The following is a 72089-nucleotide window of genomic DNA, read 5'->3' on the forward strand; positions in this document are numbered from 1 at the left end:
TGTACACGTACAGACAGGAAAACACTCAAAATGATGAGTCTAGAGGTTTCTGCTAGGTAAATTGAAATTACTGTATTTCAGTCAAGTATCGTTTTAATCTCTTTACCTTTTCAAACACTGGTATACTGGAGACACAACATTCAACTCATAATTAAACATTACGTGTCTCATTCTGTTAGATGCTTCGTCAAATTTCTGACTACATATTCATTGTATACAAGACTATTTTTTCCAATTTCAAAATCATTTTACATCTTAAAATTATGTGTTATGGTTCTCAATGTTTTTTATATAAGTAAAAAAAAATGTTTTCCCCTCTGTAAAAATACAAATGATACAGATGAAGAAATCTGACAGAAATGTGGAAATATGAGGAGTCTGTCCAATAAAACCTGCACTCCCCCTTTCAAGGTTTGTGCAGATCTTGTGTGTGCTGTACACTAATGCACAAAGGCCATGGCAACTTTAGGGGCTTACACATTTTTACTGCAGAAAATTCTAATTAACGCTGTCTAAATGGCATTTTGATCAACAAGGCATTTTGATCAAATTAGAAACTCAGACACTGATAAGGATAAGTTTGGTGCAGTCTGGTGATAATCTGTATTTTTCAGACGCTATTAAAAGACCAGCTTAAATGTTGATTGCGCTAGCAAGCATTGTCTGTGAATCCAAACCACGATTACATCACACTCCTCTGCTGTTATTCAAGCAATCTTTAGAGCCACAACATTCTTTTGCATAGTAATGCTTTACCATGACAACATTTAGCTGGTAATAACATGATACATTTGCTAATTAGCACTGAACAATGGACACAACTGAGGCTTTGGGGAATGTCATTAGTTTTTCAATTATTTACACATAAACCAAGAAAGTATTTGCAAATTAAAAATGACCACTTGAGTCAGTTAATGCTTCATCAAAAGTAAGACCACAAACATCTGTCTGACATTTCATAGCAATATGCAAAATAGTGTATTAGTGTTATTTAAACGGTTTACTTACTCAAATATAGTAAATATTATTATATATTTGATTGTTGCTTTTACATTTTCAGCAAAAGCTGTGATGGCTGTGAACAGGTTAGTATCAGAAAGTTTTGAATGAAAGACCATTTCATGGGATTTGCTGACAATAATAACAAGTATAGACTGTCATTCTTATTATTTTAATGGTTATTATATTTAAATCCTGTTGCTTTTGTTTTATCTTTTTTTTTTTTTTTTAAATCTTTGAAGGACACATTAGCCAACATCAAACAGCTTGGCGAACTACCACATTCCAGGATTTGTCAGTTATTTGTATTGACAGTTAAAAATCACTATTGATCAAATGCAATAACATTAACATTTTGTAAATTGTAGTTTGAATGGTTCTTGTATAATGACGAATGTGCTCCATGGTTCATCCACACAATGCCACATATAGTCAATAAAAAATCTCAAAGCTTGGTCATTTTTAGAATTTGTAGCTCTATTCTTATCTCATTTTCTACTTCCTTCTCTGCACTCATTGCTGGGTTGTCATACTCCACTATGTGTGTCTTCTTGTTCCTTTCCACAGATTCTTCGACTCCAAGTTCTTGGTTGTCAGATGCAATTTGGCAGCATTTGCAGCAGCAACAGCATTTGGCAATAATCACACAGACCACCTTGTCCCAGGGAGCCAGGGAGTGGGCCCAGAGAGGGAGGAAGTGCCAGGATCGCAAGCTTGCAGGCAGACACCCAGGTTTCCTTTTCTGCAGCATGTTGATCACAATGATGATAATCAACAGGAAAATTATAGGTGCACCCACGCCCACCAGTACCTGCCATCCGGCCAGTGACAGACTGAATATAAGCAGTGGTAAAAGGAAGAAGCAACCAATGATGTAGACAGCAGCAAACCAGCGGTAGGAGGCAGTGATGTTGCCCAAACTTTTAGCCAGCCGGATAGGAACGCGGGTAAAGGGGACTGGATACAACAGAAGGATGCCAGAGATGTTGAACAAGAAGTGTACCAGGGCAATCTGGAGAGATCATTGACAATCTTATTTGTTATTCTCATATTTCTTTTCATCGAATATGTAAAATACTCACAATTTATAGGCCGCAATGTAAGTGCACATATGTGACTCTACAATTAATCACCTAAAGTAACAATTTTTTTTTAACTTGTCTGTAATTTACTAAAAAATATGGGTGAAACAGAAACCAACAGAGACAATGAAGAGAAGCGGAGCTCTTGAAGAGAAGGCCAGTATATTAAGATTCACTTAGTCGTTCATTACTAGAAATTCCCATTTTCTATTTTTGCCCCAAATGACATAGTTTTCAAGGAACCTCCTAGAAAAAATAAGCCAAAAATAAAGTGTCCAATTTTCCTGTCAAACTAAAAATATAAAGTTGCAATAAAGACTTTTAATGGGCCCACTATTAACTATATCTGTTATGGGACTTGATACAGTTCATTCATTCATTCATTCATCTTCTTTAACCGCTTGTCCTGTGAAGGGGCTGGAGTCTATCCCAGCTGTCATCGGGCGAGAGGCGGGGTACACCCTGGACAGGTCGCCAGTCTATCGCAGGGCTAACACAGAGAGACAGACAACCATTCACACTCACATGCACACCTATGGCTGATTTAGAATCACCAGTTAACCTAACCAGCATGTCTTTGGACAGTGGGAGGAAGCCGGAGTACCCGAAGAGAACCCGCGCAGACACAGGGAGAACATGCAAACTCCACACAGAAAGGCCCCAGTCGGCCTGGATTTGAACCTGGAACCTTCTTGCTGTGAGGCTAATAATAATTAAACATGGATTTCTCAAAAAAATATATAGAATAAAAAATATGAATAAAGAAAAAAGAAATCTTATAGGTTATACAGTATATCTTTAGTAAATAAGATATCTATATAAAATGAAAATGATTCTGGATTAAGAGTATGATTTAACATAATCCCTGCCACATATCATGTCAGACAGTATTTGTGATTGTTTATGTGTGAATGACTGACCTGTAGACTGTTAGCCAGTGTGTCTCCAGGACTAGCCATGGCTGCCAGAATGGCTGTGGTTGTGGTGCCAATATTTGAACCCAGAGACAATGGGTATGCTCTCTCTAGGCTGATGACACCAATACCTATTCATACAAAACAGACACTAGCTGAAACACACCATTTCACATACTGCATATGCAATCCTTCACTCTGACTGTGTGCACCACCACTTCCTCTGAATTACTTTTGGTAATAATGGTCAGACAAAATTATCAGTGAATGTGTACCCTAGAGTGCTCTTCTCCATCAATATATTTGTTGAAAATGTGACATAAAGAACAAAACAATGTACATATACATACAAGTGAAGCAGAATCAGATCAGGTATTTATAAAAGTGCAAGTGCAAAATGGTGCACAAATGTTTAAATGGATTGATGGACGGGTGTCCTCACCAACAAGTGGGGTAATAGCAGAAGTGAACACTGAACTGCTCTGCACAATGAAGGTCATTCCAGCTCCGACTAGAATAGCAATGTAACCCGTGACCCAACTGAACGGAAATGGGAAATCTGAACACACACAGGAACACAAATACAAACATTCATGTATTAGTAAGCAATGCATCACATCCAGCTGACTGAATGTATCTTTTCCCACCAGTGTTGAGGATCTTTTTGATGACTCTAGCCACCTGTCCCTTCAGCATGGAGTTGAGCAGTTTGACGATAAGGACCAGGCAGGAGCACAGCACCAGCAGAGACAAAGCCAGCAGGATCAGACCCACCGCCAAGTCAGACAGATTCACATCCACAAAGAGATGCTTACCTAATCATGTACAGATAAGAACACATATGTCCAGGTGTTGAGCATCATAACAAAAGGGTGGTAGGTAAATGTATCTATATGTTCACGTTCAACATTATGATATGACTGTAAGGGCCAAAAAAAGAATACGACTTCTGTGAATTACATTTCTCTAAGTTGTATGTCTGAGAAATGTTCTTCAGTGTGAAGGTGAGGTTGCCATCAATCCAGCAGAGAGATGGAGAGGTGCAGTTCTCTGGGCCAGGAACTGTGACATTCATTAAGGTCTGAAACATGATGGCAGTTTGACAATAAGCATTTTAATCTCAACATTTTAAAATATTTGACAAGCTTTGGTCTTACTATGTTGGTGAAGGTTTGGCACCATCTCTTGACGAGACTCTTATTTCTGGCTTCCAGGTTTCCGGTGGCAATCCCACTAATTACAGACTCATCCAGCTGAGTCAGAGGGAAAGCGAAAAACAAGGTTGAAATGTACAACCAGGGGGGAGATAACAACCATATAAAACAACATTTTATCTCTCTGATAACCGTAAGGCCATGATAACAACACAATTAAAAGCTGTATTGCAAACATGCATCTTCTAGGAATAGCCACTGTGGAAATTCAACTGTCCAGTAATTAGTAACTATGAGTATCATCCAAACAGCTACCACAGGTCGCTATAATGTTTCACAACAACATTCACAACACTTCTCATTGTATTTCACTGTAGACTGAACTGTCAGCCAAACTAACCATAACATTTGTTCATGAAGACCACAAAGTCAAGCTAAGCCCACAAACCCAGCTACATCAGCTGATAATTCATAAACCACCCCAGATCATCCCTCTATGCAGTTTCAGTCTTAATTTGCGTCATGCCTGTGCATTTTTTGATTGAAGTGGTCCTGACTGAATTAAAGTCGAAAATAAATAGCACACTGTTCCATAGTACTATCAGTGACCAAAAAATGAAGACACTGCAATTTCTTTAGATTTCAAGAATAAATATGATGGCATCTTACTTGTATGATGGATTCAGTCACAATATCAGTTATCACATTTAACAGATCAGGAGCCTGTCCACCCTGGATGTTGAAGGAGTCAATGATGATCTTGGTGACCAGGTACAAATAACCAGTGGCAACCTCCAAAGGCAGCAGCACCAGCACAGTGAGCCAGTTAAAGAAGTCGTGCACTGTGGCCCCTGCAAAAGCCCTGGGTGCATTGTGAAAGGAAGAGGATAAATATAAAATATCTCTGAAAATCACTGGTCTTTCTAATGAAAGCTTCATATCATTAGTGTCCAGAGAAAACTTTTTATTAGTTGGTGCTCTAATATAAGCTTAACTATTTACATAGTGACAACAACACAACAACGTTCCTCTTTCTTTTATCAAATGGCTGCAATTTTTCATGCAATTTTTAGAAATAACTGCAGCTTTATACTATTTCTATTTTATTATACTATTCCTATTTTATCTTACTAGATTTTATTCTACTTATTTTTTATTTCTATTTTATTTTATTTAATCTTTTCTTTTTATCTGAGGTTCTTAAGAGTGTGTTTTTTATGTACAACTAAGCTACTGTGACCAAGCAATTTCCCTTGTGGATCAATAAAGTTTATCTAAGTCTAAGTCTAAGCTATTTCATAAAAGGAAGAAGAAAGTATTTTATTGTCCTTTATGCTTTACTTTTTCATCTTCATTTCTCACATCTATTTGTGCATATGGGGAGTTCAAAGGGTTGAGTGCTTTGCTCAAGGCAAGGGGAAAACACTGCTTATTCACACCACCATTGCATTTCAACTTTAAATCTTTTCCTTTTCTTTGGACTTTCTGCACCCTCCTTTTAATAACAGACTGTTTATAGTAAATATAAATGTAAATGTCATGGTGCTTCTCTGACTGTGCTTCTGCAGACTGTCAACAAGATTTGCTTCTGAATTTCTATACCTGGAAGGGGATTCCTCCCATGAAACAAAATTGTGCATAATCTTTACCTGCGAAATGTGTTACGTTCCGCAGCCTGTGTCATGGCGACTAGCGTGTTGGTGACAGAAGTGCCAATGTTGGTGCCCATGATGATAGGAACAGCCACCTGGACTGTAAGTACTGCCAAAGCACACAGATCATCGGTTCAACAGTTGTCCAACTCCTCCAGGTGTCCAACATCCTCATCATTATTCTTGGTTGTGTATTCTTTGCATGGATGTGTCTGTGTGTTGGTGTTGAGTCTCATACTCACGCCCAGAGGAGACCATGCTGACAACTATGGAGGAAGAGGTTGACGAACTCTGGACCAGCAGAGTGACCAGAACACCAATGACCAGACCAGCCAGAGGGTTAGACAAAACAGAGTTATCCTGAAATATGTCGCCTGCTGTCTTACCTGGCCAGGATGAAAAGAGCATGTACATTTTCAAAATTTCGCATCAGTTTGGTTCGTGTACATTTTATGCTCTCGAGAACGAGAGTGTAGAAAGATAAAATGTAAAAGATAAAATGAATGACAAGAATTCCATTTGCTGATTTTAGTTTCAGAGAAAAACAACATTACACCCGCACATGGTTCAGAGAAGTCTCAGCAAGTTTACCTCCGACAAGCTGGAAAGCTGAGCTGAGGATGTCAAGGGAACAGATGAATATGTAGAGGAAACACAGCAGTAGGATCAACTTCCCCACTGACACCAAAACTCTCAGCACCTTCCCTTTGGTATTCAGAGCTGTAACAAATAAAGACAAACACATCAAATTCAGATGGGCCCAATTAGATAGAGGGGAAGGATATCAAAAGGCAATAAACATCTCCATTATTTTTTCCCCTTGTGTGTGTTCTATGGATCATAGATGGTAGTATTTTTTGAGTTGTCCCACTGTTGCAGGGTTTACTCAGTGAGCCCCTTTTTATTAAGTTTGAAATACTGTCTATAATAAGAAAAAAAAACTTTATTAGTCCCGCAATGGGGAAATTGCAGATTTTTTTTTTGTTTGTTTGTTTTTTAAGAATAAGAAAAACCTAATACCAACCTAATACTGTTATATACACTGTCTGGCCAAAAAAAAAAAAGGGTCACCACCTGGATTTAACTAAGCAAATAGGTACGAGCCTCCTGTTGGATAATTACTGCATGGGTGATTATCTTTCAGCTGACAACAAGTTATGCATTGAGTAGCTTCTCATTTTTTAAACAACCATGTCAAAAGATACATCCTGTGGTTGTGGAAAAGGTGTTAGTCTGTTTGAGAAGGGTCAAATCATTGGCATGCATCAAGCAGAGAAAACATCTACGGAGATTGCAGAAACAACTAAAATTAGGTTAAGAATTGTCCAACGCATTATTAAAAACTGGAAGGATAGTTCCGTCTTCGAGGAAGAAATATGGAAAAAAATCCTGATTGATCGTGTTTGGCGATCACTTAAACGTTTGGTGAAAACAAAGACGAACAACAGTAGAGCTCAGGGCTATGTTTAATAGTGAAGGTAAGAGCATTTCCATACGTACAATGCTAAGGGAACTCACAGGGTTAAGACTGAGACATCATTGGCCACCACAGAGTCTAGATCTTAACCCCATTGAGAATCTTTGGTATGTGCTGGAGAAGGCTTTGTGCAGTGATCAGACTCTCCCACTATCAATACAAGATCTTAGTGAAAAATGAATGCAACAGTGGATGGAAGTAAACCTCAAAGCTAAAGGCAGTCCAACTAAATATTTTTATTTTTTTTGGTGGCTCTCTCTCTCTCTCTCCATATGTGTATATTTATATATATATATATATATATATTCAGCTTCCAGACTGACAAACCGGACATAGTGGTGGTAGACAAAGAGCAGAAGAAGGCGGTGGTGATAGATGTGGCGATACCAGCAGACGCCAACATCAGAAAGAAGGTGGTAGTAGGAGCACTCGGGGCAGTGAGCCCCAAACTGGGGGAGTGGCTCCAACAGATCCCAGGAACAACATCAGAAGCCTCAGACCAGAAGAGCACAGTCCTACAAACAGCTAAGATACTGCACAGAACCCTCAAACTCCCAGGCCTCTGGTAGAGGACCCGAGCTTGAGAATGACACAGATACCACCCTAGGAGGGTGAGAGGGACGTTTTTTTGTTTTATATATATATATATATATATATATATATATATATATATATCAAGAAAGCTCCTCACCATGCACAGAGGGTTTCACCCCAAATCCGGCACCCTGTACACTAAGCGGAAAGAGGGAGGCCGAGGACTAGTGAGCATCAAGGCCACTATCCAGGATGAAACATCAAAAATCCAAGAGTACGTCAGAAAAATGACTACAAAGGATGAACTGCTAAGTGAATGTGCCAGGCAACAGAAACCTTTGTGGTAGACAAAGAGCAGAAGAAGGTGGTGGTGATAGATGTGCGGATACCAGCAGACGCCAACATCAGAAAGAAGGAACACAAAAAGGTTGAAAAGTAATCAAGGATTGAAAGAACAGCTGGAACAGATGTGGAAGGTCAAGGTGAGCATGGTCCCCGTCAAGGACGAAATTTTGATTTCAGAAGTGGGGGGTGACACAAGTATTTTTAATAAAACTCTAATCTTTCATTTCTCTGTGTTTTCTAGTAGTTTTTTTTAGTTTTCTATTGCTACTTTTAAGTTTAATGTTCCCTTTTTTTGGTTTGACTGGTTGTAAAGCATGTAGCAAAACATTATCACATTGTTAGTCAACTTCACTCCAACTCAGTACCACCAATTTTACACTTATTTATGGAAGATATGGTAAACAGACCTTATTTACATAGCACCCAGTGCCATTAATGGCACTGGGCAGACCTCTTTGCGTTATCACGAAGGTAGGCTAATAGCTGAATCGGAATTTATAAGCAAAATCACGGGAATCAATAGCCTAATACAGCCCAGTTGTGCTCAAATGAATATCATGAGACGTCTACCATCAGATGAATGATATGGAAAAATTAAGTTAGAGCCTCTGAAGCCAGTGCTACTACCCATGCGAACATGAACACTAAGCTTTTCTCTCCATGTAGCCTAAAACTTATCTAAGTAAGTTTTTCGTTGTCACCCTGCCTCTCCAAATGCAAAACTGACATTAACAAAAATGCAATAATGTAATAACAGCTGAAAAAGTACTTGGGTGTGTGTTTTATTTTATATTTACCGTTCAATAATGCAATCGCTGCTGTCTGTCCCATAGAAGAACATGACAGCCAGCGTATGTTTAGGAACTAATTGGGTTTACATGAACCACGTGACAGCCATAGCGGCGACATCAAAGAGTGTCGCAACTCTCTCTCTCTATGGCACTGGGCAGGTCAAACTGGCATCACAGGTGGGGAGAAATTGAATAAAATGCCAGCACGCACATACGCACATGGACACCGATTCAAACGTTAATGTAAATGAAACCTCTGATATTACAATCCTTCTAGCTGACGTGACCCAGGCAGAACAACTGCCCAATTTACGGTAGCAGATTAACAAGGACTCCTGACCGTAGACTGGCAGACCGGTGTGACAGCAAGGTGGAGTGACAGCGGGGACGGCCAAGCACACAAGAAATGGCAGAGCCAATCAAGGAGCTTGTGGGCGGGTCTAAACTAAGGGAAACAGGCTTCAGAGCATGAGCGGCCGTTTTCCGCTTGGTCCTAGTGCCTGACGTTTCTCTGTTTACTATAGCGTAACATTGTTTTTGGACGGTAAAAAGTGCAGGGGACCAAAACGACCTTTTGAAAAAGTGCAAGAGACATATCCCCTGTGCCCCCCCCCCCCCCCCAAAAAAAAAACTAAATAAAAAAAAAAAAAAAAAACACGTCCGTGGTCCCCGTGGTAGCCTCAGTCCAGAAGAGCGCAGTCCTAGGAACAGCTAAGATATTGCGCAGAACCCTCAAAAAATAATAATAAATAATAAAATATATATATATAATGCATATAAATATATACATATTTTATTTTTTCATGGAAATTTTCTTTTTTGGTTCCCCTGTCTGTCTGTAGGCTATGCCCTTTTACAATAACAAATATTTCGCTCAGACTCAAGCCGTCAGGATCTTATCTGCTGTAATTTATTACGTCTATGCTTTCTAAATAGTCAGCTCAATGACTGACTTGATTTATTGTTCTTTGACTGAGATGGTCATATCTCGGAAGCTAAGTCAACTAACAGCATGCATAATTGTTTTACACAAGTTTTTAATGCTTTATTGTTTACTGTAAAATTAAATTGGACACAGAAAAACTACATAAAAATGATGCACTAATGTCAAAATGAAAACAGACTTTGCAAGTATGCAAACATATTTTTAAATATGTATCTCACCTTTCACTACAAATGTTATTGTTCACCTCTGTACTTGAAGGGTTTTGATTGATTCTAATATATATCCAACAAAATGATCTTGTCAGAAAAGAACAGTGTATGACAAAAAAATGAGAGAGAAATTAGTTCAAAATATATGATACATGGCTATGTAATGGACTTGCCTTGTAAATTTATTACTCACTGACCATGTGGACATCTAATCAGTACATTTTTTTTTTTTTTACAATCACCAAGATAAGACATGACTTGCACTAATAGAATTGATACACAGGTAAACTAAAAGTCTTCACCTAACCAGGGGATCCCAGTGTCTGCCAATTCTGGCAGGTCCCATGGGTCCACATCCTCCTGCTCCTCTTCAATCAGAGGAAAAATGGAATGAACAGGGCTGGCTTTGACATCTAAAAGACAAGACGTTTTAATACTGTAACTGTTCTTTTTGTACAACTATGTACTGCACATAACAGTGCATTTAATTGCAATCTAAATTCATCAGTAACACTACGAGGCATACAGTATAAATATACTCTACCTTTATTTCCATATTTCTCATCATGATCTTTGATCTGAAAAAAAAAGAGAAAATACATGGATATATAATGTGCTTTAATTTGCTGTGGTAAATATTCTGAAGTTTTAGTTCTCAGTATTTGAAGGTGAGAGATTTTTCTTTAAGATGCTATATGTAAGTGAAGGTGAGAGGGATAGGTGCCAGTAATTTCAAATTGAAATTGCTTCAAGTAATTTCAATTTGAAATTATTTCTATTACGCAATTTTGGGCTCATACGGAATTAATTTTTATAATAAATCTCTATGGAAAAGTTGTGTTAAATTACTCATTATACTTATTAACTTATTAACTGTTGGTACTAAAACTCACAGAGATGCAGATATATGCATGTGCGCGCACACACACACTTTCCCTCACATGCCCGAGTATTGATTTCATTGTCACATGCTGTAGTTGCAGTAAAATTCCATTCACACAAGAGTCTGACACAGAAGTGTCTCAGTTGACACAATATATATATATATTACGCTTTCACTGGACATTATCTGTAAGCTATTTGTGTGTAATACATTCACAATAATGCTATAAAATATACAGTATTATAGCAGTATAGCACTATTATATTACTTTACAAACCCCTGTTTTCTCTTATTATTTGTCTATAACAATATCATTACAAAGTTTTTCATTATGCATTTATTTTATGTTTCATGTACTGACTTTCAGTGGTACCTACTCCCAAGTTAAATTTCAGTCTTTTTCTATTGTGATACAATAAAAATGTTCTGACTCAATAATAATTGGTCCATTTTTTCACAGGAGTTTTGAGTTTCACACAGGTTCTGCAACGTTTCAACTGTCATCAGATTTCCCAACATAAACATTTATTTCTATATCTATATGTATTTATATTACATTTAAAGTACACTTAAGGCATATCAATTTTGGATTTCATTCATGCTAAAATCAACAAAATGATATTCACTAATATAGTAATAAAGTGTTTAGATAGACAGGAGACATGCTTGCTCTCACCTGTGGCAGGCGTAGTGTGTCCATGTTTCGTGTGTGACGAGCTCACCTGGGCCTCAGGCTTTAGAAATGCTGCCTACATTCAGATAAAACGGTGTCGTGGGGTGGGGGTTAGTGTAGATTAGGAGAGTGTGTGATGTGCAGCTTTGACATCACTAGGAACACTTCCATCTCATAGATAAGCTGAACACACCTTAAAAATCTTGATTAGTCTTACCTGACACTGCTTTAATCTCTATGCTGGAAGTGTTGCAATCCAAGTCACATTGTCCTGATAAGTCTTGAGCTGGTTGGTGTCTGCCTTTCTTCACCTTCACCTCTACACCTGTTATTGCTAGTATAGACTTATAGACACCTAAATGCTTTGCAGGTTTTGTGTCTCCTAAGGCATCCCGTAGTTTGTTTGTGCAATTTGAAAATGTATCTATCCATTTATCAATACATATATAAGCTCCTGGAGAGACTTTGTGGTGTATTTTTTAATTATCAGTTATATCTGTCATCCACAGTCCTCAGAGCGATGATAGCTCCGGCTGGTGGATGCTGACATTAATCATGATAGAGGAGGGGAAGAGAGAATGGCTTCTCTGGCACAGGCTTACCCAGACCACATAGGACTTGAGTGTATGTTCTATTTTTAAATTCTTTTTTTTTTTTTTTTTTTTTTGTAGCAATCTATTGATTTTTCTTAATACAGCTACCCACTGGTCAATACTTCCAAGTATCAACAGCCTATGTTGAGGCTGATGTGTGCTAGATGAGGACAGCAGGGAAATCCAGCATCCCCTCTGACGGCCTTTACGTCTCAGTGGCGCACACACCACTATCCTGTAATCAGTTGCCAGTGAATAGGGATGATAAACCTAAAGCAGTCAAATATACAACAGTCCTGCAATAAATCCTGCCTTCGTTGACTTATACTGTTTAATTTAAAAGGTGGTAATTTGTTTGAATATATTTTGTTTAAAAAAACAAAGCTAATAAAAATAAATTATAATCTTCACAAAAGAAGGGTTTGTTCCAGGACTGTTGTATTCCACTGTTTGAGTTATTTGTACAAAACATACCTGAAAATTGTTTTTTATTATTATTATTATTATTATTATTGGGATATCACATCCTATGGCTTCCTGGTGTTAACTTAAATGCCAGTCTGTTAGCTCTCCCTACAGACATTTATTGTCCCAGATGCCCATCTGTAGACCAGTATAGTCATCCGGTCAGCCTAAAATCCTGTCTGGTGGATCCAACTGCACCTAATCTTCCATCACACACATCAACAGAGATTGGACGAAAAATTATTTTTAGTCTGGCCTCTCCTGTGATGCAGTAAAACTGAATATATAAGGGCAACAAATTATATCATTCTCCTCTATTTTTAGGTTTTTGATAAATTTACTGTAATGCTCCCTCTTGTCTCTTACTCAAATGTTACTTAAAATGTTTATCTACCATGATGAACTTTTCTAGTCTTAAATATTCATAATTTAAACTTAATTTCAGTGCTTGCTTAGATGCTTATGCTTAGATTATATGAAACAATCAAAGTAATTATTTTCACACTATGTGCAAGTGCGGCAGCATCACCTACATGTACTACTACTATTTACTATACTATGCTGTAGTACAACATTGTACTGGTCTGTTCTTCTCAGCGGCTTCCAGATTCAAGTACATTACTCATTTCTCATGGAGTAGTTTACTCTTGACACTTTGGACACTACAGAACATACGCACATTTTATAATGCTGTTTCTGTGTGCATGCATGTGTGTCATGCAGCCTAAAAACGATATTTTTGTTTGTGTTGTTTTGTCTTATCTGTTATTGTAAAGTAATTTTCATTAACTCTTGCACGTTTCTGGTTGTGAGTTGTCAATTTATATAAAAAATAAATAATGCCGTAAATTGCTGTGAAGAGAAACCTTAACAAGTAAAAATGGACATCTGAAGAAAGTATTTACTTATGTGCTTATATAAAGAAATGCCGTCACTCAGTCAGAAATGCGGTCAGGGGAGGCAGGTGAGACAGTGTCTCACCTGGCATCATGAAAAGTAATGATAATAAGACAAATTATACTATTGATAAAATAAATCATACTGCTTGTTCATTGGTCTGTGATATAAAGGCAATTTATAAATGCAATCTCTGTACGATTCACGTCATTTCGATAATTTTTATAGTCAATGTCACTGAATTTAGGTATTTCCTGTATACATGCTGCCAGCCACTATAGGGAGCGACGCGAGGTGAGGCAGCAGCGAGCTGAGTTGTGCAATCTCTCACAAACTGGGTTAGGCTCGTGTCCTTGGCGCGTGCTTGGGGCTAACTCTCTGTATGTCATCAATACATTGGTTGTGCACATTTGTATCATGTGTCCTAATTTTCCATAGCCTAGTTTATGTATTTCATGTATGATTGTAATATATTTAGTCCCGTTGATCTGACATTAAAGCACACTAAAAAAGCACGAGATGAGGCAGCCAGTACTTCTGCCTCATGGAAGAGGGCGCTAGTAAGCCACGGGCTGATGCTGTTACTCTTCTGCTGAATCAACTGGACCAGGGGTGCCCACACTTTTTTGGCTTGCGAGCTACTTTTACAATGAGCAAGTCAATGATCTACCCGTATCTATCTAATATATATATAATAGTCATATTAATAGTCATATTAATTGTCATTAATTGTCATATTAATTGTTGTTACAGTGTTACAAGCTCTATCCATCTTTGTTTTTATTTTTATCAAGGAAAAATTGGTGCACTGTAGCCTACCTTTAGAAAAATAGCGCTGTCTCTTTAAGAGACGATAGTCTTGAGTTGTTAAAGTGGCATGGCTGTGGATGTGTGCCGCTGAACTGACGGCATGTTTCAAATGTAAAGTAAGAATAAATAAAGATGAACGTTTGTCTTGCTGTTTGTTTTGCAGTTGCAACGGATGAATGTTTTAGACAAAAAAAAAAAATAAAAATTCAATGGCGATCTAACCGCATATACACTATATTACCAAAAGTATTCGCTCACCCATTCAAATGATCAGAATCAGGTGTTCTAATCACTTGGCCTGGCCCCAGGTGTATAAATTCAAGCACTCAGGCATGCAGACTGTGAAACAAGACATTTGTGAAAGAATGGGCCGCTCTCAGGAGCTCAGTGAATTCCAGCGTGGAACTGTCATAGGATGCCACTTGTGCAACAAATCCAGTCGTGAAATTTCCTCGCTCCTAAATATTCCACAGTCAACTGTCAGCTCTATTATAACAAAATGGAAGCGTTTGGGAAAAACAGCAACTCAGCCACGAAGTGGTAGGCCACGTAAAGTGACGGAGAGGGGTCAGCGGATGCTGAAGCGCATAGTGCAAAGAGGTCGCCGACTTTCTGCACAGTCAATTGCTACAGAGCTACAAACTTCATGTGACCTTCAGATTAGCCCAAGTACAGTACGCAGAGAGCTTCATGGAATGGGTTTCCATGGCCGAGCAGCTGCAGCCAAGCCACACATCACCAAGTGCAATGCAAGGCGTCGGATGCAATGGTGTAAAGCACGCCGCCACTGGCCTCTAGAGCAGTGGAGACGCGTTCTCTGGAGTGATGAATCACGCTTTTCCATCTGGCAATCTGATGGACGAGTCTGGGTTTGGAGGTTGCCAGGAGAACGGTACATTTCAGATTGCATTGTGCCAACTGTGAAATTTGGTGGAGGAGGAATTATGGTATGGGGTTGTTTTTCAGGAGCTGGGCTTGGCCCCTTAGTTCCAGTGAAAGGAACATTGAATGCTTCAGGATACCAAAACATTTTGGACAATTCCATGCTCCCAACCTTGTGGGAACAGTTTGGAGCGGGCCCCTTCCTCTTCCAACATGACTGTGCACCAGTGCACAAAGCAAGGTCCATAAAGACGTGGATGACAGAGTCTGGTGTGGATGAACTTGACTGGCCTGCACAGAGTCCTGACCTGAACCCGATAGAACACCTTTGGGATGAATTAGAGCGGAGACTGAGAGCCAGGCCTTCTCGACCAACATCAGTGTGTGACCTCACCAATGCGCTTTTGGAAGAATGGTCAAAAATTCCTATAAACACTCTCCTCAACCTTGTGGACAGTCTTCCCAGAAGAGTTGAAGCTGTAATAGCTGCAAAAGGTGGACCGACATCATATTGAATTCTATGAGTTAGGAATGGGATGGCACTTCAGTTCATAGAATGAGTAAAGGCAGGTGAGCGAATACTTTTGGTAATATAGTGTACCTTCGCGATCTATCGTCGATCGCGATCGACGTAATGAGCACCCCTGAACTAGACGATAATTGTCCATTTATTGGGATCTTTTCTCTCTGTGAAAGACAAAAATAGAAGATTGTATTTCTAAGCTTAAAACATTCTCAAAACTAGACCTTCAGTCAAAACAGGAAGTGGTAAATGATGCAAGTTATATTGTTGGACAGTCTGTATAAAAATGGATAAAATCATGACAAGATTTAACAACTATATATAATATATATTTGATTAAGGTGACGATTTGGTTTTAAATTCAAATATTTGTGTTTGTTTTTTTCTCTTTCACGTTGAATGAGTATGGCTACTCATTCCACATTCGCAATTCCACAGTTCATATGAATGACGGCAAACGCGTTCTCTCTCTCTTATTCTCTCTCTTAATCAATTTGACATTGTTCCTTTGGCCAGATATGAACTTTATATGTGCTCATTTGAGATATGAAACGTGACCAGTTGGAATCAGCCAACTGAATGGCGAATTTAAGCTATTCCACTGGGTTCATAATTGTAAATCGGTGCCTCCTTGTAAATATCGGTGTTACAGATATTTACATCTGTAAATATTTGAATTTGTTCAAATATTATTGTCTTTATTTTACATTAGTGAAAATGTGAATGATAGCTGTAAGGTGATGGTATCGGCCATAGCCACTAGAGGGAGTGGGTTGACTTTTTAGTTTATTTACAGCAAGCCTTAAAATTTCAAAATAAAATAATAAAAAAATCCCCTTAAAAACTCTTCCTTATTTTGTGCACTAAGAAAACGACAACGTATTATCAAAAAGTCGCTGTAAAAAATCGATTTTTCATCATTGAGCAATAATCATGATGTGTTCAACTTTTTTTTTAACTTCCGGGTTAATTCAGTTGGAGTAATGACAGGGTCCAGAGTTACATAGCTAGCAAATATAAAGAAGCAGTCATTTTATATACCGATGCATCTAAGCAGACTGATAAAAGAATGGGAGTTGCGTATGTTATCCCTCAATTAGACATTGAATTTGCAAAAAGAATTACTGATCATTTAGCTGTATACACAGCAGAAATGAAAGCAATATGGATGGCCTTATTGTGGACAGAGAGCAATAGACCTAAGCAAGCTGTGACTGCATCAGACTCCAGCTCAGCTTTAATAAGCCTTAAACGTTTTCACTCTGAATCTAGACAAGATATAGTGTATGAAATAATCCAACTAGCTAACAATCTGCTTAAAGCTGGTAGTAGTACTACATTTATATGGGTACCCGCTCATATAGGTGTAGGAGGTAATGAACTAGCAGATAAATGTGCGAAGAAAGCAGCAGGAAAGTCTGATATAGAGGTAGATACTAAATACAGCAAAGCTGAAGTCAAGAGCATAATTAAATCTAAAATAAATGGAAAATGGCAATTTTTATGGGATAATGAACAGTCTGGGAGACACCTGTATAGCATTCAAGGAAAGGTGGGGAGGAGCAGGAATGTGTGCAGAAGTAAGCAGGAAGAAGATGTGGCATCTAGAATGAGGCTAGGACATACAGGATTAAATAGAACATTATTTACAATGAAAAAACATGTTGATGGAATGTGTGAATATTGCAATAGTCAAGAGACCAAAGAGCATGTAATTATGTATTGTCCTAAATACCATCAAGCCAGACAAAGATTGATTTCGCAACTTAGTGAAAACCAGATGACATTAAATATACATGATATACTGCAGAGAGAATCTGGTGGAATTTGTTTTCATTTTCTGTTTTATTTTTTGAAGGTAACTGGGTTATTAAAAAGAATTTAAGAAAGTGTAGGTTGACCTTTTGATCCACACTCCAGTCCAGATGGTGGCGGTAATGCACCAAAAAGCTGGTTGCCAACCGCCATATAAAAAGAAGAAGAAGAAGAAGAAGAAGAAGTTGGAGTAATGACATTGTACCAAACATCACACATGCCAGTCTGCCGAGTGGCTTATACTTTGTTAATTTACATGCTCTGGAGGCTCAGATAACTTTGATATTGTCGTCAACATGTCATCTCCCACGACAAGTTTTACGGAGGAGCGGCAGCGCAGAGCAGCGGAGGTAAACACACACGGATAAACACCCTTTATCCCCGATGCTAACGCGTCAGCTAACGTTAGCCTACGTTTAGTTTTGGCAAAGTCACAGACATGCACCCCACTTGTATCACAGTTGTTGCAACCACAGTTAGGAGGGAAGCTGTAGGCAGTGTCACCTCAGCACCGAACGCACAGAAAATGATGGTGTGTAGTTCATCTAGTGAGCCAACCGTATTTAATCAGTCCCATCCATTATGGTATGGATGACACGGTCACAACAAGAAACGACGCTTTGTTGTTGCCTGTTGATTTTTTCTCGCTAGTTTGTCTGTAGTCGAATACCAACATATCTAGAACAATGTTAACTAACAGAATTAAAATTAATGTGTGTGTTTATCTGCAGCCGCAGCTGGACAAAGACTATATCCCCACAGAAGAAGAGAGAAGGGTGCTGAGAGAGTGCAGCAGCGAAAGCTTTTTGTATAGGTGTAAGTCTTACCCATATAAATGATAATGATCAATGTTAAACCCAAAATTAAAAGGTGGAAATATTTTTGGTTAGGGTTATTTATTTTTATTTTTTTTACAATTTTGTATTCAAACAGACATTGTAAATGTTTCTTCACAGCATTGCCCTTCTCTGTGGTCAGCATGGCTTTCACTCAAGCCTTGGTTTCCAGAGGTAAGACTAGGAATAATTCAGAGGAATCAACTAAATTTCAAGACATCAATAGACACTCTCTTGCCATTCATTAGAATTAATTTGTTCTAATGTAACAGTCCCACACTATATAATACCTTCATGAAGTTTATAGTATTCATTCATTTAAAATAACAGAGAGATGTGTGTTACAGTTTTTTCATATTGTAGTACTACTGAATTGTATTGTGTTGTACTGATACATGTTTTCTTTTAATTTGACAACTCCATTCTAGTCTGTGGGCTACACTAAATAACAGAAACACTTTAATTCCATCTAGTTTAACAGCACCACAAACTACATCCTTCAAAATGATCATTCAATTGAATTACGTTCTTTCTGAGTGATCAACGGTCTTGAAGCTAAGATTTAGTGCAAGACTATTATATTTAAATGCATTTGTTTTCATTAAGTGTACCTAATGTATTGGCAAGTGAGTTGAGACAAAGGTTCAACTTTAAATTGACACAGTCTTTTCACACTTTTAGGGGCCCTGTCTGTTTCTCCAAGGTTTGGATCTCTTCCCAAAGTGGCCTGTGAGTTCATAAAGGTTAAAACTGGAGAGAAAAAACTTGCATATTACAGTTATTCATATTAGTGACTAGACTAAATATTAGTCTTATTTATTTATTAACACTGCTCAGCAAATATATATATATATCAGATATAATACTCTTCTTGAAAACAGGATTTATCCCAGGACTGTTAAATAACATGGTACCCAATAACCTGGCTGTGCAGGGGATGTTTACATACATGTGATCAAGATACAAATTAAAAAAAAAGAAAAAAACGTTTTTACCACCAGTGACTATACTTTATTGTATCATACATATTGTTAATAATATTACCTGCCTCTGGTTGAAATGAATTAGTAAAATAATATGGTAATGTAGTTCTTCATCCTGAGATATATAAATAGAATAAATAAATATATATAAATATAAATAAATACTCAAAATGTTTTATATGACTAGATTGTTTGTGAATATTGGCTTACCATATGTATGGTTAATTAGTTCTTTGAATCCATTTGACCCTACAGTTGCTGGCTTCTGTGGCTACCTGGCTGGAAAATTGTCATACATGAAGACATGCCAGGAGAAGTTCAAGAAGATGGAGAACTCCCCCATGGGAGAGATCCTCAGACAGAGAACAGGAATGCCTCCACAGTAGTAAGTAACAGTAACCTTATGTAAAGGTTGTATAAATGGTTAATGTTTCCTTTTCTGTAAGCAGCTGTACCGTTACCATTTTTTGGTCTCCTTCACAGTTCCAAGGGTCCTCAGTCAGAGCTGAGTGACTCAGACTCCCAAACATTTCACACCATGTTCCAGGCCGCAGAACCTCTGAGCCCCATGGCCTCCCAGACCAGAGATTATGGATTTGGCTACAATCCAGAGCCACCTTTGCAAATGGGCAGAGCAGATGACTTCAACTCTCCAGGTAACCCACTAGGAAACTGTAAACGTGATTCACAAACAGTGACACAGCTTTTGATTGTAGCTCATGATTACTGCATTTGTTAAACAGTCATGTGGGTGATAGCTTTCAAGTGGAGATGTGGCAGTTGGCCAACATATTTCTTGGGTTTAAACTCATGCTGAATGATACTGATACTCGTAGCCCAACAAATGTTTATGATTTCTGTTTATGAAAACGTTGCTTAAAGTGACATAACACGCACAGTCCCAGTTCACAACTGGTCAGACTGTTTTTTTTAATGTAGATTTGGAAATGAAATATTGCAACTTTCATATTTGAGTTGAAAATTGGTCCAAAGATGTTTTGTATTTATTGAAGGTGAAAGAGTGAGTTTATTATCAGAACTTGTCATCAAAACTGTCCTTTTTTTTTCCTGGCTGCCACCTTCAGTCCAGTCATATGTGGATGAGGACGAGCCCAGGAGGAAGCCCATCCTCTACGAGGACCTGAGGCTGAAAAACAGAGAGACCTACGAGGTCACGCTCACTCGGAAGGCTGATACATTGCTCAAACCACCACCACAGAAGGAGCCAGAGAGACCCAAGAATGAGGGTAAGCTGTAGAGATGTGTTTAACAGATGATTGGTAGTTAAGAGGACCTTATTTCTGGCATAAAATACGATCGTTTACTCACCCATATAACTTTGGTGTCATTTGGAGTCGTTCGGACGATATTTATATACGTATATCCATATAGTGTGAGTATTTTGTTATGATACGCTAGTGCTATTCCCCGTTGAGTCTGGAGTTACCTGTTATCTATTTGTGGACGTGCAGCGGTTTGTTGTTCTTTGGCCAGCTGTTCCTCTCTCTGCCTCCGCATCCTCCGTTCAGCGAGCTCCTCATCCGTATACTCTGGCTCAAAACGGTAAGGACGTCCATCATAAACAAAGTCGTTATCCACAACCTCAGAATCGGAAAAATATTCAGTAATGTTGCAAAAAAAACCTAGCAGTAGCAAATTACAGGTAAACAAGCTGACCGTCGCAGGTGTGTGCATCGCTCAGAGATGACATCATCCAGGTCAGAGGTTAGTAGGTCCATCTACAGACCCCTGATGATGATGACAGGTAACTCCGGACTCAACGGGGAATAGCACTAGCGTATCATAACAAAATATTAGTGAAATGAACAAGTTTCGCGGTACATAATGCGTTATTTAGAAGCTGCGTTTCGGTGCCACTATATGGATATACGCGGTGCTCCACTGGATCTAAATATCGTCCGAACGACTCCAAATGACACCAAAGTTATATGGGTGCATAAACGATCGTATTTTAAAAAATGGTAATTCCCCTTTAACTACTAAGGATTACATCCATTGTCTTTTAATTAATCTGTGAAAGAATTAACCCTTTTCCCTTCTGTGTCTCTTACAGTGAAGAAGAACGTCTATGGAGACACCTGGGAAGAATGAGCCCTAATTTAAATTCAGATAGGATCTCTGTACTTTGGCATACAACATACATACAGATATCTCATTGTCTACCTATTATAAAGTTGTATGACTTTGTGATCAGTGTATCTTTGTCAATAAAATCAAATTGTGTGACTACTTAAATCTCTTTGCTTTGACACTAATTTGAATGTTTTTAAATTTTCTCTAGCAAAAACTAAAAGTACAAAACAAGAAACTGCATTCAAGCTATGTTTACCCTGTTGAAGCAGTACTTGTAGTGCTAAATTTAAAATGTGGGTTTTAAAAGATTCGTAGGTACACTAGTGAAAACAAATGCAACAGTCATCTACTGAATTTTAGCTTCCTGAAGGTTATATAGTATCTACCTAATTAATCTGCAAAATGGTGTATATCCACAGTAGAAGTACGTAATGACTAAAATGGAAAGCTTAATTGGAAAAACACAGAATCAATATTTTCTACTGCTGTAATGTATTCCAGTGTGCAGACACATTTTATTTTAAGCGAAAATCCATTACAGACCTGACTTAAATATCAAGCAGGAGCTTTACTACCTTTCTGCAACAATGGGGGATTTCCAAATGTAAAACTTTTATTCTGAAGACTTTGGATTTTACATGTTTATTAGTAGAAATAAAAAATATATGTGAAATATTAGATTTATAAAAGTTACCCATATTATTTAAACAAAAACACATTGTCACTGTACAAGTAGCTTAAGTGTAAGTTCAGTAAGGAAGATCGGTTCACACACTGTCTCCAGCCCTCCAAGGTCAGTTTGGACTATTTCTGCCTCCATTTTCCCAAGCTGTCAAATTCACTTCATTCTCAGTTACAACACCAACAGTCTTATCTGGTAATCAGTCTGTACACATTCTCCAAATCAACCAGTCTACTGTACTCTATGATGGCGTCTAACTGCCAAAATACTTATTCTCACAAACTCGTTTCAATAAATGTTGCCTTTACTTCCACATGATATGTCCTCATTCAAATGATCAATAATGCTGTGGTTTGACATTTGATAGCGTCTGTGATGTGAAGTTTTGTCCATGTCCATGAAGATTAGGAAGTGGTGTGGGACTGGACAAAGCAATGGTTGAGTGTGGCCAGCCATCATGCATCATAGCTGTGGTATAAGCAGTGTTCATGCTGGACAACGGGGCATAGGCCTGGACTGGGTAAGACCCAGGGGTGGGGTTGATTTGTGGAAGGAGGGTCTTCCTCCTCTCCTCCGTGGAAGCAGGGACAAACATAGCCACGCTGATGCTCCTCAACAACCTGAAAGGCATCGTCTTCTCCACAGCTCCAGCCCTGGCCTCAGACATGTCCAGAATGGAAAACCATCCCCTACCATACATCCACCCAGTCAGAATGGCTATGATATTACAGGGCACACTGTGGGGGATGAGGGCACTAGTTATTATGAGCAACACCCAAGGAAGAGCCATGGTGGGGAAAGGGAATCCACAAAAGAAACCTTTCATCATTTTAGTGTGCATCGTAGTTAGAGCCACAGAGGCCAGCACGACAGGAACTAAACCCTCTGTGTGTCCCTGGATACTGTCAGCCTGCAGGAGATCCAGAAAACTGTAAAGCAAACCAGTGGTGGTGGAGAGCAGGAGGAACAAGAACAGGAAACGGACTGTACCAACACCTTTCTCTAAATTGCCACTGACAAACACCAGGGCTGTGATATTCAGTACAAGCTGAACAAAAGTTTCGTGGTAAAGGGAATATAAAAAGAGTCTGTGGAGATGTCCATGTTGCAAAACACTGGCCCCGACGCTAAAGACGCCTTGGGTTAAGTTGAAATGTATGTGGATACCAAAGACCACACAAGATAAGAAGGCTACTGTGAGAATCCCGCTTGTGAGAACAGGGGCAAAATCTTTGAAAACACTCAAGATCATCTTGAAGTACTGAGTTACTGACATCTTGTCAAACAACTTAAGAAATAGGCGGATAATAAGTGAACGTTTAACAGGAATTACCGAGCAGTGGTTTATTTGTCTCCACGATTGCTAAACAGGAAGTAGAGCCATTTCCAGACTGATTTGAGAAGACGGCCGCAGAAATCCTCTCGCGGTGACGCGGCTCCCAATGTATTAAGAAACCGTTTCAAAAGGCGATTAATTGTTTTAAAAGAAGCACTATACAAAACTCTTCTTCGGTTGCTTCTGCTGGCAGAATCAAACAGGCAAGGCAACAACATACAGGACAATGAAAATACTACTTCTCGTCAAAACTTTCAAAATAAAACTTTTGAACGGATAGTGGCTTATTCTTCTGACAAATGTGCTATTAGTTAAGTGGCAAATTGAAGCGTTCACACATTTAAGATATATATGAGTTAGTAATAGTAAAATACGGACAACCTGGGTTAGGAAGTAGGCTAAATACAAATTTTACCAAAGACTTTTATGTTTTATTTTGAAGGAAATTTATCCAAACCCGATTTAGACGCCTCTGCTTGCTGAGAAGGTGCCGTGCACAGAAGGTGTGTTTGAGAAAGGGAAAGGGGGGGGGGGGGGGCTGTCAGTCACACCTTGACTTTCTTCCATATAACGCACATTTCATTCATAATATTATAAATACAGGCCTATAATTTCTGCACGTTTTTGTATTCATGAATTGTGTGAAATGGCCAAATAAAGATAGGTAATACAAAACGAGTCTTGACTTCTGGTCGTGAGTGACAGCGTTGGAGGATGGAAATCTGTTTATTGTCGAGTGTCAAATAGAGAGCCGAAGTCCCGCCCCTCTACTTCCGGGTTATGGGACCTATCTTTCGAAAAAATATGAACGGCAGTCTATGGAGAGATCATAATTATTTTTTGGTCCCGTTCGAATTGTGGCATGAATTTCACATATGATGTGTGTGAATTTAAATGATAATTTTTCACGTCAAGAGATAAATTATTTGACGTAAATAAGCTGAACAACATTAGGTTTTGTATGAGATCGCTTAGTGAACTACATCTCTCTAGAGATCCCTAGAGAACTATGGCTGTCTCCTTGTTGAGCTTTACCGTCTTCTTCCAGGACGAAGGCAGAAGCATCAAACGAGGTGAAAATCATTATAAATCGGGTCATGTCGAGAGCTGTAGTTACACCAAGGGAGTTTTGGTCGGTTCTGTACGCGCCAGCACGCGGGACTTGTAGTTCGTTTAATTACGTATTTTTCATAGCGTTTTACTTAACTATCTTGCGACAAACTGTGACATTCTTGACATGTAAAATCATTTTTTATTCTGAAAAACAATATATGTATAATCCAAGGCACAAGTCGATCGGGACCAGAAAATAATTTATCTTTCGCCATACACTGCCGTTCATATTTTTTCGAAAGATAGGTCCCATGGAGGCAATCGGAAGGGGCGGGACTTCGGCTCTCTATAAATGCAGAGATGGACAGAAAAAGGTCAAATCTCTCAGGTTTACAATTTAGGAAAAAAAGAAAAGATAAAGGTATGCTATGTTCTCTCTGTATGATACAGTATCCATGTCATGAATGAAGGGCTAATGTTAATTGGTGGTATACGTTTGTTAGTCTTTTTGCTATGATGCTTGCAATGCTTATACAACAGTAATTTGTCTTAACAAACACCAGATCTAATTTCACCGTAAGGTTGTGCTTTGCAACAAAATTGTTACAAGTTCAGTTATTATTTATTTCCATCACGTTGGGTCCTGTAATTAGCAACGTAATTTTCATATCTGTAGGTAGCAGGGGTGGACTGGGGGAGGGAAGTGGCCCGGGAGTCATTGACAGACTTCATGCGCGGCGTGGTGAGCCAGCCAGCCAGCCGGCAACACAAGTTTCATGTAGGTACCTTGATGGAAAAAACTGCATTTGATGTTGTTTTGGACCATAATCATATATCATTAACCTGGACCCTTAAGTAGCCTACAGTAAAATAATTACAGCAGTAGCCTATAGTGATTTTACAGTATGTAGTGATTTTAATGCAAACAGGTCATTGATACAATCAAATTTGGCCAAGCAATTTGCCAGGCTGTTAGAACTGAATGACACTGACTGTCCAGGGGTGGGCAATTATTTTTCTCAAGGGGCCACATGAGAAACCGTAAATATCTTGGAGGGCCGTGCCAATAGGCTGAACTCAATTCTGTGCCCGCAGCATTGTTATGTTTTATTTTGTGCTGGTGTTTTTAGTAAAGGGATGATCAAGAAAGCAATTAGTCATACTTAAAGCTTGAAATGCTTTACAATGAACACATTCTCTTATAAAGTGCAGTTAATTAAATCTTAAATGAAATCTGTACCAATGAACTAGTTTATTTATTTATTAACTGTTACTATATTAGTATGATTTGTTTTTTTAAATGACATATAATATTTATATTGGCTAATACTACTGTATATTAAATAAATGATCATTCATAAACCACACATGTCAAACTCAAGGCCCATAACTGTATCAGGCAAGTTAATATTTACTATCTATCAGAACTGACCTGCAGGTGTTTTGCGTGCATCAGGCAGGTATGTCAATTAGCTCCTCCTCCCAACTTTATTCACAAACTTGTCAGAGTCTCATTGTTGCCTTGGCCACCGCTCAGTGTATCGGTACAGCAGCGCGGCGCTCTGAAGTTCATAAGGTTGACCAATAAAAGCTCAAGACACAAGTATTAGAGCACTAAATACTAAAATATGTTAACGTTGCAACTTTTTTTCTTATCTTCCCTCCAATTGTCTGAGGCCCCCCTAGCGCCCCCTGGCGGCCCCCCATGGGGCCGCGGACCCCACTTTGAAAACCACTGTGTTAGCCTACTGTTCCACGGTAGCACACACGGCTAACAGAAAACTTACTATAAATGACAACACTGCAGCTAAACATCAGTCTGTTAGCATACATGCTAACATACAGACACACTGAAAGTGACCGTTAGCCAAATAACAGCAGCATGTTTAACACGGCATTAGCATGTTAACTTAGGACACCACGCAAAAAAACAAAACAAAAACCCTGTCCGGATGATCTGTGGATGGTAGGTAGTTTCAGAGATGAACATTTGCCATTTGCTGCAACTCTATTTTGTGTTATAACGTAGTTTAACCAGTCATAACTAAAAGTGTGCCAAGCATAGAATTCGCTCGGAGGGGGTCTCGCCCGGGGTGTAATTCAATGTAGAACCACCACTGAGTGTCTGTGTCCGTCTGTGTATATATATAAGACTTTTTTCTTTGTGTGTATTTGATTCCTATTCAAGTCACTTTGACAAGAATGACTTTATATTGTTAATATAGGCTACAGAGTTTCATTTTTTTAACATTTTCGGTTGGTGGTGTGCCTTATGATTATTTCAATAAAAAAAATAAAAAAATGTACCCTGGCTCAAAAAAGGTTGAAAAACACTGATATAGACCATTATCACTTAAAGTCCCACATCCTGTCTCCCTACTTCTGTTGGAACACAAACACTCACACATGTCACCTTAGCAACAAACCACTGACTGACTCAGGGATGGACAGCAAGCAAAAATCCTGATTGTACAAATAAAGTAGGTTATGCTGTTGTCACCTTAAAATCAGTACTAAAAGCTGAACCTTTACCATCAACTAATAGCACTAACTGAAGCATGTAAACTGAGCAAAAATAAAAAAGTGAACATATATACTGATAGTCATGATGCCTTCTCTACTTTGTTTGTTTATGCACAGCAGTGGAAGAACAGAGGTATGGTTACTTCCACTGGGAAGCCTGTGACACACAAAGACTTATTGTTACAACTCTTGGAACTCTTGTGCCGCACACACCAAAGGCACAGACAATGTCTCAGCTGGTAACAGAAAAGCTGATGACGTAGCTAAACGAGCGGCACAAAAACCATTAAAAGCTTTTTTGATGGACACTGAGATCACAAAAATAACCTCTGACCTACTACCTGACTTCCAACATTCTGCAACAGCACAAGAGAAACGCTATTGCTGAGCCATGGGCCTAGCCATGTCTCAACAGGGGGGGTGGTAAGGCTAGTAGAACAAACTTATACAGCCTATGGAATAACATAGTAACACTTACTTTCACAAATTTTGCGCACAATGTCTAAAATGTGCAAAAAACAATCCACAAGGTAATTATAGAGTTAAACCAGGCTCCTTCGCAAAATCTACATATCCTTTCCAACAAACTGAGATGGATTTCATTGAATTGACTAAATGTGAAGGAAAGAAATATGCACTTGTAATAGTTGACAAATTTTCAAGTTGGACAGAAATATTTCCTGTCAGTCACCCAGATGCTATAAATGTAGCAAAAGCATTATGCTGAGAAATAATACCACATTTTGGAATACCAGAAAGGATTTATTGTGATTATGGGACACATTTTGTGAATGAGATAATTGCAAAACTGACACAAAGCTTAGAAATACAAGTGAAATATCACTGTTGCTGCCATCCACAATCAGCTGGACTTGTAGAGAGAACTAATCAAACAATTAAGAGCAAATTGAGAAAAACAATGGCTGAAACAGGGAAAATTTGGATTTATTGCATACCTTTAGTGTTAAAGAGCATGCACATTACCCCCAATAAAACAGAAGCAGAAGACACACTTGCAGACTACTTGAGAAAAACACTGATGCATAGAGATGTCAAGAACAAAGTATTGTCACTCTTTTTGTTTGATCCTATTCCAGAACCCGAAATCTAAAACCAGGTGACCTGGTCCTCATCAAGGTGTTCAGGAGAAGTGATCTGAGCCTAGATGGGAAGGCCCATACACTGTGTTACTGCAAAAGAGTGCCACCTACCAGCGGCTAAAGTGGTTCCTGCAGCTTTCCGACCCAACACCTCAGTGGGGAACGGGTTACAAAGGGGGACTGTTGCTGTAGGCACGTTCGTCTCAAACCCGGTGAAGAAATCAACGATCCCTGAGGTATAGTGGTAAGGAAGGTCTGAGGGGACACTATAGCCCTTATGTAGAGTCTTAAACTATAAATAAATAAATAAATAAAAATGGCGTCTCAGAGACAATGGATAAACATAGTATGCATTGCATCTTGTTTGACTATTCGGTCTGTTGTGACTGTTTGGTGACTCCTACCTGTCATACTTCCAGTTAGACCTGTATAGAAAAACTAGTTTAATTATGTACTCATGACGCTTGGTTGACTGCTATCTCTACTACTGTGTCGAATCCAACAGTGTATACACTTAACTTGTGGTATATGTGCGCTAAGTATGTTGCTGAATCGCATAATCAAACCAACTGCTTTGTGTGTACTCATATGCCAGTCGCCTCCACCAATCCTTATATAGTGCCAAGACCATTTCTAGACATACCCAGTTTGTTTCCTGATATACTGATCTCCCATGTGGATGCTGTATTGTTAAATCAGACCGTCCTTAAGTCAACCAGAGCAAATTTACCAGCACCTAGGAAAAGTTCTGGCCTGGGGTTTTCAAAACTGAGAGTAACAAAGGAAATAGACAAAAAGCCTGTATTTGGACCTGTTCACTTTACACCGGTGATCAGATTTACGTGTTACACCCAAGGTTTTATTCTAGGCCTTAATCCTGAATATTTAGGACAAATACCAACATTCTTTTGCTCCTCCATTCTCACTCCGTGTACCCAATACCGAAATAACAACACTCTGTTGACGGCAGTAGTTTTGCTCCATACTACACTGTTCCAGATGTTATGGGCACTTACCCCCAGACAGATTTGATGTGGTTCTGTGGTTATAACATCTATCTTAACCTTCCTCCAATCTGGCGGGGTCTTTGTGCCCCTGTTTTGCCCTCTGACCATTCTTACATTATCTCCGCAGAGCCTCATTTGGATGAGGGGCATCAGAAGAAACGGTCCTTTCAAACACATGACTCAGTTTGGGGAACAGATGTTCCTCAAGACCATAAGCTGTAGACTGCTGGAGAAAGGTAGTTTTATTTTTGTTTCCATCTCTCGGCGTGGGGAAGCTTATGCTTAGAATGGAGACTATGAACTACCGATTCTCTGGGTTTGTGAATCCCACATTATCAATTTTTCCTAATCTAACTTCACTATGATTTTAAGACTAATGACTCGTGGTTTACAATTGGCCCATGGTACATGGTATTTTTTAAACTTCTTACTCCAGTGATGCCATTTCTTGTTTTCTTCCTTGTTGTCATATGTTGCTTCATACCATACATCAAAGCAATAATTAGAAGAATGGTATGAGATGTTATGCTCCGGGAGAACAGGTATCAGGAACAGCTTTTGAGGTTAAATGAAAAGAACGTCTGCCAGGACATGGTCTAAAGTGAGTTGCAAAAGAAGGATTCTAAATGATGTTGATGCTGTAAGTCAAGAGAAGTGGTATTGACTGATTAACAGATGGAAACGTTGCAACTTGCTCCCTATGTATGTATTCTTTTTATATAACTAATACAATCCATTTAATCATGTAATCCCAGATTGAAATATTTTTCTTTTTAAGTATGTTATACAATTGTATGAAAAAGTATAAACGGGGGAAATGATAGAAAAATATTGGGTTTAGGTACTAGATTTAGCAAACAGGTGATAATCATGTACAATTATGTGCCTTGTTTTGTCGAAAGTTAATTCAAGGAGAGTTCAGGAGGCCTGAGGCCCTGATGCCACCTGAAGATACTCCCTCCTTCCGTAGAATAGATAACATGTTTGTTGCTAGGCAGTATGACGTGTACTGAAGATAATCTAGCATTCAGTGGCATCAGAGCACGCCACAAAACTTTATTCATCCACAAGGCAAATTGCTTAATATTTGTACACAAATATCTGTACTTTCTACTTCTGACAATGGAAACACAGGCTCGTTACTTTTTTAACCTCCATGGATGACAAGACGTATAATACGTGACATGATCGGACATGACTAGAGCATCAGACTAGAGAGAGAAACTCGAAGAAGAAAAAGAGGAACAGACCGCGGAAAGGTGTCGAGTTAGAGAGAGAACCTCCAGCAGCATGGAGGAAGGAAGTGAACCGGGTTGTAGTGCTGATGGCGACGCTTCAGAAGACATTTCCCATCCATGGCTTTATTTAAGAGAACTGTTTCGATGTTGTCGGCCCCAAAAAGGATTCATGGCGAATGCGCATCGTTTGATCGTATATAGCTAACACCAGCTAGCTCTCGGTTTAAAAAACAACAACCCAATAACCCTCAATTTATTATTTAAAATTATCCAGATGCTCATGCAGGACCTCTGGTCAGTTTAGTCTAGATTGTTCTGTCAGAACGTTTTTCATTTTGCAAAATTATCAACAGATGTATTGTTTCATTAATGGCAAAATTTTTACTTTTTACTTAAGTACATTTCAGAGCCTGTACTTTCTTACCTATTATTTGAGTAAATGAGTTGAATCAGTACTTTTACTTTTACCAAAGTATTTTTTTTACACAAGTATCCGTACTTTTACTTACGTACAGAATGTGAATACTTTTGCCACCTCTGATTTACTTTTATATAGTTTCTCTTGTCTACCTTATTCTATTTTTTGTATCTTTTTTGTATCTTGCACTGTTGTTCCCTGCCGCTGTAACACCCTGATTTCCCCACGGGGATGAATAAAGTCTTATCTTATCTTATCTTCAATATGGAGTTATCTGGCAGCATTTGGTTGTGGAGAGCAACCATAGACTGTATACAAAAGAGAGACCAACACTTTTCATGGACGAGCTTTGCTCAGAACGCGCGTCCACTGCGCTGTTTTCAAGGGGGCGGGTCCCGACCATAGATCCCGACGAGGAAACTGATTCTGACATAAGACCGGTGTTAAATGGCCACTGCGGCGGATGTTGATCTTTAGTTTCGGTGCTTGCTGAGCGGTGTCAACTATACTATCGTCTCTGGACGTCTTGGTGTAGGTGGCTATCTTCTTGATTTTCTCTGTACTTTTTCTCGGTAAGGTTTCACTTTTTGTAGGGATCGTGTCTCTCCCGGTGTCTCTTCCGGGAAGCGCGAGACCGAGTCGTGCAATGATGGAGGACTTTGATGAGATCTACGAAGAGGAGGAGGAGGAAGAGGAGGACGAGGACAGGGCCGCAGAGGAACAGCTCCTCAAATATGCTCCGGACCCGGTGGTAGTGCGTGGGTCTGGCCATGTCACTGTGTAAGTTACTGGCGAGGGTCATGGGGAATGAGGGGGGTGTTTAGTTTTGTCGTGAAGTGATTAGTAGCCGCTGTGTTCGCGGATATCAAGCTGTTAGCTTTGCGAGCCTAGCCGCTAGTGACCTAGCGTAGCCCGCTAGCTGCTAAATTAGCAAGGAGATGATACGAGCTAGCGAAGAGTGGCTGACTGAATGTACCTTTTATTTTAATAGGTTTACTATGCAAGTTACAGTTCTGTATTTATAACACTGCATATAAGTCGGTTATTTTAGTAATGGTCAGGTTAGGACTGTGTATCTCCGCTGTTGTTGAACTTTTCTGAACTTGGATAGAGAGTGCCTGTTAGCCACCTACCATGATAATATCACATGACGAGTGTACGGACTAAAATATAACCAGTAAGGCTTGTTCTTATCACTGAATTAATACGTTTTTGTATATTAATTCATTTCGCAAGTTAATAAGTTATACTCAGAAACTGATCATTTCAATACCAGCCTGCTATTTTTGTCGGACTACCAGAATAAGCAGCAGGTTTTGTGCAATACACTTGGATTGATTAAGGACCAGCGAACATGGATATATTTGAGATTTTGCGTGTCTAACTTTTTATTTTATATTACATATTAAATATATTGGTTATGTGTTTTTTGGTTTAGGCTTGCTCTGACAAAACCTACGGTACATCTTAAAATGTGTGAATATGAAGAACACATAGTATAATTTACTTCTGGTAAACCATTCTGGTATGGTAGTTTTATCTTTGATACAATAAGTAAAATGTCTTTTTCCTTTTCTCTGCAGGTTTGGTCTTAGTAACAAGTTCGAGTCAGAATTTCCTTCAGCACTTACAGGAAAGGCGAGTGTGTAATTTAACAGTACAAACGAACAGATATTTTCTACTTTTTCCTTTACAAGAAGATTTACACTTAAACCACTACCAAACATATAGTGCATACAGTTTAAAATGGCTCTATCCTCTGTGGTGCCTTGCGGTGTATTTTCTCCACTAAGCATGTGATCACCATTAAAAAGCACATGTAAAATATGTGTGTATAACTATTCTATTAACGTGAGCTTTCTTTAGGTGGCACCAGAGGAGTTCAAAGCCAGTATCAACCGTGTAAACAGCTGTCTGAGGAAGACTCTGCCAGTGAATGTGCGGTGGCTCCTGTGTGGCTGCCTCTGCTGCTGTTGCACATTGGGCTTCAGTTTGTGGCCTGTCATCTGCCTCAGCAAAAGGGTGAGGGTTAAAATACTGTAGCATTCCTAGAAAAGCAGCAGTAAATTCAAACCATCAGTAGTAGGGTTCATGTGTGACAGTTGTGATGAGTACAGTATCTGATACTTTTACACTTTTTACTTTCCAGACAAGAAGATCTATAGAGAAACTTTTGGAGTGGGAAAACAGCAGACTTTACCATAAGGTGAGCAATGAAGGCATAAATGGGTATGACTGATAGTGTACTTTGTATTTTAAGACATATTATTCATTATTGTTATATATTTGCAGTTGTGTTTGCACTGGAAACTAAGCAAGAGGAAGTGCGAAACCAACAACATGATGGAATATGTAAGTATAAGCTGCAGTTAATGTTTGAGAATGTTTGGTCTTTTTTTGTTTGTGGGTGCAATTGTTGTCAGATGTTATAACCACAAACAGCACTGCATTAAAACTAGTTGCATCTTATGATAAGATGATATGGCTAGTTTATATTGTTGATGAGTTTGGCTGGTTATCTAGTGTTGAAACATTTTGTCTTGAACTGTCAACAGTAAACGCAATTACCACATTACAAGCTATGGTGTATGCTTTAGTGTTTTTTTTTTTTGCAGTGCTAATGTTTTTTTACGCTCACCTTTGCGGACACTCAATGTGTCAATCTTTTATCACTGTTTATTGGATTTGATATTCAGACATCGATTATAGATAACATTGTCAGATGCAACATAGTGTTTGTGGGCGATCTTGATTAGGGCTGCAACTAACGATTATTATAATAATAATCGATTAATCCGTCGATTATTTTTTCGATTAATCGATGAATCGGACAAAAAAAAAAGCATTAATTTCCAACCCTTTATTCAAAAACAGAGCTGACAGAGAAGAAAGTGCTAAACAGGTTGCTCCTTGAACATCTCTGAGCTGTTAAAGTAATCATTTAAAAAACAAAAACAAATGGACTAACACAAAGAACATACATGTCACTGTATGATGATGAAGCAGCAGAATCGGTAGTCTGCAGTTCGCCTCATAAGTATTGTTCGGCACGTTTCAGCTAATCAACGAAATCACTTCGTTCAAGCTGCAACAGCCAGAGTATTACATGGAGCATTACCAGTTTACGCCACACGGCAGCGCCTCCTTTGTTTTCATCGCTTAGTTCAGCAGGTGTCACTCTTGTTGCATCCGTCTCTCTTTTTGACTTCCTCCATCTCCGTTATGTGGACGCTGGTAAAGGCTACAATCCACAAACGTTTTATTATCGGTTATTATAGTGTTATGTAATATGCCGTGAGACCTGGCTTCATATGGTTCTGTTTAATAAATGTATTGTGCTGAAATCCCTCCACTTCGTCTCCTGCCTTGCTACTTCATGTTGAAGCATACTACTAGCAAACGTGGCTAAGCTTCTCTTCAACTCCACGTTACAAAGCCAGCAATCATTAAACTTACATTTTGCCAATTTCCCAAGTTGACAACGAGGTTCATGTAACAGGAGAAGTCTCGAATCCAAAAGGCATAAATACATATCGCTAACAAACGTTACGTGACGAATAAAATCTCCCCGCTGCGCCTGCGCCGTATGACCGTACCATACCCGGTGCAGCAACACATTACAAACCAGGCTGAACACTGGATTCCACTTCCAGGTCTCATTTGTAATTTAAATTTCGGCGTACTGCACCTTGGATGACTTAGGTTGTACTGATTTCTTTGCCATGTTTTAGAACAACTTTAGGGTCTCTCCGATGGTCTTTCCTCTACGTCCGCTCCACACTCAACTCAACTTTTTTTTTTTATACTCAAACATCTCCGTGGCATAATAATCGTCTGACACAACGAATCGATAATGAAATTCGTTGCCAACTCTTTTAATAATCGAATTTTATCGATTTTATCGATTCGTTGTTGCAACCCTAATCTTGATCATAATGCTTCCATTAGCTGTCATACACATTATTTTTGCAATGTTGGGTGCATTTACCCAGTACAACTTTGGTACCACTATAAAGTGTCTCACTCTTAATACTGTTGAAACATCCATTCCTGACTCACCTCTAAAAGCTTTTTCCCCCTTATCACCTGCAGGTAATCCTAATAGAGTTCCTACCCAAGATCCCCATCTTCAGACCGGACTAACCTGACTGCAGACGATGTTCAACTTTCACTGCGGCCCTGCCCTGTCTCAGAGTGGCTGTAAAGCTCCTGAATAACTACCCTTCCTGAAATACTCCAGTATTTGTGTTTACATTGGTTCTCCCTTTTTTTTCTCATTTCCCCTTTTTCCCACATGTACCTTATCTACAGCCTTGTTTACAAATCCAGCGGCCCCACACTTGTTTTTGGAGTGAACCAACTGAGTCATGGCCTGTGATTGGGCAAACTGGCACACTATCATCCAGTGCTAACTGGCACCAGCCAAAGGGATGTCGTGGGAGAAGCAGTTATGTGCAGTGTTTTTGATTTTGAAACTGGAGCTGGAAACTGGACTCTTAAGAACTGTAAAACTGAGTTCTGTGAACCACAACTGGAATTTTGACGCTGTTTCTGAAACTAAGCACATCGCACAGGGAAACCATGATGAAACACACTTTTGTATGCCACACAACCACCTTCACCTGCAAAAAAAACAACTAGGAAAAGACTTGGTTTGGTGCTCCGCATCTGTTCTAGAGATGTGGAGGCAACATAATACGGAACTCCAAAGGAGCCTTCAATGCTGGTCTTACAGAAGCATGTCAAGCTTGAACATCTGAGCTCAAGGTAGTTTGAGACGGAACCTCTCAAACTACCAGACAGTCTCTCGCCTCCTTTTATGTGCATCACTCTAATCCAGTGACAATCACTCAGTTTGACTGAACTGTCCACAGTATGGGTCTTTATTCTTCATAGTTCACGTGGAAATGTTTGTTTTCAGCAGTATGTTCGTCCAGGTGATGGGTCGCCTGCCTAGCAACTGGTTCTGATTCACGAAACAAAAATTAAAAAAAAAAAAAAATCTGAAATTCGTAAGACTTGTTTACTGTTGTGGTGAAAGATAGACAGAAAATACTTGCAAAACTGTGTGTGTTACACAGAAACATAAGCAAAATATAGACAAATCGGACTTCTGTCTTTTAAGTAATTCTTTGCCATAACCAATCTGTTATTCATGTTGGAAGTACAATTTAAGCGTGTGCATATAATATATGCAGTCATGAAATGGGCCTCTTGTTTTTGTTTTTGTTTTTTGTTTGCAAAGGAATGCCATCGTGGGTTAGTTTTTCTCTACTCTGTGATCACGTGTCACACTAAAGCACACAATTGCTCTGTCCTTAACACGTTTACATGGCCTCTCTTAATTATCTGTTTGGCTTCCTTTTATGAGTGTTGACATTAAGGATGTGGATTTACATTGCAAATTTCATCTGTTTTATAATCTTACTCTTTACATTTAGAGGTTTGGGGCTTTCCGAAGGGTCTCTGGGCGTCTTTGTTAGGCGTTCTGTCATGCCAGGCCTCTGTATCATGAAGCGGGATTACAAAAGTTAGCTTACAGTAAAACCAAGCTTCTCCCGCTTCAGGAATGTGGACTAGTTGCACTAATGAATGCTTTTATATTAACAAAAGACTACTGAGCAAAGACGTGGCTCGTAACGATGAATTCACACTAAAGTGCAACCACATTGTTTGCAGTGTCTTTCAGCTCATTGTTTTGATTTTCTATCCTGCGGCTTTACATTTTTCAGCTCAGTATCACTCTTGTCAATTGTCTGGTTTCCAGCAGCAGATGGTTGTTGTAAGAGAAAACATACTGTACAATACCTGCCCATCTCCAAACACCAGGCAAACACAGCTGCCAACATGCTAGTGAACATAGCAGTATTTAGCATCTAAGGATAGTCAGAAGTTATTGAAATTCATATATGTTTTAGCAAAAAAGAGACTGAGTCCAGTTCAGTTAACTAGCTAACAATCCTTCACGATAAATATGACAATTCACTCTCATTTGCCATTATTGAGTATATATAATGAACGTATCCCACTCAGCTCACCTGCACACAAAAACACCCAGATGTAGAGACTGCGAGATGTATATCAAAAATTTGTACTTAGTTTTAAGTCACTCAGCTCTGGTGATTGTATGTGTCATACTCAGGGTATTGTACTAGATAAACAACTAAATGTAGCATTGTAAAGTCTCACTGTCAGGTATGTTCCAAAGTTACACCAGGGTGTCAAGCATATCATTCGGGTCACACATTACTTGGTTGTAAAAGGATGCAGTTTAATTTGAAAAACTTGAAAAAATATCCCTGAGAAAAAGATAACAAATCTTTCAAATGTTTCTGTGGTCTTCCTGCTCAGACAGCGAGGGAGGCACATGCACCATGCAACCACAAAGACAGGTGTCTTATTGTTAGTTTATATGTTAGAAGACCCAAATTCATTTGATTACCTCTGGTTTGCCTATTGGTTCATTTGTCAATTTTCTATATTTTTGATTGTGGTCTGTTCTGTACAAATCGAGGCATATGGCCATGTGCATATATTTGTGGTAAGCGCGTGTGTGTATCTGTGCACAGTGTGTGCAGATGCAAATGCTCTTCATAGATCTGACTGAGTCCTGCACAGAAAATTAGTCCTTTTTATATAATCTTGGATGTTGTGTGGAGTGTGTGTGGGGGAGAGAGCAATCTATGTACATGATTCATGAGCAAATGTATGTACAGTAATAAAGTACCAATAAACAAGACTATGGGCATCCTCTGCAACTCAGCATGATTAAACACTTGCAGTCTTAGGTTTAGAAGTATAGTAAAGTTTACTAATTGCTGTCATCATTACATAGACTTAAGAACTCTACTCACTACTGGGCATTGTCCTCTCAGTTAAAATCATACTTGGGATAAGGGGGTTTAACTTTTTCAATGGGCTAAAAATGCTGATGTACCAACATAGAGGAGTTTTTCTCTGCATTATTTTTAAGACACATTGGACACATCTGGGGCGGCACAGTGGCGTGGTGGTTAGCAGTGATGCTTCACAGCAAGATTCCGGTTCCGGGTTTGAATCCATGGGCCAACTGGGCCTTTCTGTGTGGATTGTGGAGTTCTCCCTGTGTCTGCGTGGTTCTCTCTGGGTACCCTGGCTTTCTCCCACTGTCCAGTGACATGCTAGTTAGGTTGATTGGCCGGTTCTAGGTTTAGGTTGATTCTAAATTGGCCGTAGGTGTGCATGTCCAGGGTTTATCCCGCTTGCTTCGACATCTGCTTTCAGCGGTGGCGCACCCTTCACCCAGAGCAGAGGTATGGCATAGCGAAGTGTGTCACCAGCCTTCACTCTCTTGGTGCGTGCTTCCAAGACGCCCACCGCCTCCTGGTCCAGGCGGGACCGCACCGCTAACCACTCACTACGGAATGGAAGCACATCAAGCTGCCAGAGGCGTTCGACGTGTTGGTAGATGTCATCCGGGGTTGGCTTGAAGGCGGTGTGGTAGCATGAGGCAGCATGGGGCTGTGAACCATCTGGTCCCTGGAGCATCCAGCCAAGTGCTGTATGGATGGCTACAGGTCCTCCCTTTGGACCAAACCTGACAGGTTCTGTGGCGGTGATCAGGTGAGTATAATCTGCACCAATAAGTAGCAGTGGTTGCACCTTATTGAAGCTCTGCAGTTGTAACCCTCTCAGGTGGCGGTATCGTCTCTGGAGCGCTGCTACTGGGTAGGATTGCTGTGTAGGCCCTCAACCAAGTGCTGTTCTGACGATGTTGCTGGAGAGGCTACATGAAAGTCAACTGAAGCTCCAGCGAGGTGAACAACATCCTGACGAACAGTCCGCAGGGTGAGGGACTCTGCTCTGTCTCTGAGCCCCAGATCTCGAGCTGCAGCTGGCAGTATTATGGTGCGTTCAGCCCCATCATCGAGGATTGCATAGGTCTGTAGTGATTTGGTCCCATGAGTGATGATGATTGGAAAGATATACTTTCGCTCCTTGGATAGAGTTAGCAGCTGGGGGACAGCGCTTGCCATCTACTATCCACTTCTCTATTTCCTGTGTTGAGCATTTAATAATGTCTCGACACTGTGACAAATAGTGCTCTGATAGATAGTAACTAGAAATAAAATGTTTTATACAACTATAAACTATGTTAAAAATATAAAGTGACCAGTAGAGGAAGAAGTTTTTTTTATAAATATGAGAACTACAAATTGGGAGGACTGTGTGCAATTAAATTAGGCTGTAAACAGATGAATGAAATGAATAAATGAATGAAAGTCACAGTCATCACATGTAGCAGAGGTAGACAGACATGGCTATGACAGAGTGTCTAGTAAGTGGTGCAAAAAGATTTGTCCATTGTCTATTGCCTCCTGCCATCACTGAGAGCTGTTGTACAGTCTGATGGCCAGGGGGACGAAAGAGTTCTTCAGTCTGTTGGTGGAGCAGGATTGAGACAGCAGCCTGCCACTGAACACACTCCTCTGCCTGATGAAGGTGTTGTGCAGAGGGTGGTGGGCGTTGTCCAGTATGGACAGCAGTTTGTCCAGAGTCCTTCTCTCTGCCACTGTCTCCAGAGAGTCCAGCTCTGTGCCCACCACTGAGCCAGCCCTCCTCACCAGTCTGTCCAGTCGAGCAGCGTCCCTCTTCTTGCTGCTTCCTCCCCGGCAAACCACAGCATAGAAGAGGACGCTGGCCACCACAGACTGGTAAAACATCTGCAGCAGTTTTTTGCAGATGTTGAAGGACCTCAGCCTTCTCAGGAAGTACAGACGGCTCTGTCCTTTCCTGTGGAGTGTGTCCATGTTTACTGTACTCTTACAGAAGAGACACATCCTTTTAAACCTTTGCTACTTGGCTGCTGGTCGAGGAATCTCTGGTGATCTGGGCCGGTCAGCGCCGTGGTAAACAGAGACAGGTTGAGTCTGAGGTCGGGAAGTAGGGACGGGTCTGTCTCTCTTGGCAGGCTGTGCTCCTTCAGCTCGATGGCGCTGTGCCATTTTTGCGGACAGTCTCTGAGCCTTTGCCTTCACCTTGAGCCAATCCACGAAGTCATTCAGGACCAAATGTTCTATGAGCACACGGTATTTGTAATGTTCAGAGAGTTCAGTGTGTGGATTGAGCAGATGGTCCAGGGCCATTTTTAGGTCAGCGAACTCTCTCTCACTGTCATGTACCAACTTAGGCAGTTTAGGTACTGGAACTGGCTGTCTGGGGGACTGGACGACGTATGGTACCTGCAGTGGTATATACTGGGACTGGGGGCTGCACTGAACCTGTAGAGCTGGTGCAGGCTGTTGCAGAATGAAACCAGGTGGGGCAGGCACCAGTTGATAAGCTGGCTGAGTTGAGGGGGCAGATGGAGGCTGATACACTGTCCCCAGGGGAATAGCAGGGCTGTAGGGCGGTGGATTGATAACTGGCTGAGTGGCAGCTGTAGCAGGTAACTGCGGTGCAAGATATGGAGCTGTTGCTATCTGGGGTGGTTGATATACTGGTTGTGCAGACGTAAGTGGAGTGTGTTGATGCACTGGTACTGGATTTACTGGTGTTTTCTGCATTGGCATGTATTGATGCTGTGCAGCTGGTGGCATTCTGCCATATACATTGTTAACCATCAGCGTAGAGGACTGGTTAGACTGGTAGCCACATGTAGCTGGTATCTGTGGGCCTGCATAACTCACTGCTTGTGATGCATGAGGAATAGGCTGCAGCATGGCCATATCCAGCGTAGCAGGGGAAGGCCGCGCCCATGCAGATGTCACAGTTGATGGCAGAGACTGAGCCAGTGTGTAATTCTCCTGTCTACCATCTGGTGTAGGAGTCCTTGCTGCTTGAACTTTCAATACTGCAGAGGTGGTATATGGCAGCGTAGACAGCTGTGGCTCATGTTGAAGCAGTCTGGCTGATCCAAGCTGAAGGTTGGATGGCTGTAGCAGATGGGTGCTGTTCACTACTTGAGAGCCTGACCAGGGTGGTTGATATAGCAATATAGTGCTCATATTGAAGTTTGCTGATGACTGTAGAACAGGAGAACCCTGGCTGCTTAGATAGCTGTGGTCTGAGGGAGCCACTGATGGTGGGCTCATATGGCCTGTTAGCTGGCTGGGTAAGTCTCCAGATAGATAGATAGATAAATTCAGCTTTATTGTCATTACACATGTACATTTACAGAGCAACGAAATGCAGTTTAGCATCTAACCAGAAGTGCAATAGGCAGTAAGTACACGTGGCATAAATATTGCAGTACGGTACAGGTTGTTTTTACAGCATATGGACAATATTTACAGATCAGAACCTATGTACAGGTGAGGCCATATATACAGGTTAATGAGCAAGACTGAGTGAGGTACTATGAACATATTATACAGATGGATTTGTTTGTTAAATGTGAGTAGACTATAATTCAGTTCAATTCAATTTTATTTATATAGCGTCAATAACAATACAAATCGTCTCAAGACGCTTTACAAAAACCCGGCCTGAAACCCCCAGAGCAAGCCTGAAGGCAACGGTGGCAAGGAAAAACTCCCTTTTAACAGGAAGAAACCTTGAGCAGAACCCAGCTCATATGGAGGGACCCATCTGCCTAAGGCCAGCCGGGTACAGACAGAAGAAAGAGAGAAGAGAACAGCAAAGAGAGAAGAGAACAGCAAGATAAACATACATCTGTCATAGATACACATATCTGACTAAAGCGTACATGTGGAATCTGATGATACAAACTGATGATGTTACATGACAGTTTGAAAATGTAAGAGGAATCATAGGCACTATAAACAGGAACTAGCATAACATAATTTACAATAGAGGAGATGGCAGATGATAAATTAGGCGATACAAAAACAGATGACGTGAGCAACTTACAGTGCAAAAATAAATAATAAGCAGTGGCTATCTAAGTTACTAGACTAGTGCAATATTCGGTACATAGTACTGTGCAAACAGATTGTATAAAGTGAGCATGTGCAGAGTAGTCCAATAGTGCAGTGGTGATGGTGTAAAAGTCTTTGGTCAGTGAGGGAATGAGGAGTTAAGGGGTGTGAGTGAATTGGTGTGTGGGGGTCAGCAGGAGGGAGTGGGGGGCCGGAGTCAGCGGGGGTTCGAGTTCAGTAAGGTCACAGCTCTGGGGAAAAAGCTATTCCTCAGTCTGCTGGTCCTTGTCCGGAGGCTTCTGAAACACCTGCCTGAGGGCAGGAGGGAAAATAGTCCATGTGCCGGGTGGGAGGAGTCCTTCAGAATGCTGCGGGCACGACGCAGACAGCGCCTCTTCTGGACGTCCTCAATGGCAGGGAGTGGAGTTCCTGTGATGCGCTGGGCAGTTTTCACTACGCGCTGCAGGTGTTTGCGCTCCGCTGCAGAGCAGCTTCCATACCAGACTGTGACACAGTTGGTTAGGATGCTCTCAATCACGCAGTGGTAGAAGTTCACCAGGATGGCTGAAGACAGATGGTTCTTCTTCAGTGTCCTCAGGAGGAAGAGGCGCTGGTGAGCTTTCTTGACCAGGCTGGAGGTGTCGGAGGGTCCAGGACAGGTCCTCTGAGATGTGGGTCCCCAGGAACTTGAAGCTGGAGACACGTTCGACGGCCATTCCGTTCATGTGAATGGGGTCATGCGTGCTTCTTCTCTCCTTCCTGAAGTCCACAATGAGCTCCTTGGTCTTACTGGTGTTAAGGAGCAGGTTATTGTCGGCGCACCATGTGGCCAGGTGCTGTACCTCTTCTCTGTAGGCTGTCTCATCGTTGTTGGTGATGAGACCAATCACGGTGGTGTCGTCTGCGAACTTGATGATGGAGTTGGATCCATGCACAGGTCTGCAGTCGCTCTACCGTGCATCGCCATGTTCCACTCGCTCACCTTGTTGATGAGGGACGATCGGCGATAGCGTACGCTCTGTGCGGCTGGTCCGCTATACACTCAAAAAAATAACTCTTTGAATGAACTTAAAAAAATCATGGAAAGTATTTCCACATAATTAAATGGTTTTATTTAAGCATTAAACAATTCTGTTGGTCCACCTTAATGTACTTGAGTTGAATCAACTTAATTTATTATGGTTGATTCAATGTATTTACTAGGAGTGAGTCCAACTTAATTTACTTGGGTTGGGTAAACTTAAGTTATTTGGGTTAGAACAACTTATTTATATAGGTTAGGTCCTACTTAGTATAATAGGTTTAAAATTATACTAGTAAATTAAGTTAATCCAACCCAAGTAAACCAAGTTGGCTCAACAGAATTGCTTAATGCTGAAAGAAAGCCATTTAATTATGTGGAAATACTTTCCATGATTTTTTTAAGTTCATTCAAAGAATTACTATTGAGTAATGTGAACAATACAAATATAGTTACAGTGAACAGTAACTGAAACTTAGCGTAAGTTTCACAAAGTCTACAGTCTGTTCGGTGTCAAGGGTGAAAACATAACAAAACAAATGGGTGATATTGCAATCAAACTGTATTTCCCAAAAGAGGCAATAATCAACTGGCAGTTGGCTTGCAAACATAAAAATTTCACTCTTTTTTGAAAAACTGACACAAAAAATACAGCAAACTGCTTCAATTATTTAAATTACTAGTGCAGTGCCCGTCGGAAGTATGTATTCCTATAGTGGGAGCCTACAGGTGCTGTGTATGAGGATTAGTGGAAATATTAGAGCGGAGAAAACCTATTTTACCGATATATTTTACATTTCTTATCCAAACAACGTCAAACTTAGCAATGCACATCTTCGTGCCCGTAGCGAGACACCTGCCCAGTTTCAAATCAATCGGGCCAACGGTTCGCGAGATATGCGTGCCACAGACAGACACACACACACACACACACTGTAAAATCAAATTAGTTGACCTTACTTAAAAAAAGTATGCAAACTCGTTGCCTCAAAAAAATTAAGCAAAGTAATCTTAAGATTAGTGAGTTAGAAAAGCTTGTTTATTTTGAGTGTGCAGTACTAAATTGAGTAGTACAACTAAAAAGAAAAAATTAAGTTCATGTAACTTAATAGCCATGCTTACTGTTAACTTAATTTTTTCATTTTGTGTGGACTGCTTGATATAAATTTAACCCCACTTAGAATTACTAAATACCTACAACTTACTACTCACTCATTTTTATAAAGTTCACTTAAATTAAACAAATCAATTTCCTTGAAAGGGTCCTTGTCCTTCTTCTCTCTCTCCCATTTCTTATCTATTTTAGCTGTTATATCTAATAAATCAAAAACACCACATATACTTAAAAAAACACTCACTGGTTGATTCAGCTGTATTACAACATTTATTAAAAAAATAAGAATTGCATCATTGAGAGATCTAGGCTGAAGATTAAACATTTTATTACTCATGTAATAACCTTACAATAAGGTATTCATTATTCATTACATTCATTGCATTTCTGATCAAAACTGAAAGTACAACAAATCCTTTTGTGTCCCAAAGCGAGCATCAGTCCAAGGTTTAAACCAACCAATCCAAATGCAAAGCATATGTAAGCCCAAGTAACAGACAAACTGCCTGAGGCAAGTTTTTAATACGATCCATGATAATACCTCCCTCCAGAATGATGGCAGTGGAGATGGGCTGGAGGTCCACTGAACTTGGACCCTCGTGAGGACTATCTTGACTGACACCTGTCAGCACACCAACAGTGATGCATTCTAGGGCCTCGTCTCTTGCTGTATCCTACAAAGACACACACATTCTTCAGCATGGCAATTTGTACTCTTCTAAAATATTAATTTTTAGTGTTGAAAGCATTTGATAGAGAATATGATTTTAAATGTGTGTTCACACTGAAGTGCTGTAATATAGCCAACAAAATAAATTTGGTATAGTTTAAACTAAAGCTATGGTCCACAAGGTCCACATATTCTTGAACAGTGACACTGACTTTTCAACCTAGACTCCTGCTCCTTAGATTTAAAATGTATTAATGTGTACAACGTTTATGTGGCAAATTTCATTTTTATTTACTGGCTGTTTAAATACCTCTTACATTAGCTGTGGAGGAAATGCTATACAAAGTACATCAATCACTGTACAAAATGTATATTGTATATTGTGCAGATAGAATTACATCTTCTATGTCAGCACAGATACAGTTCTATATTAATGCAGACCAAACTTTTTTTATGTGCAAGTACTTACAGAGCATGTCTTGAAAAATTCACTGGAGTCATCACCAAGTAAAATGGGAATGCCTTTGAGGACAACAGAGCGAAGTACTGTCACGTCTGGTGTCTAATAGTACAGAGAGAGAAAAGACCAGTTACAGAGTAATTTGCAAGGCACAAGCTCAAGTCAGACAGGAAATAGAATAGGTTGGTCTGGATCATCTCATTTAGAATTTGATTGATGAACTATCATATAGATCAAAAGCAAAATTAACCTACTTACCATCCAGCTCATGTGCTGCATCAGCTCACTGAGTTTCTGGTCAACAGTTCCCTTTTGAAAAGTTCGATGAAACGCGGGCGTACTGGTCCAGAGGCTCAAAGAAGTCTCCCTCAAGATTCTTACTGGCGATTCTATTAAACTCAGCAAACACCTGAAAAAGTAAAGAGAGGGGTGGGTAGGGATGGAGAGATGGCAGAGGTGTTAACATTCCAACAATGTACATCTACACAGTGGTAGTCCTGTCTTTGACAAGCACATACTATTATTATTGGTAGCTAAAGTTAGCTAAGTTAGCATCGCTCCTAACTTAACAGCCTAGCTTAAAATAAAATGACACATCCAGACTTGTTCTGATGTTCTGCCACGTTAATGACCTCCTGTTCATGGAAACTCACAAACCGCCGGGATCAGTCTCTCATCTTAAGTCAGTACTCGACAAAAAAATAAAAAATCAACTCCGGCAGCGGGTGTGCGGGTGCACTTGACGAGCACGCCCGCGACCGTTATGCTAAAGTTTCTCCTCAACTTTAACGTGACAAAAGTCTCCAATGTTACCTATTTTCAATAACAAGCAACTCGTGGGTTGAAAAAAAATAAAGTACTGACCAAGTTTCATTATGTCACATTATAAGTTAAGCTAGCGTTAACCGACATTACTACACTCATCATTACTAGCTAGCACGAAAAATATGGCGCTTACAGAAACAAAACGGTCTAAACAAAGGTAGACTATTACTCACCAAATCAGTGTGCCAAGCACAAGAATGCTGAAAATAATTATCACGAGTGCCGTTGCAGCAATTAGGTCCAGCTCCACCGCGTCCGTTGCGGCGGGCATGTTGTTGACATGTATCGTCAAGCGCAGAGAGGACGGGTCTGCGCATGCCCACAAGTCGAAAAAAGTTTTCAAATCCATAGAAAAAAAGCGCAATTATCAAAAACGTACTTTTTCTAAGTGAATCCAGCTCAAGTAGACTGAGCTGATGAGATTTTTCAACCACAAATTACAGGTAACTTACTAAAAGCGAGTGTTAATAGCAATTTGATAAAAGCTGATTTAAGTCAATTTACTATTTTTAATTAAATACCATGTTTGCATTTACAGTGCACACACACAGACGCTTCTTGATTATAGATAGATGGCAGACTACATGCTAGTTTTCCTGCTGGAGAAGATATTGAGCCTGTTAGGGTTACCAGGGCAAAATATAATTTCTCCTTGAGTTTGGTTTCTTCTAAAGCCGATTTGTAAACAGTGCTCAAGATTTGTGCGCATGCTCCGCCTCTTCCTCTCCGTTTTTGGTGAATTTCTGAAAGTGGCTGTTTTTTTTTTTTTTTTTTTTTTTTTTAAATATTTTTTTGGGCTTTTGTTGCCTTTATTATAGATACAGCTGAAGGTAGACAGGAAAGGGGGGCAGAGAGATGGGGGATGACATGCAGTAAAGGGCCACAGGTCGGACTCGAACCTGGGCCGCTGCAGTAAGGACTCAGCCTCGGCACATGGGTCGCCAGCTCTACCCACTGAGCTATCCCGGCAACCCGAAAGTGGCTGTTTTTGATGCCATGGCAACCGGAGTAGTGGAAATATTAGAGCGGAGAAAACTGTAGGAACCTGTGGTCCTCTCAATTCTTCCCCTCTCTGGAATTTAAATTTACGGAGTTGTTTTGCAGAAGAACTCTCCTAACAGATCAACCTTTTTCACCTTAGCCATAAAGGTGCCATGTCTAAACACTGAACAGACCCACCCTATCGGACCTCCCTGATGCTCTGGACGTCATCTGAGCCAAAAGAGACAGATTTACACTTTTTGTGGAATTTCCCACTCTTGTTTCTGGACTAATTAGTCCTGAATCGAAAGAACACCAACATGATATCAGGAACTACAAAGAATGAATTAATTGATTCGAAGGACAAAGTCTAGAAGCCTTAATTTGATGTTCAATTATGTTTTAAACTTGTGATGTACTAATTTTCTTTTTCAGAGACGAATGCAAACATACCATTTTAACAGGTTTTGCCCCCTCTCTTGGAATGACCAAGAGAGCGAAACACTGATAAGCCGGTCGTAAATAACTTTCTTTCCCCAGAACCAGACTCTGATATGCATTTTCCTCTGAAAAGCACCTAAGTTTTATAATATGACTATCGTAAATGTAATAACCTGGTAAGTTATATGTTATTGTTCAGGAAGTGCTTACGATCACAATGAGACGATTTTGATCATTGTACGATAAAGCTAGCCCAAATTCAGATAATTTGTCACAGTAAGGATGGATCAACATTGCCATCAAGTGGCTATCTTTAAAAGTATTTTCTCTCTTTTAGTCAATTGTTGAAGTTAAAGAATGTTGAAACTTAGGTATGTTCTTATACTAATAGTAGCTTGAAATCATAACTGTTGAAGTTGTTATTTTAGAAACCCCGACCTATTATTAGCAAAATGTCAATGTAAAGAGAACTTGGGTTTATTAATTTATTGATGCTTATGAGTTATTTTGATGTAGTCATTCTGATACGTCATCTTGTCATGTTGTAATGTTGAGTGTTGTCGCATACGGAAAACATTGCTAACGAGTCATGATGGGTGATGGAATGATTCAATTTAGTAATATAAAATAGGTTAAGAAGATCAGGCAATAAGACACCTCAAGACAAAGGAGAAGGCGTTCTCTTCTCTTTCCGCGCGAAGATTCTGGAAACCCGATCCAAAACACGCCCTGAATAATTAACTCATAAAACCAGAGAGACGCACCCATTTCTCCGCACCTTTAGGACTTTTATACTTTCGCTCTTTCCTCCGCTCTTTCTCCGGACTTTTGCACTTTCCACTTTCCATTCACGTTTACTTTTATTTTAGTTTTCTTCTTTACGTACTTAGTACTTAGTAACTTTAAGAACAACTTGAATATTGACAATACGGTCCTTTTCAAGCTCTGTTTGTTTCTCGTCGGATGTTTTTCCCGACGTACGATTTTTATAGTGACTTAAATATTTTTCTAGCTTTATTCATTTTTATACTCTACGAACCGAAGTACTAACCAACATCGTTTATAAGTTAGCCAGCGTAGTCAGCTGGGATATCAGAGAAAGACCCAATCTCTTCGACGGATCAAGAAACCAAGAAGCTGTTGCCATAGCAACGACATCAAGAAGACGTGACGATCCGACTTCTTTCTTCAAACACAAAGACATTGCCAAGTGTCATCTGCCTTTGACTGAACACCTACAGCGCTCTCAAGCAAAGCTGGGTGTTGGAGTTGCAGATCAAGCAACAAGTCCTATCTACCGGTCCCAGAGAGACCTGCATCAGCTGTGCCGCTTCGTCACTGATCATCTCGTCATACCGATGCTCCGTCATCACCGACGCCGAGAAGACTCTACAAAAGTAGGCTGAATCGTTCCTACCGCTTAAGACAAAGAGTTGGTGTCACTACTTTGAAACTCCCTACTAACATCTTTTAGAGAAGATTGATTAGAGTAGATATCAAATCTATTCCCTTTAGTTTAGGACTTAAACATCTCCATCTCTCACCATCGCTCCCGAAATTAACTATTTCATACCTTATTATATTCGTTCATTTGATTACACTCCTATATTCTATTAGTCCCTCATTTATTCATAGTTGTCACTTTATTAAATAAATATTTGTTCGCACTTAAGAAGTTGTTTGTGATGTTATTTTACGGCAGAGAATGACTGGTACAAATTGTAGTAAAGGATTCACTCCTTCAGATATGCAAATTATTGAACTGAGACTGATAAATTGATTTAAACCGTGTTCTTCCTACGATAACAGGAGGTGGTGCCCTTATCCAAACAACGTCAAACTTAGCAATGCACATCTTCGTGCCCGTAGCGAGACACCTGCCCAGTTTCAAATCCATCGGGCCAACGGTTCGCGAGATATGCGTGCCACAGACAAACAGACACACAGACAGACGCTCCTTGCATTATTAGATAGATTTTAAGTGCTAACAGAAAGATCACTGTACTTTGTACTTTTAGAGTCAGGCACTGGTGCAGTTGAACAGCAGACACAGATGCAGTCTATGCAGTCACACAGGACACTCTTGAGGTCGGATGATGACACAGGACACTTCTGCGGTCACAAATTGCTGTGAAAAAAAGATCAAAAAGAATAGTATGAGTCAGACATCACTGCACTGATGAAGACAAACAGAAATATAGATAATAGTAAAATCATGTATAAAGAGTCAAAAAGCCCAGTTTCTCCATGTTCCATTCATCATATTTCGAATATGATGAACAGCCCAATCAGACTCAAAAAGAATGAAAACTCAACAGCTCCAGTACAGAGTACCATTCAATGGATGTAAACAGAAGGATTAGCAGAGCAGAACCTGTTGCTGTCCTTAATTTTCCCAATGACTAACAAGTAGAGCGAAAAAGGTCTGCCAGAAAATAAAATAAAAACAAACCTGCAGTCAGTCACTGGTGCAGATAGACGGCAGACACAGGTGCAGTCAGTGCGGTCACACAGGACAGTCTTAAGGTGAGATAATGACACAGATCACTTCTACAGTCACAAACTGCTGTGAAAAAAAGAGAGATCAATCAGTTAATGGCCATGAAAGTTAAATTAGCAAATAATCATTGACAGACCTGTAAACAATCAGGTATAGTGGAAAAAGTATGGGGGTCACTCCCCTGAACGAAAATTTGTAGTGATTTGAATATCCAAATGAAACCTTTTGTAGGCTATTACGTTTAGAATACAATAGGAAAACATATTGTATTAATACACAAAAATGTTTATCAATGTTTATAAGTTGGCACAAACACACACAGAGGAGAGAGAGCACAGAGGCAGAAGATGATGATATCTAGGAGGGTGCAAGAGGAATGGGAAAAGTATACAAGGGCTTAACATGCACTGCAAGTAGTAATTCTAAATCTAAATTTCAATTGTAACAAGTATTGCTACATGTAGCAATACTTGAAATTTCACTAGAAAATTTAACTCAAGTAAAAGTACAAAAGCAAGCAAGTTAGCATCAACATATACTCAAAAGTACTCATCATGCACAACGACCCATTTCAGAATAATATATATACTGGATTAGAATTATTTAATGCATGTTAATGGAGCTAGTTTTCATTTATTGATATATATTATATAGATATATTACTTACATACTGTTGAAAAGTAACAAGTAACTAAAACCATCAGACAAATGCAGTGGAGTAGAAAGTACAATATTTGCCTCTGAGATAAAGTTAAGTAGAGGTATACAGTAACCAAAAACAGGAATACTCAGACTTGTTCTTAAGTACAGTACTTTTCTAAAGATCAATCTCTATAAATGGCACACTGCAGCCAGGCAAACAATTTATTACCAGTTATAAATACAACTGACGACCTCAGTGTAGCCTCAGTAGCAAAACCAGAAAAAACTAATTCAAGACAACTGAACACAAATGACTAACCATAAATAAGAGCTATGGACAACTCACTGGGTGCTGGGAATATTAAGACAAGCAAATTAAATAGCCTGACATTTCTTATAGAATCAACACTGAGTCTTGTGCACCACAAAGGCCTCCACCCCCTCTCTGGGTTCATATGGAGCCAGATCACTGACATTAAAAACTGGCAGTGAAAACAGAATTTGGCATTGAGATTTTTCAAATTTTACCAAATTCTGTTTTCAATGACAGTTTTTAATGTCAGTGATCTGGCTCCATAGGTTCAGCTCATTCACTCTCAATGCATCATACAACCATTCAGTCTTCTTGTCCTCTCTGTTCCACCGCGTACACTAAACTTTTTTAACACTTGCAGACACATCGGGGATTGTTGCCACAGACGACATAAAGTACTCACACAGGCCAAACTCAGAAGTCATCCGGAATATCCACCGTTAACATTTTAGCATGTCAGCAAGATCCAGCATGCACCATCGTGGGTGTGTTTGATTTAGCTCACTGGAGGTGCTCGCAGGGTGGAACATTTAACATGTATATGGTAGCTGCGACCAGTTGATAAGGCACGATGACACGACGGCACGCTAACCTTAACCGTAACCCATATGGACGCCATCCTTCATTTTAGTCTATTATTTCACTGTTGACGAGCTTTCACCCCTCCACACACACAGACACCTGACTCTCAGCCAGCAAACGTTAACATTGAACGTTGCGTTTTCCGTCAGCTGAGTGCAACGTCTCTTCTCTGGGGCTCTTTTACTTCGGTAAAATTACCCATTTAAAGAAATAAAAACTCAAAAAATTACAAATTGACAAAACGACGTTACCATAATGACGGTAAATATAATTCGTTACTTCCACGCGTGATGATTAGCCATAGCCATACACATGATGACGGTCGGTATTTTAAGTCTGATTAAAAATATCAAATTAAATAAAAAAATTATGAAAATGGCGAAAAGACTGTGGCATTTACGGTATTTTTGCATAGCATTTCGTATACATTCAGATGGATGATAATGAAATTCTGCTTACCTTTTCCATGAACACGCCAACTCCCAGGTCTCTTCTTTGCGCGCTTCCCAATTCTCTTCTCGCCTCGCGATAACGTCTCGCGATGACTTCTCGCGATGACGTAGAAACGTGATTGTCTCCGTTTATTTCAACGTGAATGAATCTAATAAATGCAAAGTCGTTGGATTTCATGCTGATTATACGTGATTTAATCACGTTCATATTGCAAACATGAAATTATTTCTTACAAACTACATGTTACACTTTAGTAAATATAACAGTTAGCCAATTTCCTTTTTTTGAGTGTACGAACAGACTCGGTCTGTAAGCTGAGTGACTGCAGCTGCTGTGCGCCGACGCTTTCACTTCGGTCTCTGCAGTGGCGGTTCTACACTCTAAGAAATAAAACATCACATTTACTTAATATAGTTATGGCAACCGGTCCCACGAAACTAGGCTGAATAAATGGGAAGAATACTAGAAAACTAATTATTACTACATGCTTTTAAGCAAATCCCACCAAACCATCTTAATTAAATACTACTCAACGCGCTTATGTTAAATTTACTCAATGCGTTTATGTTGAAGGTACTCAACGCGCTTAAGCCCAAATTATGCTTCCGCGTTGACACAGCGCGTCCGTGCGTACGGACCTATTACGGACCTATTACGTCCTTGCGGACCCCCGTGCGTCCTACGCAAGGGCCAGACGTGCACCTCCCAAAAATCCTCGACGCGCGTCGAGGCGACGCAACAGCAACGCAGCAGCAACGCAGCGGCATTGGCTGTGATTGGTCCGCTAACTACATCCGCTGGAGACCGCTTTTCCGGTTTCCACTCATAAACATCATTGTCTCCTTTGTCGTGCCCTAATTTGCAATAGGAGTATTTCTTCCTCTGCTTGAATAATTTGGAGCTCCAACGCCAGTCTCTCTGTCTCGGTGTCCATCGTACACTGTGACTACGACAAAAGCCGGAAGGTAAATAACGAGGCGAGATACGTCACAAGAGTCTCGGTCGGTCGGTCACAAAAAATCATAGCGCCCTCTACCGGTGTGGCATGCATTTCGACACGTAAACCCCACGCAGAACCATCACGGTCTCACGACTGCGTCCGAGCAACTGCGTGGCCATTGCGTGACCATTGCGTGATCACTACGCGGAAGCATAATCTAGCCTTTATGTTGAAGATACTCAACGCGCTTATGTTGAAGGTACTCAACGCGCTTATGTTGAAGGTACTCAACGCGCTTATGTTGAAGTTACTCGACACAAATGAGTTGTATTTATGTTGTAGTGTTTTGTTGATTGTAACATAAACATAGTGTAAACTACCGAAGGCAGAGTGTATTAGTGACGTAGATCAAAAGGTCCAACGTCAAACAAGCGAAACGAAAGGGGTTAGTGGTACATTGAAAAAACAACGGTCTTTCGTTAGTGAAGCAAGGGTTTGATTCCCATTGATTGCTTTTTATGTATTTTATTGTAATATGTAGGCCTATATAATTTATTTATTATCAGCTTTAAACCACATATCCATGTGGTAGTGTTGTAGTCAAGACCACCTAACCCGAGACCGAGACAAGACCAAGACCAGAGCATACCGAGACCAAGACAAGACCAAGACTTTGAGGGGGTGAGACCGAGTCAAGACCAAGACTGAGGAGGGGCGAGACCAAGTCCAAGACCGAGACCGAACTGAATAAACAGAAGCATTAGTCTATTTGTCATATTGAAAAATAAATTTATTTCAAACTGTTGGTAAGGCCATCTGGCCAATCTTCAAACACACTTCACCCTCGCCCCCGTCGAAAAACAAACAAAAAGAAAATCTCCAAGCTAACTTCATAACTTGAGAGCCCTGGATATAACCACGTTTTTCAGATGGTTATACACACACATAGGCCTATACACTGGTGGAACAATTTTAATTATTTTTATGTTATTGGTTTATATTAGGCATGTACTGAAATGACGAAAGAAATTATTAGGCCAACGAAATCCCACATCTTCTACAACAGATAACGGCTGATCATCTAAGGCAGGGATTCCCAAAGTGTGGTGGGTGTGTGCAAGCTGCCTCTAGGGGGTGCGCGAGATGAAAAATGTAATGGTGGAGAAGAAGTTATCTTCTTCTACGTACTGTATATGTGCACCTACCTTAGCCACCTGCGCTGCTCTTGAAAATCCTCAGATTTATTTATTTTTATTTTTATTTTATTTTATTTTTTATCTGTTCCTGACCCTATGCTCTTTGTTATTTATGTTGTGGGTCGTGTGTAACTTTAATGCAATTTAATTCAAATAACTGGCGTTCTAATTGTGGAGTGGGCGCTCGGAGGGATTTCCTTTTCTGTGCCGCTGCCGCATCAATCTCATGATCTGCATAGCGATCTGAATGTTTGGATTTCAGGTGATAAAGTAAACCCGACGAGGAGAAATTCTTCTGCAGATGCACCCCCTCTTGAAATGTCAGCATTGCACATTTTTCAAATCGCTATCCGTGGGTCTTTGTCAGATATATTGAATACGTCCACACTGCAGACATGTCGGCCCTTCCATACAAGCCCGTGCTGGCCGCGGTTTTTCTCGCGTCATTACAAAAATCACATGGCCTCGACTGGTCTTGACAAAAAATCCCGAGTCCAGCTCGACCGAGACTGAGACAAGACCGAGTAAAAATGCAGTCGATTCCGAGACAAGACCAAGACCTTGAAAATGCGGTCTCGAGTAGCCTACTACATTCTAAGAAATGAAACATCACATTTACTTAATATAGTTATGGCAACCGGTCCCACGAAACTAGGCTGAATAAATGGGAAGAATACTAGAAAACTAATTATTACTACATGCTTTTAAGCAAATCCCACCAAACCGTCTTAATTAAATACTACTCAACGCGCTTATGTTGAATTTACTCAACGCGCTTATGTTGACTTTACTCAACGCGCTTATGTTGAAGGTACTCAACGCGGTTATGTTATGTTGAAGGTACTCAATGCGGTTATGTTGAATTTACTCAACGCGCTTATGTTGAACGCGCTTATGTTGAATTTACTCAACGCGCTTATGTTGAGGTACTCAATGCGCTTATGTTGAATTTACTCAACGCGCTTATGTTGAAGGTACTCAACGCGCTTATGTTGCAGGTACTCAACGCGCTTATGTTGCAGGTACTCAATGCGCTTATGTTGAATTTACTCAACGCGCTTATGTTGAGGTACTCAATGCGCTTATGTTGAATTTACTCAACGCGCTTATGTTGAAAGTACTCAACGCGCTTATGTTGCAGGTACTCAACGCGCTTATGTTGCAGGTACTCAACGCGCTTATGTTGCAGGTACTGAACGCGCTTATGTTGAATTTACTCAACGCGCTTTTGTTGAAGGTACTCAACGCGCTTATGTTGCAGGTACTCAACGCACTTATGTTGAAGGTACTCAACGCGCTTATGTTGAAGTTACTCAACGCGCTTATGTTGAAGTTACTTGACACAAATGAGTTGTATTTATGTTGTAGTGTTTTGTTGATTGTACTCAGGGCCGTTTCTAGCTTCGTGGGGGCCCTAAGCAAGATGCTGTTTGGGGGCCCCTAGAAACTACGATGAAGAGATTACTAACCCTTAGATGGATTCAAGGAGTTTTATTGTCATTACACACATGTTGGTACATGAGGTGGAATGAAATGAGTTACCCTGGGGGGTATTCCATCAACGTAGCTAAGAATTGCCAGACTTAGGTGTAAGCTTGAAGCTTGACTAAGCTCCACTTCCCAATCTAGCTCCAAGTCGTTCCATCAAGTGAAATCAGCTGGCTCCACCTGACGCTTAGTCAAGCCTCACCTGTTAAGTCTCAACTTGTGCACGCCCACAGGGAAAATAAAAAGCCCATTATAGTCGAGTGCCAAAAAGCAAGGGAAAGCGTGCAGAAATGTCCTCTGCAGCGGAGCAAACCCTCCTCATGGAGGTATATGAGGATTACAGCCACATAATCCGAAAGAAGGGCAATACCGCAGCAATCAATAAAGCGAGGGATGTGGCGTGGCAGAATATTGCCGACAGGCTGAATGCGTAAGTGACAAAGAAAATTAAGTATTTCAGCATCATCATGTTATATAAATCCCCCATCAAAGGGACAAAATATATGTAGACAATAATCTACCAATTGATTTCTTGATGGTTTTTGTTTTAAACTAATCAATTATGTGGACCTATTAATGCAACCAAATCCCTAAAATTAAAAGGAAAATCCCCAAAGAACAAAAAGACAGCCCTAATAAGGAACATTCATATGAACATAAGTAAAATAGCATTATTGTTTCACTGCAATTTATGTGAAATTCTCCATATTTTATCATTTGGCAGCCCTAGTAGTAATGTTAGAAAGTGATATTCATCACATTTATCAACTGATTGTTATGCAAATCGATGGGATAGCTTTAATTTATTTCCTGCATGGCCAATTGCTCTGTTTAATTGTATAGAATTTATATCATTTAAGGATAAGTTACCATGGTTACTTGGCTGGCATTCACATTAGCCACCTTGATGGAACAGGGTTGAGGCTCAGATTGATGGAACGGAAACCTGAGCCACAGTTCTGGCTTAGCCATGGTTGAGGCTTAGCCGGAGTCATAGTTTCCATGGTTACTGAGTTGGGGCTAATCTCAGCCTCTTTGATGGAACCGAACTCTCACTCATATTAGCCAGACTTGGCCATTTAAGCTTGACTTTGCCTTTAGCCTGCTTGATGGAATACCCCCCTGGTCAGGAAGTTCAGTAGATCCTCTGGCTCAACGTCTGGAGCTCCAAAACATTCTAGAATTGCTCCTGCAAAGAAAAGGCTCCTTAGGTTATCACGTAAAATAGATCATTAGTGCATATTCCTATTTTATAATTGCAGTGATGTTGCTGTAATACAGAAAATGAAAATGAATCTGTTTTTATATTAAACACTGTGACATACAGTGTGCCCAATAACAAAGTTGTCACTTTTAAGAGTTTTCTGCATTCATTTACACATAGGACTAGTGAAAGAAAGAAATAAGATAAATGATCCACTACCACAATAGTATAAAATAAACACAATGCGTCATATGTATAAATCACTTAAAAGACAAACCTTTCAAATATTTCTTTAAATTATAAAACTGTAGCACACTTCTAATTAGAGGCCTTATAATACACACAAACTTGAAAATGACCATGACAGGACAGACTGTCCATTCACATGCGACATACTCATTTTACATTTGTGAGTTTGTGACGAACACATCCTAGCCAGCGAGCTAACATTTATCCAGGGCTAACTAGCTAACATTTATCCAGGGCTAGCGAGCTGGCTAGCAGGACAAATAAACAAACTTGCTAAACGGCGTTTCACCTCCACCTATCCAGTCCACGCCACCAACAAATGCCTTACCTTTATCCTTTGACCGTTTTCTTTTTCTTCCGTTTTCCGCATAACTGAGAAAACTTCTTTTTGATGCCATTATTGTGTTTGTTTTGTTTAATATTCTCGCTAACGGGAAGGATGAGTAGCTGTCAATCATGCCCATCACACCTGTCGGCGGCCCGCTACGTCACTCACATTGCGACACTGCGGGCCAACGAATATGACGCAGTATTGCCACAAAAACACCAGTCACTGCTTATTATTGCAGTTTATTTTATTTATATCCTACGACGTTCATTTTTAAGCATATAAGGGATGTAACAAACACACGAGATAGCTGTAGATAAAGACAGAACATTTTAATTCTCAGATGAGGATGAACATGCAGCTTTGGGGCCCCCTGGTGGCTTGGGGGCCCTAAGCATTTGCCTAGTTCTGCTGTAACATAAACATTAGTGTAAACGAACGAAGGCAGAGTGTATTAGGCTACCTTTACACATGGAAACTATCTGAACCAAAAGCGCAAAAGTGGCGTTTCGTTTTCACTTTTAACTCCGCATTTAGACGAGCGTTTCTGAAACAATTCTGTGTTCAAACGGAAACGCAAAAGTGTGTGAAATTTCATACACATAGATGCAGTATACCGCCAGATGGCTAGGTGGCAACACTCCCAAGAGTGCCTGCGTAGAGGTATTTACTTTTCTTCTACTTTTCCACGCTTAGCGCGCGAAATACATTAACCAAAACAACCACTTGGATACAAATTATTGCGGCTAGGGCCTGTTGAACCTCCATCGCGGAGCTCGACATGTTGTTTACCTGTTTTTCCGGTCCTGTCGCATGCTTGTCACGTCATTTCTATTCGACGAGAAACGCAGTTTTGCGTTATTCACCCTTTGCACGGTGACGCGAGGGTGGAGCGTTTTTAAGATTTCCACTCTGGAGGGTGGTTTCACTTTTTTGCGTTTTCAACCCCCAAAAACGCCGTCACCATCTAAACGATATAGGACATCCGATAAAATGTTTTGCGCTTTTCACCTCCAATCGTTTCCGTGTAAAGTGCCCCTTAGTGACGTTGATCAAAAGGTCCAATGTCAAACACGCGAAACGAAAGGGGCTAGTGGTACATTGGAAAAAAAACAACGGTCTTTCGTTAGTGAAGCAAGGGTTCGATTCCCATTGATTGCTTTTTATGTATTTTATTGTAATATGTATATAATTTATTTATTATCAGCTTTAAACCACATATCCATGTGGTGTAGTAGAACAGTAATTCATTCATTCATCTTCTATGCCCGTTTAGTCCTGTTAAGGGTCACGGGGGTCTGCTGGAGCCTATCCCAGCTGTCATCGGGCGAGAGGCAGGGGTACACCCTGGACAGGTCGCCAGTCCATCGCAGGGCCACACACAGAGACAGACAACCATTCACACTCACACTCACACCTACGGACAATTTAGAATCACCAATGAACCTAATGAGCATGTCTTTGGATGGTGGGAGGAAGCCGGAGTACCCGGAGAGAACCCACGCAGACACAGGGAGAACATGCAAACTCCACACAGAAAGGCCAGCCGGCCCATGGATTCGAACCGGTGACCTTCTTGCTGTGAGGCATCAGTGCTAACCACCTCGCCACTGTGCCGCCCTAGAACAGTAATGTGCATGGCAAATCAACTCCCATACAAGCATGAAGACACGTCTCGATTGTACTGCATTTTATTCTCCACTATGTCCTAATAGAGCACTGTGTCATTGAAATGGAAAAAAAAAAAAATGGAAACAAAACTCGCCAGTTTTCTAGATTAGGCCTACCGCTCATTTCCATGTCAAGTTAGAGGAGTGGGCGCTGGGGCGCCCTCATTGTCACGTCAACTTGCTGCTGAGAGTCATACGGGTTGTGTAGTGTGTCAGAAGAGGCAAGGAGGAGGGGGGCAAGGGATAGACTGATCCCAGGCCACACAACACAAACTGCTTCCAAATAAATTGTATTTCATTCCTAAAATTAACATAGACCCATAGACCCATACCTACATGTAATTAATTAATTAATTAATGTTATATGTAAAATGACAAAAAAATAAATAAATCTGTGCAGTCATCTACGTGACTCCGGTAACTCCGGTTGATTGACGGGCGAATGGACGGTGTTGCAAAAGTTAATGATGTCGAGTCTTCATCTTCATCATGGATCAAAGTAAAAGACCAAAGAAGCCATCAGTTGCCCAGTTCAGAAAAAGAAGAAAAGAAGAAGAGGAGAAACGGGAAAAAGATAAAGGTATGCAGATTTCTATGAGTGACGTGAGTGACAGTAGGCTATAGGCTATTTATTAGCCTCTTGCTAATATGTTGCTATTAGCCACAGAAGACGATTGTATTTGGTTTTTAGTTTTGCTGAACTAGCAACTATTAGAATTGAGGCAATTGCACTTCACATCTGTTGTTAATGTTAATGCCAGTTGTAAACAGGTTGAAAAACCCAGGTTGAAAAATACCGCCTCTGGTATTAATGACCTGTTTGCATTAAAATCACTACATGCTGTAAAATGGTTGGAACACACTGTGGTACCAGACCCTCATGAGCATCAGGTGAACAGTATTGTACTGCAGAAAGTAGTGTGTTGCTACAAAAATGGCGAGAAAAAGGCAATTATCAATGGAAGAGAGACAGACCATCATAACACTTAAAAATGTAGGTCTTTCCTACAGGGAAATTGCAAAGAAAGTCAAGGTGTCAGTGAGTACAGTTTTCTTCACCATCAAAAGGCACTCAGAAACTGGGGGAAACTCTGACAGGAAGAGGTCTGGCAGACCCAAAGCCACAACTGAATCAGAGGACAAGTTTCTGAGAGTTAACAGCTTGCGTGATAGGCATCTCACAGGACAACAGCTTCAAGCACAGCTTAATAGTGGTCGTAGTAAGCAAGTCTCAGTTTCAACTGTGATGAGAAGACTTCGAGCTGCAGGTTTGACAGGACGAGTTGCTGCAAGAAAGCCATTGCTAAGATGTCAGAATAAGACAAAGAGGCTCGCCTGGGCCATGAAACACCGCCATTGGACTACTGAAGACTGGAAGAAGGTATTATGGACTGATGAATCAAAATTTCAAATCTTCGGTTCATCACGCAGGATCTTTGTACGCCGTCTAGTAGGCGAGAGGATGGTTCCACAGTGTGTGACATCAACTGTCAAACATGGAGGAGGAAGTGTGATGGTCTGGGGCTGTTTTGCTGGATCCAGGGTCGGTGACTTGTACAGAGTGAGAGGCACCCTGAACCAAAATGGCTACCACAGCATTCTGCAGCGCCATGCAATACCCTCTGGTATGCGCCTAGTTGGTCAGAGGTTCATCCTACAGCAAGATAATGATCCCAAACACAAGTCCAAGCTATGCCAGAACTACCTCAGGAAAAAAGAACAAGATGGTAAGCTTGAAAACATGGAGTGGCCAGCACAGTCTCCAGACTTAAACCCCATCGAGCTGGTTTGGGATGAACTGGACAGAAGAGTGAAAGCCAAGCAACCTACAAGTGCCACACATTTAATAATAATAAGAATAAGAATAAGAAAACCTTTAATAGTCCCACAATGGGGAAATTGCAGTTTGCAACAGCATACAGAAATGACAGCGATAGAACAGATAATAGACATATTGCACATATTAGACAACAGACTTTGGAAAAACTTTCTGAAGAATATTTGATTTCTATTGTAGAAAGAATGCCACGAGTGTGTTCAGCTGTTATATCTGCCAAAGGTGGCTACTTTGATGAGTCAAAAGTTTAGAATACATTTTGGTCTATAAATTGATTCCATGATTTCTTTTTCAACTCAAATTGCTTATTTGTTTTATGCTTTCATTTCAGAGTGCAATGAGACACTAAACTGATGGAAAAAGTGTGGTGTTCTGAAACTTTTGACTGGTAGTGTATGTAGACAGAGACGGATTAAGAAGAAAGAGAAAGACCTCTAGAAGGCAGCTAAAAGAAATACATCGTTGCAGAGCTGGGTAAAAACTGCCAGCAGGCCAGCTGCAGGAGGTGAAGCATTTTGATAATGATAAAACACCATCCTACATAATTAATGTAAAATAGGCCTATCGTATCAGAAGCATTTTCTGTAAGTTACAAACACTGCACTGGCGTCACACCCGTGGAGGATGGGGGTGCTGCAACACCCCCACTTTTTCAACAAGCTGATTTCATCCCCCCCCCCTCTTTTTCCTAAGGTAGGCTATTAAACCGTTTGCCCGCCCTGGCTGTGTACCAGCGTACTGAGATGGAGCGCACCTCAGTCCCCCCGACAGTTAGATTGATTGACAGCCATCCAGCCAATCACAGTCATTTGACCAAACCCACTAGTCCCGGCCGCCCGGCAAAGTAAACGCTAACACGGAGCTGCCGAGCCGTCACTCGCTGCAGCGGACAGCGAACAGAGCAGAGGTATGAAACGGTAATTTAACTAGTTAATAATGTCGAATTTTCTCTGTAAATAACGAAACTATTAAGCAAGCCAGGTGGCAAACAAAGTTAATGCAAAGTTTTGCAAGCATTATTCTTTTTGTTATGAATGCCAAAAAGGAAAAGGCAGCAGATGATTGACTTATTTTTCCACTCAAGTTGTCATGTAATTAGGAGACAGGAGGGAAACAGAAAGCTGTCAATCCATAAATGCACTAATTCAATTTTGTAGTAGTACATATTCTTGCATTAATGTCATATAGGTGTTCATTTACGTAACTTAAAGCTATTTGTTGGAGCTTAAGACTTTCTTTTCAATGAAGAAAATCCCCTACATCAACTCATCCCTGTTATTGCTCTCAGAAACTAGAAAAGAATAGAAATGAAGACAATGAAATGCAATAAAACTATTAAAATCTTAAATAATAAGAGGAATAAAATAATAATATAGATAAAGGCTAGGATGAAAGATTAGTTAAAACAGATTAGAACAAGAAAATATATGTGTATATATATATGTTTTGGGGTTTTGCGAGTCACTTGACCCAAAATGGCCCGATTGCGAAACGAAGTGTTTCCAGTACATTCACTCGAGACATAATAAAGCATAGTAAACACCTAATAAAGGATTATTACAGTTACCTGTTATCACTATTTATCAGTTGTGATACTGAAAATCATATCAAGTAGCCTAAACCTAAAGCTCAAAATTAAGCTGTGCAAAAAAAAAAAAAAAAAAAAAAAAAGATGAATGAGGACAGGGTCACTATTACAAAAGAATGTTTTTTTTTCTTATGATCTAAAATGTATGTGGAGAAGGCTATTAATTCACTCATAACATAGGCCCCAGTGACATTCAGTATCATAACTAGAAGAAAACAGACATTCTTGTCTGTGATTAATGGTCTAAATTTTAAAATGGTAATTTTTTCCGTCTTGAGACTGGCTATACGCGGCAACAAATTACGAGCATTTGCCTCTACAAGTCCAGTTGCCTTTTTTGAACCTTTTTTGGATACAAGTAAAAATAGGTAATACAAAACGATTATGTAGTCACCAAGGTGAATTGGTTTAGTCTTGACTTCTGGTCGTGAGTGACAGCGCTGGGGGATGGAAATCTGTTGATTGTCGAGTGTCAAATAAACGCAGAGATGGACAGAAAAAGGTCAAAGCCAATCAGGTGACGAATTTAGGGAAAAAAAAGAAAAGATAAAGATATGCTATGTTCTCTCTGTATGATTACAGTGTCCATGTCATGAATGAAGGGCTAATGTTAATTGGTGGTATACAGTACGTTTGTTAGCCTTTTTGCTATGATGCTTGCAATGCTTATACAACAGTAATTCGTCTTAACAAACACCAGATCTAATTTCACCGTAAGATTGTGCTTTGCAACAAAACTGTTACAAGTTCAGTTATTATTTATTTCCATCACGTTGGGTCCTGTAATTAGCCAATGGAATATTTAGGTATTTTCAAAGATGAACATTTGCCATTTGCTACACCTCTATTTCGTGACAAGACATAGTTTAATCAGTCATAACTGTCACATAAAGCAAGTAACCAGGACTGCCTTCTTTCACCTGCGTAATATCGTCAAAATTAGGAACAGCTCATCTCAAAACCCACCTTTTTCTCCAATCATACCCTCCTTGACTGTCACTCTCTCCAGATTTTTAATTTTTAAACCAAATCTTTTATCTCTTTATCGTATCTTTTAGTGTTTTATAGTTTGTTAAATGCTTTTGATGTCTGTAATGTATTTTAAACCCTGTTTTACCTGTACGGTGACCTTGGGTATTCTGAAAGGCGCCTAGAAATAAAATGTATTATTATTATTATTATTATTATTAACATCCTGTCTCAGAGTGATGCTGAAAAACTAGTTCATGCATTTGTGTCGTCCAGACTGGATTATTGTAATTCATACTGTCTGGCTGTCCAAATAGCTCTTTAAAAAGCCTCCAATTGATTAAAAATGCCTCAGCAAGAGCATTGACAGGAATTAGCAAGAGAGATCATATTACTCCAGTTTTAGCTTCTTTTCACTGGCTCCCTTTAAAGTCTAGAATAGAATTTAAAATCCTCCTCCTTACATACAAGGCCCTTAAAGGCCTAGCTCCATCATATCTTAAAGACCTTATTGTACCATATCATCCCAACAGATCACTTTGGTCTGAAAGTGCAGGCCTACTTGTGGTTCCTAGAATTTCAAAAAGTAGAATGGGAGGTAGAGCTTTCAGCTATCAGGCTCCTCTCCTGTGGAACCAGCTCCCAGTTTGGGTTCAGGAGGCAGACACTCTCTCTATTTTTAAGGTCAGGCTTAAGACTTTCCTTTTTGATCAAGCTTATAGTTAGGGCTGGACTAAACCATCCCTTAGTTATGCTGCTATAGGCCTAGGCTGCTGGGGGGACGATGCACCAAACACATGTCCTCCTTCTTTCTTCTCTCTCCTTTCTCGCATCCTCCACTTTCTTTTTTCTGGCACAGAGCTCTTGCCCTCTAATTTCCTATCTACTACTAGTCATACAATTCTGTGCTATTACTGTATAGAATGTTTACTGCTGTGTGTCCTTCCCCCCTCCCTTGCATTGATCACAACAATAATAACACATTTTTATTATTTGAACACTTACACTCTTAATTTTTTGTATAGGTGAGCCAAATGATAATGCCCAGAAAAGTGCACAGTCCTGTGACGAAATGTCCGTTTTAGTTCTACCAAGTTACCAACTTTGATGCCTTTGGCCTTTGCAGTTTGTCCTGAGCAGACACTTTTAGGGAAAAAGAAAAAACCGAAGGCGAAGAAGAAGAATAAAAATTGCAACAAAATCAACAGGGATCCTGAACGTCGTTGCATGGACCCATAAAAATCGCAACAAAATCAATAGGGATCCTACGGTGGCCGAGAGATGCAAACCAACATGATAAAATATGAAACACTTTTACAACGCTTGAGACTAATTTACATTTTATAAAACATTTTTACATATCATGAAACAAATTTAGATTACCATAAAACATTTACAAGTCCCGGAACAAATTTACATTTCAGAAAACAATTAACAAGACACGAAACACTTACAAATGCCGAAACAAATTCACAAGTGGCGAAACACTTTTACAGGTCCCGAAACAAATTTATATTTCAGAAAACAACTTAACAAGACGTGAAACACTTTTACAAACATCAACCATCAACTGAAAAGGGAATGTACCAACTCTGGGGTTGAACAGGAAGTGATAACTGAAGCGGCCAATACAAGTTGTTGTTGTCGTTGATGGAGTTCATGGTGATCCAAGATGGACAGCGATCGACTGATGTTTTGCCCGTTTTGTGGCAAACACATGAGCCGCGTCATGCGGTTTGGTTTTTTGTGGATCGCTCACTATTTTTATCATGTGTGCTCATTTCCATGAGACTGAGGACTGTCTGCTGCATGGAGAACGGGACCATGTCCGCAATTCAGTGCACCCTACACTGAAATTGTCACCCACAGCTTGATTATTTCAAAGTGGGAAATACACTGCCTGGCCCAAAAAAAAAGTAGCTTCCAAAAACAAGGTTGTTGGACCGCCTTTAACTTTTCGCTGTGGCATTGTTTTGATAAGCTTCTGCAATGTCACAAGATTTATTTTCATTTAGTGTTACATTAATTTTTCACCAAGATCTTGTATTGATGATGGGAGAGTCTGACCACTGCTCGAAGCCTTCTCCAACACATCCCAAAGATTCAATTCAATTCAAGTCAATTTTATTTATGTAGCGTCAATAACAATACAAATCGTCTCAAGACGCTTTACAAAAACCCGGCCTGAAAGGGTTAGGGTCTCAATGGGGTTAAGGCCACAATGGGGTTAAGGTCTGAACTCTGTGGTGGCCAATCCATGTGTGAAAATGATGTCTCATGCTCCCTGAACCACTCTTTCACAGTCTGAGCCCCATGAATCCTGGTACTGTCATCTTAGAATATGCCCGTGCCATCAGGGAACAAAAAATCCACTGATGGAATAACCTGGTCATTCAGTATATTCAGGTAGTCAGCTGACCTCATTCTTTGGACACATAATGTTGCTGAACCGAGACCTGAGCAACTGCAGCAACCCCAGATCATAGCACTGCCCCCACAGGCTTCTAGAGTATGCACTAGGCACGATGGGTGCATCACTTCATCTGCCTCTCTTCTTATCCTGATGCCCCCAACACTCTGGAACAGGGTAAATCTGGACTCATCAGACCACATGCCATTCTTCCATTGCTCCAGAGTCCAATCTTTAAGCTCCCTGGCAAATTTAAGCCTTTTTTACCAGTTAGCCTCACTGATTAGTGGTTTTCTTAAGGCTACACAGCTGTTCAGTCTCAGGGGCACTTTACACGGAAACGATTGGAGGTGAAAAGCGCAAAACATTTTATCGGATGTCCTATATCGTTTAGATGGTGACGGCGTTTTTGGGGGTTGAAAACGCAAAAAAGTGAAACCACCCTCCAGAGTGGAAATCTTAAAAACGCTCCACCCTCGCGTCACCGTGCAAAGGGTGAATAACGCAAAACTGCGTTTTTCGTCGAATAGAAATGACGTGACAAGCATGCGACAGGACCGGAAAAACAAGTAAACAACATGTCGAGCTCCGCGATGGAGGTTCAACAGGCCCTAGCCGCAATAATTTGTATCCAGGTGGTTGTTTTGGTTAATGTATTTCGCGCGCTAAGCGTGGAAAAGTAGAAGAAAAGTAAATACCTCTACGCAGGCACTATTGGGAGTGTTGCCACCTAGCCATCTGGCGGTATACTGCATCTATGTGTATGAAATTTCACACACTTTTGCGTTTCCGTTTGAACACAGATTTGTTTCAGAAACGCTCGTCTAAATGCGGAGTTAAAAGTGAAAACGAAATGCCACTTTTGCGCTTTTGGTTCAGATAGTTTCCGTGTAAAGGTAGCCTGAATCCCTTGAGTTTCCTTCACATTGTACGTGTGGAAATGCTCTTACTTTCACTATTAAACATAGCCCTGAGTTCTACTGTTGTTTTTCTTTGATTTGAGTTCACCAAACATTTAAGTGATCACCGATCACCATCAATCAGGATTTTTTTCCGACCATTTTTCTACCTCGAAGACGGTGGTTCCCCACTATCTTTCCAGTTTTTAATAATGCCTTGGATAGTTAACCTAATTTTAGTAGCTTCTCCAATCTCCTTAGATGTTTTCTCTGCTTGATGCATGCCAATGATTTGAGCCTTCTCAAACAGACTAACATCTTTTCCAAAACTACGGGATGAGAAGCTATTCATTGCATCAGTTGGGGTTAAATAACTTGTTGCCAGCTGAAAGATAATCACCCATGCAGTAATTATCCAATAGGAGTCTCGTACCTCTTTGGTTAGTTAAATCCAGGTGGTGACTTTTTTCTTTGGCCAGGCAGTGTATATGAATGAAAAATAAAGTATATATAGTACTTTAGTAAAGTAACGAGTATTTATTACATTTTTGTATTATGGAGCGCAAAACCTACTGAAATACTTGTTTGTTTTTTCATGATTCATAAACAGACCACATACTTTAACATTATAAAAACCTCTTTAACAAAAGCAACTGCACATTTAGGTGCGCCAATGACAACAGCAATGTTATTAAGAAGTCCTCAAAGAAGACTTCAGAGTCAGACACAACACCAACAGCTGTGTACTGCAGAAGAGTACAGAGGACTGACGTCTGATCAACGCAGGGAAAACCAAGATGGTGGTGGATTTTCGCGGACGCTGATCTGCCCTCCCTTTACCAGTGAACATCCAGGGAATGGACATTGAGTGTGGACTCTTATAACTACCTGGGTGTTCACCTCAACACCAAGCTGGACTGGACTCACCATACTGACGCACTCTACAAGAAGGGACAGAGCAGGCTCTGAGGGGCACTCCTGAAGACCTTCTATGACTCTTGTAGTGGCATCAGTGATTCGTATGGAGTTGTCTGCTGGAAAAGTGGCATCACAGAGAGGGAGAGCAAGAAGCTGGATAAGGTCATCAGGAAGTCCAGCTCTGTCCTGGGCTGCCTTTTGGACTCAGTGAGGGAGGTGGGTGACAGGAGAGTTCTGGCTAAAGTGTCATCCATGCTGGATGTCCCACCCCCTGCATGGTGACCTGACAGGACTGAAGAGCAGCTTCAGTGACAGACTGCTTCTCCCTCGATGTGTAAAGGAAAGATACATAAGGTCTTTCCTTCCTGCTGCTGTTAGGCTCCACAACGGACATTCTTAATATTATAAAATATATATAAAATTCTGATCTGTGCATTTTTTTTATCCCATTTTATTTCATTATTTATCTTTTATACGCTACACTTTTTGCACTTGGTATTTTCTGCCATTTCTGTGTTCTGTTGCAAACTGCAATTTCCCCATTGCAAGACAAATAAAGATGTTTCTCATTCTTATTCTACTTGAAATACAGGAGGATTTTTTATAGTGTGATTTTGTGACTTGATCAGGGGTGGCAAAAGTATTCACATTCTGTACTTAAGTAAAAAAATACTCTGGTAAAAGTAAAAGTACTGATTCAACACCTTTACTCAAGTAAAAGTAAGAAAGTACAGGCTCTGAAATGTACTTAAATAAAAAGTAAAAATGATTTTGCCATTAATGAAACAATTCATCCGTTGATAATTTTGCAAAATGAAAAAGTTCTAGCAGAATAAGCCAGACTGAATTGACCAGATGTCCTGCATGAGCATCTGGATAATTTTTAATAATAAATTGAGGGTTACCGGGTTGTTGTTTTTAAACCGCTAGCTAGTGTTAGCTATAAACTATCAAAATGGTGTGTTCCCATTGCTAACATTGTAAACTAGCTTCCAAAAAATCCTCAAAAAGCTAGGAGTAGAAAGTACAGATATTTGTGTACAAATGTAGGGAGTAAAAGTAAAAAGTCGTCAGAAAAAGAAATAGTCAAGTAAAGTACAGATACCTGAAAAATCTACTTAAGTACAGTAACGAAGTATTTGTACTTCATTACTTCCCACCTCTAGACTTGATGACAGTGGATGTGATTGAACACATTTTACCCAGTTTTGCTGTTCTCCACCAGTGAGCATCAAAGAGTATATTTTCACTTGACTACAATTATCTGCAACTTGTAGTTATCTAACTGTTATGATCTAACTGTTATGATCTAACTGTGTGTCCCACCCCCCTTCCCCCCCTTCCCCCCTCTTCCCCCCTCTTCTTGTGAGTATCTCTGGCCTGGAGTGGTGTGTTTCCCGTGGAGCTCTATACTACATCTGTTGTCGTGGTCTCATCAGCCTGCCCAGTCTTCATGGAATCCTGCAGTTATCCACTCCTACCTGAATGAACAATTCTCCAACCTGCCTATGATTCCTCTTACATTTTCAAACTGTCATGTAACATCATCAGTTTGTATCATAAGATTCCTCATGTACACTTTAGTCAGATATGTGTATCTATGACAGATGTATGTTTATCTTGCTGTTCTCTTCTCTTCTCTCTTTGCTGTTCTCTTCTCTCTTTCTTCTGTCTGTACCCGGCAGGCCTTAGGCAGATGGGTCCCTCCATATGAGCTGGGTTCTGCTCGAGGTTTCTTCCTGTTAAAAGGGAGTTTTTCCTTGCCACCGTTGCCTTCAGGCTTGCTCTGGGGGTTTCAGGCCGGGTTTTTGTAAAGCGTCTTGAGACGATTTGTATTGTTATTGACGCTATATAAATAAAATTGAATTGAATTGAATGATCAGAAGTGAAAAGCAGTAGGATCTCTTGTTTGTTCTTCTTTAATTCCACTTATGCAAGCCCTCATGTCCTCTCTGCTGTATATCTCTTCTAACAGATGGGAAAGTACAAGAATCCTTGTATTGCTCCAGAAGCTTCGTCAGCAATGAACTCTCCTCAGGATCAATTGTCTTAAAGAGCTCTCCCTACTGTAGTGTTTTATTCTTGCTTTTAGAGTGACGAGCTTGTTTATTTTGATCTGAAAAAGGCCATCCTGCAGTCTATACGTTTGTTGTGATCAGCAGTTATCTTATTTTCCTCTTTCTTCTCTTTTCACAAACCCTTTTCCACTTTCACATAATTTTTGTTCGTTCTCTCCACAAAACATAAAACAAAAAGAGCTGAATGTCATTATACATGGACATGGCATGGAGATGAGAAATGATCACCATAGTTTGGGTCAACCATCAAGGGCGATGGCATCCTGAAACATTCTGCTTGTTTCTTTAGTATCTAGAGTAGCAGGGAACACTCACACTCATGGAAAATTCCAGAACAAGATAAAGCATTTTAACACAAAAATAAACAACCTCAATGAGAACTTGAATCAAAAAATACTCAGTCACAGTAACTGCTCTGCTTAAAGGGATTTCTTGATAAAAATATTCATTTACTTTATTGTGTTAATGTGTTTCTTACTGGACAGATAAAGACTGGAAAAATAGTTTTCTGTAGGAAATCAAACTGTCAGAGTTGCTCGTTGCTAGGAAGACCTCTTTCATGTAGGTTCAATAAGCATATGCTTCATCCTACTCCTTTTCGGACATATTGGGTTCACATTATTATTATTTTTGTTTTGACTATTGTTATTGTTGTTTTGACTATTCTTATTGGATTGTTTGTTTTCAGTTTACTTTGTTATGTTACTCGCACATGTTTGAAATAAACTAAACTAAACTACTGAAAACTGTTCAAATTATATGTAAACAAAAAAAAAAAAAAAATCAGTCATTTATAAATGCAGGTTTCCATTTCAAATAATCTCCCTGTGGCTCTTATTCACTCACCCATTATCACTGTGCTGTTTTCAAAGGTCATGTCGTATTTAAAGGTTAAACATTCACCAAACCTGTGATGAAAGACATAAAAAGCAGCATCAGGACGTAATGAGAAAATATACCAGCTGAATGAAGCCGTGGTTAATAAATTGCTGCACACTGTATACTAGACTTTACATATTTGTAGCTGCTATAATCAACAATTTAGCATCTTTGCTTTAGCCCAGTCACATTTACCAGGGGTAAACAAGCTCATCATAACAACTTTAGAACTTATAAACAATGCAATTTTTTATTGTTACTTGTAAAGTATTAAGACCAGACACAGTAGGTGGAGCTATTGTTCAACCAAGGTGTTTATATCTCTGAGGAGTCAAATTTAAAACACACCTGTAACTTGCACAAGATAGTTTGACAGGTACCAGTAAAGAAAACAAAACTGAAATGATTCAAATTCCACTTTAACAAGTTTTTTAGATGTTCCAATTCAGGGAGTAATAATGTTGCAACAATGTTGCATTTAAACTTGGTTCAGTTTGTGTTCACAGGGCAACCTAGATAAAGTTCTGACACATCCCCAACACTTATGCTTGCGAAGAGTTTTATGCTCTGTCATAATTTTGCAGGCTAATGATTTTAGGAAAAGGATTTTAGGAAATTAGGCAATAATCACATGGGCATCAGCAGCAAGTGTGGGCATTGGCAATTATTGCTTTTCTGTTGTTCATGTAGCTAAGAAAGGCACACTGCTGCTGCCAGACACCTCCTAATAAGGAGGTGTCTGGCAGGAGGTGTTCTATATCAGGTAAAGTGACTGGTTATATAATTATAGGCTTGTTAACAGCAGAAGGTGTTCTATATCAGGTAAAGTGACTGGTTATATAATTATAGGCTTGTTAACAGACATTGTATCAGGGGAAACATGTTCTCATTGCGAACAAATCGCTCCAGGGAGTGATTGCAAGCAGGCTGAAACTACCCTCTCCAATCGGGTAGGTAGGTTTTGTGTTCACACAAACAAACCGAGCTGGATAGATAGGTCTTGAACAATCAGAACTGATCTTGAGAAATTCCTGTGAATGTCTTATAATAGTGAGGTGAGGTGTGAGGTGGTGTGAGAGTGTAAGTTTTCAAGCTGATGCAACTAAATAAACAACTCAGAGTGTAAACAAAAAGAAGACTTTGACTTGAGCAATGCTGATCTGATCTCATGCAACAGGCAACTTTGCACTATTTACACCAGTTCCCTAATCTCTGACATATCTGCCTCATCGGTCACTGACACAGCATCACATGCAATCAGAACAAAACAGGTTCCTGCTCTGTTCCTCACATTTAAACTTTGAGATCCCCCATATTCATTGCACTATTCATTAATTCATTTTCTGTCACTACTTGTCCTCTGAAGGGGCTTGGGGGACAGGTTGCCAGTTTATTGTAGGGCTAACACAGAGAGACAGACAGCCACACTCATACCTATGGCCAATTTAGAATCACCAATTCAATCACAAATGGACAAATAACAGAAACAGAGCCATAGTAAGCGGGCGCCCAACCTTTTACAACAAATAATTGAAATTCAGAAACAACATCATCAGCATCAGTGGACACTTTAGGTGAAACTACAGCTCCAAAATAACCCAAATATTGTTTACAATAAAATGTAAACCAAAAAAATTATGCAATACGGGAAGATGCATATA

At 40.0% G+C, this 72089-nt stretch overlaps 4 protein-coding genes across 4 annotated transcripts; 2 read left to right on the forward strand and 2 right to left on the reverse strand.

The window, feature by feature from the left end:
* Positions 1-1238: 1238 nt before the first annotated feature.
* slc34a2a (solute carrier family 34 member 2a) lies at positions 1239-6713 on the reverse strand. Its single transcript, XM_084560711.1, has 10 exons — positions 6393-6713; positions 6044-6187; positions 5799-5910; positions 4819-5011; positions 4153-4248; positions 3956-4076; positions 3643-3810; positions 3438-3554; positions 3002-3126; positions 1239-2011 (listed from the first exon to the last, which is right to left on the reverse strand). Exons 1-10 carry the CDS (start codon positions 6544-6546, stop codon positions 1445-1447), a joined length of 1797 nt encoding a protein of 598 aa, XP_084416837.1. The 5' UTR covers positions 6547-6713; the 3' UTR covers positions 1239-1444.
* Positions 6714-16842: 10129 nt separating this feature from the next.
* Positions 16843-21713, forward strand: LOC311499658 (OCIA domain-containing protein 1). The gene is made up of 8 exons (XM_084560731.1): positions 16843-17994; positions 18376-18460; positions 18601-18654; positions 19162-19209; positions 19719-19848; positions 19947-20119; positions 20549-20710; positions 21538-21713. The coding sequence occupies exons 1-8, from the start codon at positions 17941-17943 to the stop codon at positions 21573-21575; spliced, it is 744 nt and encodes a 247-aa protein (XP_084416857.1). The 5' UTR covers positions 16843-17940; the 3' UTR covers positions 21576-21713.
* Positions 21714-22142: 429 nt separating this feature from the next.
* On the reverse strand, positions 22143-23879 carry rhbdd2 (rhomboid domain containing 2). Its single transcript, XM_084560719.1, has one exon. The coding sequence runs from the start codon at positions 23513-23515 to the stop codon at positions 22577-22579; it is 939 nt and encodes a 312-aa protein (XP_084416845.1). The 5' UTR covers positions 23516-23879; the 3' UTR covers positions 22143-22576.
* A 7380-nt stretch (positions 23880-31259) lies between these two features.
* chic2 (cysteine-rich hydrophobic domain 2) lies at positions 31260-35394 on the forward strand. Its single transcript, XM_084560742.1, has 6 exons — positions 31260-31694; positions 32498-32552; positions 32781-32936; positions 33064-33120; positions 33207-33266; positions 35007-35394. The coding sequence occupies exons 1-6, from the start codon at positions 31561-31563 to the stop codon at positions 35055-35057; spliced, it is 513 nt and encodes a 170-aa protein (XP_084416868.1). The 5' UTR covers positions 31260-31560; the 3' UTR covers positions 35058-35394.
* The last annotated feature ends 36695 nt before the right edge of the window (positions 35395-72089 follow it).

Source organism: Chelon labrosus, assembly GCF_963514085.1.
Source record: "Chelon labrosus genome assembly, chromosome: 2".
NCBI lineage: Eukaryota > Metazoa > Chordata > Actinopteri > Mugiliformes > Mugilidae > Chelon > Chelon labrosus.

What these genes read in the sequence shown, in the direction of transcription:
- slc34a2a (XM_084560711.1), bottom strand. Translation starts at nt 6,546, where the DNA reads ATGTGTTTGTCTTTATTTGTTACAGCTCTGAATACCAAAGGGAAGGTG. An exon ending in AGCTTTCCAGCTTGTCGGAG is followed by an intron (nt 6,188 to 6,392) that starts GTAAACTTGCTG and finishes CATCCTGGCCAG; the next exon opens with GTAAGACAGCAGGCGACATA. An exon ending in GCCAAACCTTCACCAACATA is followed by an intron (nt 4,077 to 4,152) that starts GTAAGACCAAAG and finishes ATCATGTTTCAG; the next exon opens with ACCTTAATGAATGTCACAGT.
- LOC311499658 (XM_084560731.1), top strand. Translation starts at nt 17,941, where the DNA reads ATGTCATCTCCCACGACAAGTTTTACGGAGGAGCGGCAGCGCAGAGCA. An exon ending in CGAAAGCTTTTTGTATAGGT is followed by an intron (nt 18,461 to 18,600) that starts GTAAGTCTTACC and finishes GTTTCTTCACAG; the next exon opens with CATTGCCCTTCTCTGTGGTC. An exon ending in AGATGACTTCAACTCTCCAG is followed by an intron (nt 20,120 to 20,548) that starts GTAACCCACTAG and finishes TGCCACCTTCAG; the next exon opens with TCCAGTCATATGTGGATGAG.
- rhbdd2 (XM_084560719.1), bottom strand. Translation starts at nt 23,515, where the DNA reads ATGTCAGTAACTCAGTACTTCAAGATGATCTTGAGTGTTTTCAAAGAT.
- chic2 (XM_084560742.1), top strand. Translation starts at nt 31,561, where the DNA reads ATGATGGAGGACTTTGATGAGATCTACGAAGAGGAGGAGGAGGAAGAG. An exon ending in ACAGCAGACTTTACCATAAG is followed by an intron (nt 33,121 to 33,206) that starts GTGAGCAATGAA and finishes ATATATTTGCAG; the next exon opens with TTGTGTTTGCACTGGAAACT. An exon ending in CCAACAACATGATGGAATAT is followed by an intron (nt 33,267 to 35,006) that starts GTAAGTATAAGC and finishes TATCACCTGCAG; the next exon opens with GTAATCCTAATAGAGTTCCT.